General features: G+C 42.1%; 2 protein-coding genes and 2 pseudogenes across 2 annotated transcripts; all 4 read right to left on the reverse strand.

Annotated features, from left to right (window-relative positions):
• On the reverse strand, positions 3,917-7,070 carry LOC102180033 (annotated as a pseudogene).
• LOC102180306 (olfactory receptor 7G1-like) lies at positions 11,292-12,230 on the reverse strand. Its single transcript, XM_013977015.2, has one exon. The coding sequence runs from the start codon at positions 12,228-12,230 to the stop codon at positions 11,292-11,294; it is 939 nt and encodes a 312-aa protein (XP_013832469.2).
• LOC102178349 lies at positions 18,030-18,648 on the reverse strand (annotated as a pseudogene).
• LOC102180586 (zinc finger protein OZF-like) lies at positions 34,514-36,582 on the reverse strand. Its single transcript, XM_013977013.2, has 2 exons — positions 36,553-36,582; positions 34,514-35,959 (listed from the first exon to the last, which is right to left on the reverse strand). Exons 1-2 carry the CDS (start codon positions 36,580-36,582, stop codon positions 34,514-34,516), a joined length of 1,476 nt encoding a protein of 491 aa, XP_013832467.2.

The following is a 66,873-nucleotide window of genomic DNA, read 5'->3' on the forward strand; positions in this document are numbered from 1 at the left end:
GGATTGCTGAGTCATATGGTCAATTCAGTCCTAGTTTTTAAAGGAATCTCCATACTGTTTTCCATAAGGGCTATACAGGATAAAAATTTTTAAATAAATGTTTGCTTTTTACAGGGGACTTCTTTCACTCAGCATACCTTTGAGAATTATACAAGTTGCTGACAGTATCAATACCTAACTCTTTTTATTGCTGCTTTCTATTATAATACAGCACATTATTTATGCATTGTCCAGAGAAGTACACATGTTTTTGTTTAGGCCAGTTATGAAAAGAGCCATTGTATTTATGAACAGTGTGGTGACATATGCTTTCATTTATGTGGTATTAGGAGAAATACAAAGCTGTAAGGATGCAGAACAGATCAGTGGCTCATAGTGATTCACAAACAAAGGAATGTGTGATTACAGTGCAGCACAAGGTAGTTTATCAATGAACGGTGTAACTGCCTTGTATTCTGAGTGTAGTGGTGGTTCTAAGAATTGATACATGAGTTGAAATATAAACAGCCAAGGACTTCCCTGGTGGTCCAGTAGCTAAGACTCCATACTCCCAATGCAGGGGGCCCAGGTTCAATCCCTGGTCAGGGAACTAGATCCCACATGCCCCAACTAAGACCTGGGCCAGCCAAATAAATGAATAATTTTTTAAAATAAAAATTAAAAGTAGGCATTTCCCTGGTGGTCCAGTGGTTAGGTGGTTAGGTAGTTATGAATCTACCTTGTAATGCAGGGGACAAAGGCTGAACCCTGGTTGGAAAGCTGCAATTCCAAATGCCTCAGAGCTCTTAAGTCCATGTACCACAACTGGAAACTCTGTGTACCACAACAAAAGATTCCACATGATGCAACTAACATCCGACACAGCCAAATAAATAAATAAATATTTTTAAAAAATCTCTTCAACTAACAGTGAAAAGCTTTCCACAAAGAAAAATTTCTAAATAAAAAATTAATTTATTAATTAAAAATGAAATAAAGAACAGTACACAGAAGTGCATTAAATTGTATGATATTTTAAAAATAAAATTTGGAAAGATTAAAACATAAGTATAGATAGTGGAGCAGTGGTAAAGAATGCAGGAGATGCAAGAGACACAGGTTGGATCGTTGGGTCAGGAAGATGCCCTGGAGTAGGAAACTGAAACTCTGTATTCAGTTGGGTATAGCCAACTGAATATATATACCCACTCCAGCCTTCTTGCCTGGAAAGTCCCTTGGGTAGAGGAGCCTGGTGGGTTACAGTCCTTGGGGTCACAAAGAGTCAGACATGACTGAGCACATACACACACACACGCACAAACATACACACACACAGATAGTACTCTTAAAGACAAAAAGGAACCGGTGCATTAGAAATTAAAATGAAATATATATATATATATATGTATACACATCTTTATTCCTAAGAGAACTATATATAATAGCCAAGAGGTGGGAGCTTCCCAAGTGTCCCCCAGAGGATGAATTGATAAACAAAATGTGTTATATACATATGATGGAATATTATTCATTCTTAGCAAGGGAGGAAAGCCTGCCGCATGCTACAACATGCATGGAGCTTGAGAACATTAAACTAAGTGAAACAAGCCAATCAGAAAAAGACAAATTTCACTTACAAGAAGTATCTGAAATACTGAAATTCATAGAAAAGGAAAGTAAAACAGTGGTTACAGGGGTTAGGAAGATGAGGTAAAGGAGAGTTACTGTTAAAAGGAAACTGAATTTCAGATTTACAAGATGAAAAATTTCCTATCCTGAACACTTTTAATTGTGAACTTAAAAATAATTAGGATGGTATAATTTTATACAATGTGTATTTTAACACTACAAGAAAGAAGAAAATTAGTATATGTAGACTGATAAATATTGCAAAATAGTGACTGTTGAATGTAAGCAGTCCATAAATGGTTTTTCATTGTATCATTCTTTCAATTTTTGCTGTATTTTTAGTTTTTCACAATCAAAAATTGAAAAAGAAAAAAGGACATATATTGTATGAATTGTATGACATATATTGTAAGAATTTTCTAGATTAGAAACATTTATACAGACAGAAAAGGGAACAGAGATTGCCAGGGACTGAGGCATGGGGAGAGTCAAAGGTGATGAAAAATAGGTGGAGGAGTTCTTTGGTTGTGCAGTGGTCAGGAATCTGCCTACCAATGCAGGGGACACAGGTTCCATTCCTGGTCTGGGAAGATCCCACATGCTGTGGAACAACTAACCCTGCATGCCACAACTACTGAAGCCCACGTGCCTGGAGCCTGTGCTCTGCAACAAGAGAAGCCACTGTCAACAGTGGAGAAACAGACAAAGAGAACAGACCCATGGACACGGGGATGGGCAGGAGGGAGAGGGTGAGATGTATGGAGAGAGGAACATGGTAACTTACAACACCATATGTAATATAGATAGCTAGTGGGAATTGGCTGTATGACTCAGGGAACATAGACAGGGCCTCTGTGACAATCTAGAAGGGCGGGATGGGAGGTTCAGGAGCGGGGGACATGGGTGTACCTATGGCTGATTCTTGTTGATGTTTGAGAGAAAGCAACAAAATTCTGTAGAGCAATTATCATTCAATTAAAAAACAAATAAATAAAAAACATGCCAGTGGGGGGTGGGGGGGGGGGAGAGACAGAGAGAGAGAAAAGCCACTGCAATGAGAAGCATGAGCATCACAAGGAAAAGTAGCTTCCACTCACTGCAACTTGAGAAAGCCCACACAGCAACAAAGACCCAGCACAGCCAAAAAGTAAAATAGGTGGAAACAGAATGTGCTGATGACTGCACAGCAGTGTGAATGTTAATAGGACACCCAATGGCACACTTTAAACACATTATAATTGCAATTCTTATGTTTTACATTTTACCACAATTTTAAAAAGTAAAATGAGAATACAGTAGGCATATTATTTCATTTACAGAACTTCAGTACCAACTTTTCCATCTGAAGGTAATATGACACCATGGAAATAGTGACTGAAAATAGACCCTCAGTCAACAACAGACCCAGAGAAGGACAGTTGTCTTGGATTCTGGGAATCACCTCGAGGTATGATGCCTCCATCTGATGCAGCCGTATGAATCCATGAGGGGAATCAGCTGTAGCATGAAGCTTCTCCATGGAGGAATGAATGAATCTCTACCCTCTTGTGCTTGCATATTTTCTGCCTCTGAAATTCTTATAATGAGGATAACTATCTTTACTGTTTGAACATATTAGAGCAAGGATGTATGTGCTGTGTGCTAAGTCACTTCAGTCATGTCTGACGCTGTGTGACCCTATGGACTGCAGCCCGCCTTTAGAAAGTTTTCCTCACTAATCAAGTTCAAATAGCTCACAATCTTTTCAAATGACTGAGATAAGCTAATCATGCCAACTTTACAGATGATGAAGCTGAATACTGTGATGCAAATATCAGCTTACGCATGTCCCATTTACCAGTGAACAACCCCAGGAACTCCCGAACTGGGGTGTGAAAGATCAGCCAGCATGTGTTACAATAGCCTTAATTCTAGAGTGCAGTTCACATGGTGCTATCTAGGGAATCAGACAGAATCTATCTTTGCATGACCACAAACTTGATTAAATCCTTTCCTTCACCTTCTCTGATATCCTTTATGCTGAGAACATTCCCCAGCGAAACTACTATAGCACAAACCTCTGCCTCAGACTCAGCTTCTCTTGGCCCTAACCAAAAACCTTATCTTAGAGAACTGAAATTTTGTGTCAAACATCACAGAGCTAGACAAAGAATAAGTTGGGTTTAAACCCGAAATTAAAATGCACTTAGCCATCATGTTATATATTCATTTAAGAACCTGGTGATGAAAGAGTCAGGCATTCTAGCTCATCAGTAATCCTCTAACTTGGCCTTATTCTAGTAGCCTTTATCTCAAATTCAGGGACACATCACAGTAAAGAAAGGACACTACCAGTGAGGTTCCTCAAAGCTCCTTTCATGTCCCTGCTCCTCAGGCTATAGACGAAGGGGTTCATTATGGGAGTGACCACAGTGTACATCAATGAAGTCACTGCAGTTTTCCCAGAGAACTCAGAAATGGCAGAACAAATATACAGTCCAAAACCTGTTCCATAGAACAAGGAAAGAACTGAGAGGTGAGACCCACAGGTAGAAAAAGCTTTATACTTTCTGCTTGATGATGGCATTCTCAAAATAGAGGAAACGATTTGAGTATAAGAGAAAATGATTCCAGAAAAAGGAATGCCACCTAATATGCTTACTGCAAAATACAGGACAATATTATTAATAAGGATGTCAGAGCAGGCAAGCTTGATGAGCTGAACAGCTTCACAGAAGAAAAGGGAGATTTCCAAGTCTTTGCAGAAGGACAGTCGCAACACCATCAGACTGTGGAGCAGGGCGTCCGCAATGCTGATGGGTAATGAGATGAGAATCAGCACAGCGCAGAGGTGGGGGTTCGTGATGACAGTGTATCTAAGGGGTGACAAATGGCCACATAGTGGTCGTAGGCCATTGCTCCAAGAAGAAAATTTTCACAACTAACATATATCAGGGCAAAGCAGATCTGGGTGAGACAGCCTGTGTAAGTGATGCTCTGATTCTGGGTTTGGACAGTCACTAGAATCTTTGGGATCATGGTTGTGCTTAAACAGATATCAGTAAAGGACAGATTGACGAGGAAGAAGTACATGGGGGTGTGGAGGTGGAGGTCAGAGATGACAGCCAGGATGAGCAGGTTTCCCAGGACAGTGACCAGGTACACGGACAGGAACAGGCTGAAGAAAATGGTCTTCAGTTCTGGGTCCTGTGTCAGTGTCATGAGAAGGAATTCTGAAACATGTGTGATTTATGGATTCCATGTTGTTGATGATCTGATGAAAAAGATGTGGTTAAAATAGACATGGAAACCTGCGATCCCTAGATGAGCATCAGGAGTATCACAAAGATCCACACCATCTTGGGAAGGGAAGGAGATTAATGAAGGGAGGGGAAAAGTAATGCCTTTTGCATGCATATTTTTCTGTTCTTAAAAAATATAACCAAAGTTGGTATATCAGAGCATGAGCAGTTAATTCTAAAAAGGATAAAGACATGGTTCTTTTATAAATTATCTGTACTGTTCTGATTATTTGAAACATTAGGGGACTTCCCTGATGGTCCAGTAGCTAAGACACTGTGTTCCCAATGTAGAGAGCCTGGGTTTGATCCCTGGTCAGGGAACTAGATCCCATATGCTACAACTAAGACCTATTAACAAAATTAGTAATTTTATAAAGAGAAACAGATGAGGGAGGCCATTGAAAATTTTGTCTGGATCCCCAGTGACCTCAGGACCAGGGAAAAGAAATAATACATAGGTATGTCAAGAACCAAAAATGGAAAGATAAGATGAAACTTATCAACTTTTCTCCCCTCCCCTGCAATGAAAGACGCACAAAGAAATGTTGGACAATTCTTTAAAAGTCACCCTGTATCTGAACAGGAAGATTTCTGCCGGGGTCCAGCCCCGGTGGATCCAGGGAATTCGAAGGGTGGACGGCGTTGGCGTGGAAAGACTTGTTTATTTATTAATATGAGATTCGATTAGGAAACTATAGCGTAGTAGGAAGATTAAGTGGAGGAAGAGGGCTGAATAGCTTGGTTTACACGGAAGGCCAATAAAATTCCAGACAAGGAATTTGCACCATCTACGTTGGGCCACCGGCACCCGCTTGAATATCTAAGGGTGCCTCGCCTTAAGCTCCCTTTCGCGCGGGTCTTAACAGCCAGGGCAAGTAAGTAGACCTGGCGAGCCTCCGCGCCCCAGGTGGAGATTCAGCCTGAAATTAAAGTAAAGAGCAGAGGGAGGGAAAGGGAAAGAAAAAGAGAGAGAGACACGGGGGGAGCCAGATTCCCAAGAAACCAGGCCGAGAGACTAGTCCCAGAAACTGGTCCGAGAAGCTGGTCCGAGAAACTGGCCCCTGGCCCCTGGCCCCCGGCCCCTGGCCCCTGGCCCCCATCCTTTATTGTTCAGAAGGCCTTTTATACTTTTGATAAAATATGGAGATCAATGGGTAACACAGAATTATGTAGCGTTCGCAGCCCAGACTCTTTCTATACATCATTTTGTATACAAAAGGTCTCAGGTGATTTACATTATCTTCTGGCCAAGAGGCTTGTTAACACTTTTTGGCTCTCTTCTTTAATGAATGTTAATTTTGTTTCCCCTGAAGTGTTTTTCTTTAATCTGCATCTCCTTAAAGCATTAAAGTTACATCTCTATAGAACAAAGGTGCAGTGGGTTATAACAAAGGTACTTAACTCAAAGATCTAATGTTGCTAATACCAGGTCTACTACTTGTTTTTCTATATACCAACTATATCTAAAAATAAAGGATATGAAAATTTGGCAGCAAGCATTGACCCAAAAAATGAAACTTTTAATCAGTCTTATTCTAAAGATTTTGACTCCTCGGAACCCCTACATTCCTAGGATGTTTTAAGCTTCCTGTGCCTCCTGCAGTCAGGAGGCCTCAAACAATCACATGCGCAGCTGTGCGAGTCCTGCAGGCAGGCTAGAAAGCCATCGGAGGGGTTTTTGGATTGAAACACTCTTTCAAATGCAGAAGACTAAAGCCCTGAATTGACTTTTTCCAGAAAATGTCAGAAGAGTGGAAAAGCAGAGCACAAAAGCCAGCAGATTTTTGTTGGGGTACATGCTTAGGAATTTCCAGAGGGGCCCCTGAAGTCTGAGCACGCCTTGCGTATGTCAGCTTCCTTCCTCATGACCTTGTCACGGGCTGGATTCCTCACACTGGCTCCCGGCAGATTTCTAATCAGAAAGAAGTACAAGGTCATATAGAGAGTTTCATATTAGTAAATCAAATATGCTTACAAATATTGGTGCAAAATATAAAAAAGGTGAAGATGTCATATGTTAGGCAGAGAGACTGGGTTCTAATCATCTGATGTATATGCTGTTTTCACAGCTTCCCCTGATATCCTTTATGCTGAGAACATTCACTAAATATTCCCTAAAGGAATTTAGGCTACCTTGTTGGTATCACAGTGAAAAGATGCTTGACATCTCTGATGTACCATGCAGAACAGCTGTCCTTAGGAAGAACAGAAGGTCTGAGTGAGTCACCAGCTCCTGGGCAGGAGGGATCATTTATGGGAAGAGTCTCAGGTGTGCTACTACTTTCCTAGAAAAGGTATAGTTGATTGAGGTAGTCACAGGCAGATCACAGTCTTGAACCCTGGAGATTCAATTTCCAAAGCTCCTCATTAACCAGGCAATTCACTGTCACTGTGATCCCAGGACAGTGCAAATCCTTAAGATCAAAACTGTACATGGGAGAAATTCAAGATGGTTGCTTTTCTGACCCCATGAGGCCAAGTAGACTTTTCTGCATCTGTACTGGCTCATGTTCATCACTTAACTTCTTAAAGCTGTAAGGGGTTACAATGTCATCCCAAGACAACAGTGGTCAAGCATAATCTCAGTTCAGTTCAGTTCAGTTGCTCAGTCGTGTCTGACTCTTTGCGACCCCATGAATTGCAGCACACCAGGTCTCCCTGTCCATCACCAACTTCCAGAGTTCACTCAAACTCATGTCCATCAAGTCGGTGATGTCATCCATCCATCTCATCCTCTGTCATGCCCTTTTCCTCCTGCCCCCAATCCCTTCCAGCATCAGGGTCTTTTCCAATGAGTCAACTCTTCACATGAGGTGGCCAAAGTATGGGAGTTTCAGCCTCAGCATCAGTCCTTCCAATGAACACCCAGGACTGATAATCTCAGTACATTTAATTATATTTTATCCATTATTTAACTGGAGAAGGCAATGGCACCCCACTCCAGTACTCTTGCCTGGAAAATCCCATGGATGGAGGAGCCTGGTGGGCTGCAGTCCATGGGGTCGCGAAGAGTCAGACACGACTGAGCGACTTCACTTTCTCTTTTCACCTTCATGCATTGGAGAAGGAAATGGCAACCCACTCCAGTGTTCTTGCCTGGAGAATCCCAGGGATGGGGGAGCCTGGTGGGCTGCCATCTATGCGGTTGCACAGAGTTGGACATGACTGAAGTGACTTAGCAGCAGCAGCAGCAGCAGCAATGCTATATTTTAAATGGATAACCAACAAGGACCTACTGCATAGCTCAGGGAACTCTGCTCAGCGTTATGCTGCAGCCTGGAGAGGGGGGATGTTTGAGGGAGAATGGATGCATGCATACATATGGCTGAGTTGCTTCGCTGTTCACTTGAAACTATCACAATATTGTTGATGTGCTACACCCGAATACAAAATAAAAACTTTAAAAAAAGATTTTCACCTGTTTGTCAATTAACTCCTTTCACTGTTTACTGCTACTCTATGAACCAGCAAAGATACAAGTTTCTTGATATTTTAAAACCAACATGAGACAGGATAGCCTTGTATTGTCATCCCTTACTATCTTAACCTCATTTGCTTTGAACACATAAAATAATAGAAAATACAAAAGACTTAGAAATATAGAGTTTAAAAAGCCAAAGGCATTTGTGGAGAGAATTGGGAGTGAACACAAGAGTTGGGGACTCTTTCTAGGACCACAACTTTGAACTTAGAACAATAGAAAGTTTCAAAAGAAGCCCCCAGGGCAGAACTGAATCAGGTTAGTCAGTGGTTTGGTAGGTGAATTTGGTGATGTCCTCAAAATCACTGAGTATCAGGGACTAGTTATCAGTCTGAATTCAAGGCTAGAGGACTGGTAGTTGCCAAGGGCAACTGCAAATCTGTTAGGTGATAATGTATGAATACAAAAATGGAAGGAGAGGGAGGAAAAAACCTAGCAAGTAAAATGAATCTACAATTCAAATTCTAAATATCAGGAAGAATATGATCCTAAAATGTTTAACCTACCAAACCAAGAATCAGATCATCAATTTGTTCCAGGATAAGATTTTTTTAAATAAACGTTTGATTTTTGCACGGGGCTTCTTTCACTCAGCATAATGCCACTGAGAATCATTCAAGTTGCTGCCTGTCTCAGTTATTCTTTACTGGTGTTTCTATTATAATGATTTAACTGCAGTTTACTTATGCATATCCACGGAAGTACATGTGAGTTGATTTTGTCTTGGGCTATTTTGAGTGAACTACTCAAAGTATTCATGCACAGGTTGAGGGGATGTATGATTTCATTTATATGATATCATGAAAAGCACAAAAAAGTAAGGCTAAAAAGCAGATCAGTGGCTCACAGTGGATCACAAACACAGAGGACCATGTGCCTACAGTCTAGTCCAGGGCAGTTGATGTAACTGCTCTGTATATTGACTGTGGCGGTGGTTGTAAGAATCAATGTATGTCTTAAAATACAGAGAGCCGCACACAAAAAGGGCATTTTGGTGTATGATCATTTTAAAACTAAATTTTTGAAAGATTAAATTGTGAGTATAGATAGCATTTTCAAAGAGAGACAGGAAAGTGTCTAGTTAAAAAATGACAATTCTAGGGAATTCCCTGATGGTCCAGTGATTAGGACTCTGAGCTTCGACTGTGGGGGGCCTGGATTTGATCCCTAGTCAGGGTACAAAGATCCTACAAGGCAAGCAGTGCAGCCAAAAATAATGATAATAATAACAACTCTAAAAACAAATTTAATAAAACATCTGATATATTTACATACCTTTATTCATAGTAGCACAATTTACACTAACCAAGGGGTAGGAGCAGTGTCCATTCAACTGTCCATCAAAGGATGAATAGATAAACAAAATGTATTATATACATACAATGGAATTACTTTCCCCATATCAGGAATTAGTTAAGGAGGTGACTTATGATCATAGTCTCAGTGATAAGATAGAAGGTAATATCTTGTAGGGGTTTCCCCAGTGGCTCAGCAGCAAAGAATCTGCCTGCAATGCAGGAGAACAGGAGATGTGAGTTTGATCTCTGGTTGGGAAGATCTCCTAGAAGAGAGCATGGCAATCCACTCCAGTACCCTTCCCTGGAGAATCCCATGGACAGAGGAGCTCGGTGGCTACAGTCCATAGGGTTGCCAAGAGTCGGACATGACTGAAGCAACTTAGCACGCATACACAATCTTGTGGATGATACCATGTAAGTGTATATTCTAAATAAAGCCTCGGTCAACAACAGACTCGGGGAAGGACAGTTGGGTTTTTTCCTCTGGGAACCATGTCTAGATATGATGCCTGCATCTGATGTAGGCATCTGGGCTCATGAGGGGAATCAACCCTAGCCTGAAGCCACTTCATGGAGGAATGAATGAATCTCTACTTTTCTGCTCCTGCACATTTTCTGCCTGTGAAATCTTTGTCATGAGAGATTACTATCTTTATAGTTTGGGCATGTTAGAGTCAGTATTTCTTTCCCTTATTTAAAGAAAGGCTTCCCCACAGATCAAGTTCAAAAACCTCACCATCATTTCAAACTACTGAGATAATCTAACCATAGCAATTCTTTACAACTGATGAAGCTGAATATTCTGGATGTAAATATTGGATCACACATGTCCAATATATCAGTACAGTCTCAGGAACTCCTGAACTGGGGTATAAAAGATCAGCCACTAGGTCTCACAGTAGGCTTACATCTAAGGTTCAATTCATACGGTGCTGTCCATAGACTCAGGCAGGATACATCTCTGCATGACCACAGATTTAAGTCCTTTCCCACTTTCTATAATAAAGATAAATTAATATTTTTCCCCACTTTCTTTGTGCTGAGAACATTCCCCATGAAATGACCATACCAAGAATATCTGCCTCAGATTCAGCTTCCATGTACCCTAACTGGGGAAAATTATCTTAGAGAATAGAAATCATTTGTCAAAAATCACAGTCCTACAATTAGAGAACAAACTTATGGTTGCTGAGGAAAGGATGGGGAGAAGGGATAGTTAGGGAGTTTGGGATGGACATGTACACTCTGCAATATTTAAAATGGGTAACCAACAAGGACCTACTGTATAGCACATGGAACTCTCCTTAATGTTGAGTGGCAGCCTGGATGGGAAGGAAGTATGGGGGAGAATGGATACATGTATATGTATGGCTGAGTCCCTTCACTGTAAACTCTCACAACATTGTTAATAGGCTATAGTGCAATACAAAATAAACTTTAAAAAATTGGTGCTTAAAAAAAAAAAAAGCAAGTCAGGTATTAACCCTAAGTTAAAATGCACTTAGCTATCATATTATCTATTCATTTAAGAACCTGGTGGTGAAAAAGGCAGGCTCTCTATCTCATTAGCATTCCTTTTACTTTGATTCATTGTAGTGAACCCATTCCAAACCCAATGACACATTACAGAAAAGAAGGTATCCTACCAATGAGTTTCCTCAAAGCTCCCTTCATGTCTCTGTTCCTCAGGCTGTAGATGAAGGGGTTCATCACGGGAGTGACCACAGTGTACATCAACGAAGCCACTGCAGTCTTCCTAGAAGAATTAGTAACTGCAGAACTAATATACACCCCAAAAGCTGTCCCATAGAACAAGGTAACAACTGAGAGGTGAGACCCACACGTGGAAAAAGCTTTATACTTTCTGCCTGATGATGGCATTTTCAAAATGGAGGAAACAATTTGAATATAAGAGAAAATGATTCCAAAAAGAGGAACACCAGCAAATAAGCTAGCCACAAAATATATCAGGATGTTATTGATGAGGGTGTCAGAACATGCAAGTTTGATGACCTGAACAACTTCACAGAAGAAGAGGGGGATTTCCAGGTCTGTGCAGAAGGACAGTCGCAACACCATCAGACTGTGGAGCAGGGCGTCCGCAATGCTGACGAACAAGGAGAGTAGAATCAGCTGAACACAGAGGTGAGGGTTCATGATGACTGTGTATCTCATTGGGTGACAAATAGCCACATAGCGGTCATAGGCCATTACTAAAAGGAGAAAACTTTCCCAACAAACAAAAGTCAGGGCAAAGCAGATCTGGGTGATGCAGCCTGTAAAAGTGATGCTCTGACTCTGTGCTTGAATGTTCACTAGGATCTTTGGGATCATGGTTGTGCTTAAACAGATGTCTGTAAAGGACAGATGGGAGAGGAAGTAGTACATGGGGGTGTGGAGGTGGGAGTCACAGATGACAGCCAGGATGATGAGCAGGTTTCCCAGGACAGTGACCAGGTACATGGACAGGAACAGTTTGAAGAAGGTGATCTTCAATTCTGGGTCCTCTGTCAGTCTCATAAGATGGAATTCTGAAACATCTGTGTGGTTTCTTGGTTCCATATTGTTTATAAATCTGATGGGAAAGATGTGGCCCCTAGTCCAGCTGCAGGTGTATCGCCAGAGGCAAACACCAGTTTGAGAAAGGGAGTAATGGAACAGAGGGACGCACATTATTTCGTTACGTTGAATAAAGACCTGAAATTACTAAAAGCAGTGTGTCAACGTTTGTTAATTATGGAAGGAGCTGAGGAATAGCCATTTTTAAAATTACACCATCAGGCTTCCCTGGTGACTCAGTGGTCAAGAATCCATTTGCCAATTTAAGAGACATGGTTCGATCCCTGATCCAGGAAGATCCCACATGCCCCGAGGCAACTAAGCCCATGCACTACAACTACTGAGCTTGTGCTCTAGACCTTGGGAGCTGCAATGGCTGAGCTCACGCACAACAACTACTGAAGCCCACATGCCCTAGCGCCTGTGCTCCGCAACAAGAGAAGTCACTGCAATGAGAAGTCTGCACACAGCAACTAGAGAATAGCCCCTGTCCTCAGCAACTAGAGAAAAGCCCTCTCAGCAATGAAGACTCAGCACAGCCAAAAATACATAAATTATAAATTATCTTAAAAGATAAAATTACACTATGTTGTTCTGATTATTTTTATAGTAACATTTGGTAACTTTATTAGGAGAAGCAGGTTATCAGGGCTGATGAGTCTATCTGAATCATCACCTCCTTCCCCAGAGACCTCACAGCCTGGCAACAGAGATAATACAAAGCTGTGTCAAAAATCCAGAAGTACAAGATACGGTCAAACTGCCCAAGCCTCCTCCCTGAATCGCTACAGAAAGGAAGTTAAACGGCAGCAACGTGGAAAACATGGAAAACAATCACCATGTTTGTAAATAAGCACATTCCTGCTGACAAGGCAAACAGTCTTTGAGAATGGAGAGGCAGTAGGAGACTGAGAGAATAAGAGCTGTTTGAAGATTACAGGAAAGATACAAGGAACATGTCGAGAAAATAGAAGACAGGCAAGAGGCAAATGGATGCCTTGGTTCTAATAATTTTATGTATGTCCTCTTCTCACAATTTCCCCTGGTTAAACTTGTGGTAAAACACCTCTCTTGATTGCCAAGCAGGAATGAAGGTTTACCTGAATACTTTACTAGGTAATGACGGACTCTTGTCGAGATGCAATGATACGTCTCCTAGATGTTGAGTAATGGAAGCTGAAGTTTAAGGAGACGGACTGAGTGAAGCACTAGGCTCCTGAGCAGGGCGGGGAGGAGGGTCATTTCCAGGAGGAGGCACATGTGTGCTGATATTATTGAGGAAGTGCTGTTGAGTGAGGCTGTCACTGACAATTTTTAGTCTCTGTACCTTTGGAGGACCAATACCCAAAGCTCCTCATTAGTCAAACAATTTTGTCATCATGCTGATGCCAGGCCAATGCAAATCCTTAAAGACCAAGAAGATATAATGGAAGAATTTAGGGTGGTGGAGTCTCTGATGCTATGAGGCCAGGTATTCACCAGTCACTGTTCCACCTTTTTCTGCTCATATATATTTCACATCCAGTGCAAATGTGGACACACCATTCTTCTCTAATTGGACAACAGTATTCTTTTTCTTAGATACAACCAATGACATATCCACATAATCAATACTATCAGTTATAATTGGTTATGGTTTATAATTGTAGATGTGAAACTCATTCATTCATTCATTCCAGCCATATAAGAAAGAATGAAATTCTGACACATTACAGCATTACGCATTACAATCTTAAAAGCCTTATGCTATGTTAAATAAACCAAGCCAAAAAGGACAAATATTATATGATTTAAGTTATGAGGTATCTAGAATAGGCAACTTCATAAAGACAGAAAGTATGATGGTGGTTGCAGAGGATAAGGATTGGTTTTTAAGAGAGCTGGACTATATTAAAAGTTGTTTATTTCTGTACTGAGTAATAAAAGCACGTCGATATTGATGCGGTGAGCAATGTCACGTGTGGAGATATTTCACTGGAAGTTTACTTGCCTTGCTTTGTTCTTCACTATACTGAAAGAACAATTATAAATTTTCATTTTTTGAATCACTTGTTTTAGTAGCTTATTTTTAAAGTGCTTGAATTTCTCAGTCTTTCCCTTTTGGATTGTGCTATTCTTTCAAATACTCAACTTCTCTAAGGTCATAAAAATATCTTTGCATATTATCTTCCAAGATTTTAATCACTTTGAATAGATATAAAATTTATCATTTCAAAAGTTGCTAACAGAAAAAAAGTAGGAATTTGACCATCAATCAAGTTTTGCCCTATTTCTTTACATCAGGCAAGATTAAAATTCCAAAGTTGACCTGGATGGATTTTAAAATATTTAAAGTTAAAGTTAAATGTAAATTCTAATTAAGTCAGGGGCTTTGTTCTTTGGACTAACTGTGAAGAAACTGATGGAATATTTGTTTATTATGTTACAAATGGAATTTTGTTTACTACTCAAAATAAAGTGGTTCTCCTTTTAAAAAAGAAAAAAATATTATTTCAGCCATTTAAAACGTACAATTCCATGGCATTAAGAACATCCACAATGTTGTGTGACCACTAACATTATCCATTTCCTGGTCATTTTCATCACCCTGAACAGAAATTCTTTATGTATTAAATAATAACTCTGAGAAATTCCATGGCATTCCAGGATTAGGGAATTCCTGGCATTTTCACTGGTATAACCAGGGTTCAATCCCTGGTTAAGGAACTAAGATCCTGCAAGCCTTGACGAATGGCAAAAAACAAAAACCACAAAAAACCCCTGCAAATTCTGCATTTCATTCTTTTCTCAGAACTTTCAGAAGGAGCCCAACACTTTGACTTTTGCCCAGTATAGTTGATTTCAGGCTTTTGCCTTCCAAGACTGCAAAAGAAAACATTTGTGTTGTTTTAAGATACTAAACTTGTGATATGTGTTACAATGACAGTGAGTAAGTGAAAGTTGCTCAGTTATGTCTGACTCTGCGATCTCATGGACTGGAGCCCATCAGGCTCCTCTGTCCACAGAATTCTTCAGGCAAGAATCCTGGAGTGGGTTGCCATTTCCTTCTCCAGGGGATCTTCCCAACCCAGGGACTGAACCCAGATCTTCTGCATTGTAGGCAGATTCTTTATCAACTAAGCCACCAGGGAAGTCCATTACAGTGAAAATAGGAAACTAATGCAGAACATGTCCCAATTCAGGCTGATAATAAAAACAATGTCTTTGGAGCATCTCCTGGGCAAGATTCTTTTTGCACTGCAAAAAGACCAAAGGAGAGGGAGAGAGTTTTATTTCTAGTTACTGTGTCTGACAATATTAAATCTGTATGCAGGCCAAGAAGCAACAGTTAGAACTGGACATGGAACTGTAGACTGGTTCCAAATCAGGTAAGGAGTGTGTAGAGACTGTATTGTCACCCTGCTTATTTAACTTCTATGCAGAGTACATCATGACAAACACTGGGCAGGAGGAAGCACAAGCTGGAATCAAGATTGCTGGGAAAAATATCAATAACCTCAGATATGCAGATGACACCACCCTTATGGCAGAAAGCAAAGAAGAACTAAAGAGCCTCTTGATGAAAGTGAAAGAGGAGAGTGAAAGGTAGGCTTAAAACTCAATATTCAGAAAACTAAGATCATGGCATCCGGCCCCATCACTTCATGGGAAATAGATGGGGAAACAGTGGAAACAGTGACAGATTTAATTTTGGGGGGGTCCAAAATCACTGCAGATGGTGACTGCAGCTATGAAATGAAAAGACACTTGCTCCTTGGAGAAAAGTTATGACCAACCTAGACAGCTTATTAAAAAGCAGAGCCATTACTTTGCCAACAAAGGTCTGTCTAGTCAAAGCTATGTTTTTTCCAGTAGTCATATACGGATGTGAGAGTTGGGCTATAAAGAAAGCTGAGCACTGAAGAATTGATGCTTTTGAACTGTGGTGTTGGAGAAGACTCGAGAGTGCCTTGGACAGCAAGGAGATCCAACCAGTTCATTCTAAAGGAAATCATTCCTGAATATTCACTGAAAGAACTGATGCTGAAGCTGAAACCAGTACTTTGGCCACCTGATGCGAAGAGCTGACTCATTTGAAAAGACCCTGATGCTGGGAAAGATTGAAAGGGGGAGGAGAAGGGGACGACAGAGGATGAGATGGTTGGATGGCATCACTGACTTAATGGACATGAGTTTGGGTAAACTCCAGGAGTTGGTAATGAACAGGGAGGCCTGGAGTGTTACAGTCCATGGTGTTGCAAAGAGTTGGACATGACTGAGCAACTGAACTGAACTGAACTGATTGTATCTGAAAGTGCTTCCCTGGTGGCTCAGCAGTAAAGAATCTGCCTGCAATGCAGGAGATGCAATGGATGCAGGAGATGTGGGTTTGATCCCTGGGTCAGGAAGATCCCCTGGAGAAGGGAATGACAACCCACTCAACCATTCTTGCCTGGGAAATCCCAAGCACAGAAGAGCCTGGTGGGCTACAGTCCACAGGGTCACAAAGATGGACACGACCAAGCAACTGAGCACGCACACATGTTATGTCTGAAATGTCTTTGCCATTGGTGAGCGTCAGGGGACCAGTCTTAAGAGGAAGGCAAGAAGAATGAAATGGAGTCCTGTGCTTTTGTGCCTAGACCTACCAGACCTTTGAAGTCATTGTTAGAAAAGATGATAATTGTTTTTTTCATTTGACCCTGTTGGAGTCAAGACTTTTACCTTGTTATTGATGAAGGCCAGCATTCTCACTGACAGAGTTGAAGTAATTAAAATCTTCCAAAAGTAAATATGATAATATCATTATGCCAATTTTGTAGATGAGGAAGCTGAGCTTAGAAAGTTCAAGTAAACTGTCAAAAGTCACAGAGCTATTGTTTAGTAGAAGTAGGATTCAAATTAAGATGGTCTGATTCCAAAATTCTTACCCCCAAAAAATATAAAAATGAGAACTTTCCTGGTCCAGTGGCTAAGACTCTGGATGAAGAAATTCATCTCTAGAATATCATCGTTCTATACTCCCCTCCCCAATGCAGGGGACCTGGGTTTTATCCCTGGTCAAGGAACTAGATCCCACACGCTGCAACTAAGACCCGGAGCGGCCAAATAAGTAAATATTTTAAAATAAAGTAAAATGAAATTAAAAAAAGGGAAACCCTAGTTTTTTAACTAAAAAAATTTTCATCATTAACCATTTGATCTCTCTGGTATTAAGTATTTCAAGAAGTTGGTCAGACTTTCTGGACTTATTATTTATCTCTCCCTTTTATATTCTAGGAAGTGAAAGTCAGCCAGTTGTGTCCAACTCTTTGCACCCCTGGAACTCTTTACAGCCCCATGGATTGTAGTCCACCTGGCTCCTCTGTCCATGGGATTCTCCAGGCAAGAATACTGAAGTGGGTTGCCATTTTCTTCTCCAGGGAATCTTCCTGACCCAGGGATTGAACCTGGATCTCCTTCACTGCAGGCAGATTCTGTACCATCTAAGCCACCAGGGAAGTGCTATATTCTAGGAATATAAGTACAAAGCAACTGAACATCAATGGAAAGATGATATTCTAGAGATGAATTTCTTCAAAGCCCCCATCATGTCCTTGTTCCTACAGACAAAGGGGTTCATCATAGGAGTGACCATAGTGTACACCACAGATACACTGCATTCTTTCTGGAGGAATGAGTAGCTACGCAACTAAGGTACACCCCAAAGCCTATCTTGTAAAACAATGAAACAACTATTAATTGTGACTCACAATTAATAGAAAATGCCTTATATTTTCCACCAGAACAGACAATTCGAGTATAAGAGACAATTAGAGACAATTATCCCAGAGAGACGAATAACACCCAACAGGCTGATCCCACTAAATACCCAAGTATGTTATTGACGATGTTGAACAGGAGAGTTTGAGCATATGAGCTAGTTCACAGAAAAAGTGGGGAATTTTCAGGTCTGTCCAAAGGACAGCCGCAGGGCCATCGGAGTGTGGAGCAGGGTGTCGAGAACACTAATAGAGAAAGAGACCAAAGCCAGCAGCCTGCAGAGCTTGGGATTCATGATGGTCTTGTACCTTGATGGGTGACAGATGGCCACAAATCGATCATAGGCCATCATTACCAGCACTCCATTTTCCAGTCTAGCAAACATCTGGACAAAGCAGATTTGTAACTGTGTAACTGATGGATTTGCTCTGGGTCTGGATGTTCACCAGCATCTTAGGTACGGTTGTGGAGGTGAAACAGATGTCTACAAAGGACAAGTTGGAGAGGAAGAAGTACATGGGGGTGTGGAGGTGATGGCCAGGATGATGAGAAGGTTACCTAGCACAGTGACCAAGTACATGGACAGGAACAGGCAGAAAAGGAGGGGCTGCAATTCTGGATCCCCTGACAGTCCCAGAAGGAGGAATTCAGAGGTACTGGAGAGGTTTCCAGGTTTCATGCTGTCAGTGGAGCTGATAAAAAGATGGAGACAAGAAAACAAAACTTCAGAGAAACTTCCTTAATTTTGTGTCTGTGGGGTTTTTTTCCTGTAAGATTTATTTATTTGTGGCTGCATTGGGATCTTGTTGCTGCTCGAGAGCTTTCCCTAGTTGTGTCAAGCTGTGGCTACTCTTCATTGTGGTGTGCAGGCTTCTTACTGAGTGGCTTCTCTTGTCGCGGGGCACAGGCTCTAGGGTGCTCGGGCTTTAGTAGTTGCGGCACACAGTCTTAGTCACTCCGAGGCATGTGGGATCTTCCCAGAGCAGGGATTGAACCCGTGTCCCCAGTATTGGCAAGTGGATTCTTAAATACTGGACTACCAGGGAAGCCCCGTGTGTCTGTTTTGAAACCAAACCAATTACAGGTCTTTTTCCCTGCTTCCTCCTCTCCCCTTTTCTCATTTTACATTTCCGCAAAAATGTCCTAAGCTTTTATAGTCCATCTATTGTTTGTCAAGTAGGGGTACTTACTTGGAAGAACAGTCATGGAATGTTGTTTTCTCCCTTAAGATGCCTCTAAGCAAATCATTCCAGTATGAAATTAGGACTGCATTCTAGGGACCTCCATGATGGTCCAGTGGCTAACACTCTGTGCTCTCACTACAGGGGGCCCAGGTTCGATCCCTGGTCAGGGAACTAGATCCTGCTGCATCTAAGAGGTCACAAGCTACAATAAAGAACAAAAGATCCTGCATGCCACAACAAAATCAAAGATCCCACATACCCCAACAAAGACCCAGCACAGCCAAATAAATATTTTTTAAAAGACTGTATGTACTCTAGAATACAGTTTGGGAAAATACAGTCTGTGGATGAAATTCTGCCTGCTGTTTGAAAGTGAAAGTCGCTCAGTGGTGTCCGACTCTTTGTGACTCTGTGGACTATATAGTCCATGGAATTCTCCAGGCCAGAATAGAGGAGTGGGTAGCTGTTCCCTTTTCCAGGGGATCTTCTCAACCCAGGGATTGAATCCAGGTCTCCTACATTGCCGGTGGATTCTTTACCAGCTGAGCCACCAGGGAAGACCAAGGATACCGAAGTGGGTAGCCTATCCCTTCTCCAGAGGAGCTTCCAGACTCAGGAATGGAACCAGGGTCTCCTGCATTGCAGGCGGATTCTTTATACCTGTTGAGCTACCCAGGAAGTCTCATTTTATTTATTTTCAGCTCAGTTCAGTTCAGTCGCTCAGTTGTGTCCGACTCTTTGTGACCCCATGAATCGCAGCACGCCAGGCCTCCCTGTCCATCACCATCTCCCGGAGTTCACTCAAACTCACGTCCATTGAGTAACAGTAAATAAAGGCTTATTGGAACACAGTCATTCGTTTATTTACTGTCCTTGGCAGCTTCCTTGTTACATCTGAGTTGACAATACTCATGTCAAAGACCATATGGCCCACAAAACCTACAACTTACTATTTGGCTCTCTCTTGAAAAAAATGTGCCTACCTCTAGCCTAGAATCTTGATTAAATTTAGGTTCAATTTTTGGCAAACATCCTTAAACATTTTCATGAGGAAGCACATGTCTGTTTGTCTTCTTATAACACTTTTCGCCTGGATCCATTAACTCACCATGAATTATTAAAGGATGATATTTTAATTCTTTTTTCAATTATTGGCTGAACTGCTTCCAATAAGTATTAGAGAAACTTCCTCTAAACAAATAGGTTGATTTCTCAAGAAATTGAGCTCTTATAGCAAAAGCTGAATACATCTCGATTCTTGTGTTCACTTTGCTTTTCTCCCTTGGTCTAATGCCTAGAAGGGAACTTGAGAGTGAGACAGAGTGAAAAAGGAGAGACAGAGGAAGGAGGACATCCCAAGAATAATGTTTCAAGGCTGAGTAAGGAAGGATGTGCACAAATTCCCACTGGGAATCCTCTTAGTATAATGAAATAGAGGGAGGAAATCATTTAAATAAGTGATGGCATGGCTATGATATGCCATGTTATTACAATACTATTTTAATGTTATTTCATCGTACTTTATTTTTTGAAAGTTCATCATATTAACTTTTTAATGTTCAAAATAAAAACATTTAACTTAGTTCTACATGTATAAAGCTAACCTTAAAAAATATTAAAGGGGAAAAGCAATTTATACACAGCTAGAGTATGGTCACAGTTATGAGAATATATAAATACCCCTTAAAATGAACAATTGTTTACTTTTATGATGTTTTATAATGTCAGATTTCAAGCATCTGGAAAAGTACAAAGAGTGACAATGAAGGGCTTAAACCTACCAGGGGACTTCCTTGGTGGCTCAGCAGTAAAGAATGCCTGCAATGCAGGAGACTGCCTGCCATGCAGGAGACTGCCTGCCATACAGGAGACATGGGTTCCATCCCTGGGTTGAAACTTCCAGGGAAGTTTCCCTGGAGAAGGAAATAGCAACCCACTTCAGTATTCTTGCTTGGGAAATCCCATGGACAGAGGAGTCTGGTGGACTACAGTTCTTGGGGTTTCAAGAGTTGGACACGACTTAACGACTAAACCACACCACCATCACCACCAAACCTACCAGAAAACATGATCTAATTCAAATTCAAGTATTGTTTCAAATTTCGTTCATTTTTTTACAGTATTTAAAATTTTCATTTGGCTGCACTGGGTCTTAGTTGCAGCACAGAGGATATTTTTAGCTGCAGCATGCAAACTTGCATGAAGCATGTGGGATTCAGTTCCCTGATCAGGAATCAAACCTGAGCCCCATGTATTGGAAGGGTGGAGTCTTACCCATTGGGCCACTAGGGAAGTCCTGGCCCATTGATTTTAACCCCTGGCCCATTGATTTTAACATACATTCTCACATCAATGGGTATTTGGGTACGTCTAATTCTGTTTCCTAGAGTATTTATGGAGACACATCCATAAGTAACAACAGTGTTAAACTAAGCATGGTGAATGCCCACCAAGTATTCTCTGGGAAGAGCAGGAGGAAAATAATAAGAAAGAGGACTTCCTGTGTATGTGTATGACTTATCTTTAAAATTGTCTATTTTAATATAATTTTATTTAACCCAATATACACAAAATGTTGTCTCAACATGAAACCAATATAAAAATTATTAGTGAGCTATTTTATATTATTTTTTCATAGAGAGAGTTCAAAGTCTGGTTATGTTTTATGGTTAGAGCACATCTCAATTGGGGTGCCAGATTTTCATCAGAAATATTTGACCTATATTTTTAATGATTTTTTTAAAATGGAGAATAATTGCTTTACAATGTTGTGTTAGATTCTGCTGTATAGCAAAGTGAATCAGCCTTGGATGTGTGCTCAGCCGCTTCAGTAGTGTCTGACTCTTTGTGACCCCATGGACTCTAGCCCACCAGGCTCCTCTATCCATGGGATTCACCAGGCAAGAATACTGGAGTGGGTTGCCAGGCCCACCTCCCGGGAATCTTCACAACCCAGGGATCAAACCAGTGTCTTCTGTGTCTTCTGCATTGAAGGCAGATTCTTTACTGCTGAGCCACTGGGGAAACCCCAGTCAGCCATACATATACATATATCCCCTCTCTCTTAAGCCTCATAGACACAAACCCCCATCCCATCCCTCTAAGTCATCACATAGCACTGAGCTGAGCTCCCTGTGTTATACAGCAGTGTCCTTCTGGCTACTTATTTTACATATGGTAATTAATGTTTCAGGACTTCCCTGGTGGCTCAGATAGTAAAGAATCTGCCTGCAATGGGGGAGACCTGGGTTCAATCCCTGGGTCAGGAAGATCTCCTGGAGGAGGAAATGGCAACCCACTCCAGTATTCTTTTTTTTTTTAAATTTAATTGGAGGCTAATTACAATATTGGTTTTTGCCATACATTGACATGAGTTAGCCATGGGTGTACATGTGTCCCCCATCCTGAAACCCCTCCCACCTCCCTCCCCATCCCATCCCTCAGGGTCATCCCAGTGCGCTGACCTTGAACATCCTACCTCATGCATTGAACCTGGATTGGCGATCTATTTCACATATGGTAATATATATGTTTCAGTGCTATTCTCTCAAATCATCCCACCCTTGCCTTCTCCCACAGAGTCCAAAAGTCTGTTCTATACACCTGTGTCTCTTTTGCTGTCTCACATATAGGGTCATCGTTACCATCTTTATAAATTCCATATATATGCTTTAATATACTGTATTGATGCTTTTCTTTCTGACTTACTTCACTCTGTAAAATAGACTACAGTTTCATCCACCTCATTAGAACTGCTTCAAATATGTTCTTTTTAATAGCTGAGTAATATTCCATTGTGTACATGTACCACAGCTTTCTTATCCATTCATCTGCTGATGGACACCTAGGTTGCTTCCATGTCCTAGGTATTGTAAACAGTGCTGTGATGAACATTGGGGTACATGTGTGTCTTTCAATTCTGGTGTGTATGCCCAGCAGTGGGATTGCTGGGTCATAAGGCAGTTCTATTTCCAGTTGTTTAAGGAATCTCCACACTGTTCTCCATAGTGGCTGTACTAGTCTGCATTCCCACCAACAGTGTAATAGGGTTCCCTTTTCTCCACACCCTCCCCAGCATTTATTGTTTGTAGACTTTTTGATAGCAGCCATTCTGACTGGCGTGAGATGGTGCCTCATTGTGGTTTTGATTTGCATTTCTCTGATAATGAGTGATGGTAAGCATCTCTTCATGTGTTTGTTAGCCATCTGTATGTCTTCTTTGGAGAAATGTCTGTTTAGTTCTTTGGCCCAGTTTTTATTCACTTCCAGTATTCTTGCCTGTATAATTGCATGGACAGCAGAGCCTGGCAGGCTACAGTCTGTGGGGTCACAAAGAGTCAGACATGACTGAGCGACTAACACACACACACACTCACACACAGTTTCAATGCTACTCTTTCAATGTGTCCCACCCTCTCCTTCCCCTGCTGTGTCCACAAGCCCCTTCTCTTCATCTGTGGCTCTATCCTTGCCCTGCACAAGGTTCATTGGTGGTATTTTTCCAGATTCCATATATATGCATTAATGTCTGGTATTTGTTTTTCTATCTGATTCACTTCATCTATATTTAGATTTCCTACAATTTATAGTTGAAAAGGCAGGTTCATATATCCGCATGCTCTAAAACACGTATGTTTTCCTGAAACTGCACTGAGACCCTGCTTGCTCTGAAAGCTCATAGCTCCCGGCTTCTGTCCGGGCAGTTTTCTTCTGAGCATCTAGTATGATCTGTAATGCTGTCTGCCTTCGACGCAATTTTTAAAAAGTGTCTGAAGCCAATAAGGCAAAAGGTCTGCATTAATTCTGGAAGGTGGTGGCAGGGCTATTTATTTTACTGCTCACTGTGCTGTTTTCATGGTTTAAAATATTTTGTAATGTTTCGCTGGGAGGTTTTCAAAGAACAGCTAGAAAAGTAGACCAGTGGGTCTCAACCTCCTTGCCCAGAGTTCTCACCAGTAGGAGATCAGGACAAGACTTGAATTCTCTAAGAATGAAATCTGGAACAAGGAATGGGAAAATCAAAAAGCCGAACTCACCCCACTCCAGGCCCACTCACGACCAAAAAAACTGGTAGAGAATTATAGAACACGTGCCAGATTTCTGAAGGGGATCATTCATGCTCAGGTGGGTCCCTGGGATTTAGGAGATCAGCACCAGAAATGATGAAAGCTGAAGGTAAACTGGATGAAAGTGGGAGGATAAATATACCAATGTCAAAAACTTGTCATCTTACTTATAATTCCTTTGAACTACTTCTCTTACCTCTTGGATGTCCTCCAGATAGACTGGTTAAAAAAATAAACTCGGGCTCCCCTCGTGGTTCAGTAGTGAAGAAGCCACTTGCCGATGTAGGAGACAGGGGTTTGACCCCTGATCAGGGAAGACCCCACATACTGCAGAGCAACTAAGCCCATGTGGCTCAACTCTAGAGACCAGGAGCTGCAACTGTTGGTGCCTACACGTCACGATGATTGAAGCCTTCTCACCATAGAGCCTATGCTCAGCAACAAGAGAAGCCACCACAATGAGAAGCCAGAACATTGAAACTAGAGAACAGCCTCCTCTCTTGTAAGAACTAGAGCAAAGCTCTCACAGCAACAAATACCCAGCACAGTTCAGTTGCTCAGTTGTGTCCTACTCTTTGTGACCCCATAAATTGCAGAACGCCAGGCCTCCCTGTCCATCACCAACTCCCGGAGTTCACTCAAACTCATGTCCCTCGAGTAGGTGATGCCATCCAGTCATTTCATCTGTCGTCCCCTTCTCCTCCTGCCCCCAATCCCTCCCAGCATCAGAGTCTTTTCCAATGAGTCAACTCTTCCCATGAGGTGGCCAAAGTATTGGAGTTTCAGCTTTAGCATCAGTCATTCCAAAGAACACCCAGGACTGATCTCCTTCAGAATGGACTGGTTGGATCTCCTTGAAGTCCAAGGGACTCTCAAGAGTCTTCTCCAACACCACAGTTCAAAAGCATCAATTCTTCGGTGCTCAGCCTTCTTCACAGTCCAACTCTCACATCCATACATGACCACTGGAAAAACCATAGCCTTGACTAGACGGACCTTTGTTGGCAAAATAATGTCTCTGCTTTTGAATATGCTGTCTAGGTTGGTCATAACTTTCCTTCCAAGGAGTAAGCGTCTTTTAATTTCATGGTTGCAATCACCATTTGCAGTGATTTTGGAGCCCAAGAAAATAAAGTCTGACACTGTTTCCACTGTTTCCCCATCTATTTGCCATGAAGTGATGGGACCAGATGCCATGATCTTCATTTTCTGAATGTTGAGGTTTAAGCCAACTTTTTCACTCTCCTCTCTCACTTTCATCAAGAGGCTTTTTCGTTCCTCTTCACTTTCTGCCATAAGGGTGGTGTCATCTGCATACCTGAGGTTATTGATATTTCTTCCCGCAATCTTGATTCCAGCTTGTGCTTCATCAAGCCCAGCGTTTCTCATGATGTACTCTGCATAGAAGTTAAATATGCAGGGTGACAATATACAGCCTTGATGTACTCCTTTTCCTATTTGGAACCAGTCTGTTGTTCCATATCCAGTTCTAACTGTTGCTTTCTGACCTGCATATAGGTTTCTCAAGAGGCAGGTCAGGTGGTCTGGTATTCCCATCTCTTTCAGAATTTTCCACAGTTTATTGTGATCCACACAGTCAAAGGCTTTGGCATAGTCAATAAAGCAGAAATAGATGTTTTTCTGGAACTCTCTTGCTTTTTCCATGATCCAGCAGATGTTGGCAATTTGATCTCTGGTTCCTCTGCCTTTTCTAAAACCAGCTTGAACATCTGGAAAATCATGGTTCATGTATTGCTGAAGCCTGGCTTGGAGAACTTTGAGCATTACTTTACTAGTGAGATGAGTGCAGTTGTGTAGTAGTTTGAGCATTCTTTGACATTGCCTTTTTTTGGGGTTGGAATGAAAACTCACCTTTTCCAGTCCTGTGGCCTGCTGAGTTTTCCAAATTTGCTGGCATATTGAGTGCAGCACTTTCACAGCATCATCTTTCAGGATTTGAAATAGCTCTACTGGAATTCCATCACCGCCACTAGCTTTGTTCATAGTGATGCTTTCTAAGACCCACTTGACTTCACATTCCAGGATGTCTGGCTCTAGATGAGTGATCACACCATCGTGATTATCTGGGTCATGAAGATCTTTTCTGTACAGTTCTTCTGTGTAGTCTTGCCACCTCTTCTTAATATCTTCTGCTTCTGTTAGGTTCATACCACTTCTGTCCTTTATCAAGCCCATCTTTGCATGAAATGTTTCCTTGGTATCTCTAATTTTCTTGAAGAGATCTCTAATCTTTCCCATTCTGTTCTTTTCCTGTCTCTTTGCACTGATTGCTAAAGAAGGCTTTCTTATCTCTCCTTCATATTCTTTGGAACTCTGCATTCAGATACTTACATCTTTCCTTTTCTGCTTGGCTTTTCACTTCTCTTCTTTTCACAGATATTTGTAAGGCCTCCCCAGACAGCCATTTTGCTTTTTTGCATTTCTTTTCCATAGGGATGGTCTTAATCCCTGTCTCCTGTACAATGTCACGAACCTCCATCCATAGTTCATCAGGCACTCTGTCTATCAGATCAAGGCCCTTAAATCTATTTCTCACTTCCACTGTATAATCATAAGGGATTTGATTTAGGTCATACCTGAATGGTCTAGTGGTTTTTCCTATTTTCTTCAATTCAAGTCTGAATTTGGCAATAAGGAGTTCATGATCTGAGCCACAGTCAGCTCCCCATCTTTTTTATTTGCTGAGTGTATAGAGCTTCTCCATCTTTGGCTGCAAAGAATATAATCAATCTGATTTCGGTGTTGACAATCTGGTGTTGTCCATGTGTAGTCTTCTCTTGTGTTGTTGACCCAGCACAGCCAAAAATAAATAAATAAAATTGTTTAAAAAAAAAAAAACTCTTCAATTTCCCACTGCATTTATTGGGCACTTCAGATTACCTTGGAGCTACCAATGTACTCATCTACCTTTCCTCTGGATATTGAAGGATGGATACGGAAGATCTGCCCCCACAAAGTGCTGATGGCCCAAGTAAGGCAACTGGCTCCAGGGCAAGAGGGATCATCCCAGAAAGACTCAAGTGTGCTGTTTCCTGAGCTGTGTAGTGCTGTTCTCAGGTGAATTGTTTGCAGTCTCTGTGGCTGGCCCAGGGGAGTATAGGGCGGCTGGGGGCGGGGGGGGGGGGGGGGGGGGCGGTGGTGCTCAATTTTCAAAGCTCCTCATTAGGCAAGTGTGTACCATCATGTCTTCCCTCAGGCAGTTCAAATCCTTAAGGAGCACAGATCTTAGAAGACAGAACTTCTGCATAGCTGACTTCCTGACCCTGAGAGGACAGACAGGTATATGTCATTTTACCCCCACATTTCCTCTCACCTCCAGGGCTTCTCATTCTTGAATCTTGGGTCTAACCTGAAGGGAACTGATGGGCTTCTCCTTAGACTAATTCCCAGCCTTCTCTGAGCCAAAATCACTAAAGGACTAGAGAACCAGAGTGGCTTAGTCCCCACAGGGACACAGACTCAGTGATGGAGAGAATGTGTCATGGGATCTTTACAAAGTCACAAGAAAATTTTCTGCTTTTTTAATTAAAGTCTCTGCATGAATGTGGTTAGTATCATTGTATGAAAGAAGTAGCAAGGTTGGTTCAAATGATTAAGAATCTGCCTGTCAACGCAGGGGACATAGGTTCAATCATGGTCTGGGAAGATCCCACATGTCACGGAGCAATTAAGCCCATGAGCCAGAACTACTGAGTCTGCACTCTAGAGCCCAGGTGCTGCAACTACTGAAGCCTGTGCGCCTAGAGTCCATGCTCCACCATAAGAGAAGCCACCATAGTGAGGAGCCTGCACTCCACAATGAAGAGTAGCCCCTGCTTGCTGCAGCTAGAGAAAGCCCACACACAGCAATGAAGACAAAAGAAAGTAGCAAGGAAACACATTTACTAGTTATTTAAGCAGGCTTTTCAAGGTTGCCTGAAAAATAGGCATAAGCCAACAATCCTAAAAAAAATCACAGTGGCTCTTCCCTGGTGGTCCAGTGGTTAATATTCCATGATTCCAATGCAGAGGGCTCGGGTTCAATCCCTATTCAGGGAACTAAGAACCCACATGCTGCAAGGAAGGGTCAAAAAAAAAATCACAAGAAAAAGCACTAATTGTGAAGGAAGTGACCAATAAACTGACTGCATTAATATTGGGAAACTGTCAGGGATAAGATGATGCTGTGAAAATGCTGCACTCAATATGCCAGCAAATTTGGAAAACTCAGCAGTGGCTACAGGACTGGACTCAGAGGGAGAGGGAGAGGGTGGGATGATTTGGGAGAATGGCATTGAAACATGTATACGATCATGTAAGAATCGAATCACCAGTCTATGTCTGATGCAGAATACAGCATGCTTGGGGCTGGTGCATGGGGATGACCCAGAGGGATGTTGCGGGGAGGGAGGTGGGAGGGGGGTTCATGTTTGGGATCGCATGTACACCCGTGGTGGATTCATGTCAATGCATGGCGAAACCAATACAGTATTGTAAAGTAAAATAAAGTAAAAATAAAAATTAAAAAAAAAAAAGGTCAGTTTTCACTCCAACCCCAAAGAAAGGCAATGCCAAAGAATGCTCAAACTACCACACAATTGCAGTCATCTCACATGCTAGCAAAGCAATGCTCAAAATTCTCCAAGCCAGATTTCAACAGTACATAAACAGAGAACTTCCAGATGGTCAAGCTGGATGTAGAAAAAGTAGAGGAACCAGAGATCAAATTGCCAACATCTGTTGGATCATAGAAAAAGCAAGAGAATTCTAGAAAAACTACTTCTGCTTCATTGACTACACTAAAGACTTTGACTGTGTGGATCACAACAAACTGTGGAAAATACTTCAAGAGATGGGAATACCAGACCAGCTAACCTGCCTGCTGAGAAATCTGTATGCAGGTCAAGAAGCAACAGTTAGAACATTATCTGGAACAATGGACTGGTTCCAAGTTGGGAAAGGAGTACATCAAGGCTGTATATTGTCACCCTATTTATTTTAACTTATATGCAGAGTACATCATGTGAAATGCTGAACTGGATGAAGCATGAGTTGGAATCAAGATTGCTGGGAGAAATATCAATAACCTCTGATATGAAGATGACACCACCCTTATGGCAGAAAGCAAAGAGGAACTAAAAAGCCTCCTGATGAAGGTCAAAGAGGAGTGTGAAAGAGTTGACTTAAAACTCAACATTCAAAAAACTAAGATCATGGCATCTGATCCCATCGCTTCATGGCAAACAGATGGGGAAATGATGGAAACAGTGATAGACTTTATTTTGTGGGGCTCCAAAATCACTGCAGATGGTGACTTCAGCCAAGAAATTAAAAGACACTTGCTACTTGGAAGAAGAGCTATGACCAACCTAGACAGCATTAATAAAAGCAGAGTCGTTAATTTGCCAACAAAGGTCCGTCTAGTCAAAGCTATGGTTTTTCCAGTAGTCATGTATGGATGTGAGAGCTGGACTATAAAGAAAGCTGAGCACCAAAGAATTGATGCTTTTGAACTGTGGTACTGGAGAAGACTCTTGAGGGTCCCTTGCACAGCAAGGAGATCACACCAATGAATCCTGAGGAAAATCAGTCCTGAATATTCATTGGAAGGACTGATCCTGCAGCTGAAGTTCCAATCCTGTGGCCACCTGATGCGAAGAACTGCTCATTGGAAAAGACCCTCCTGCTGGGAAATATTGAAGGCAGGAGGAGAAGGGGATGACAGAGGATGAGATGGTTGGATGGCATCACCAATTCAATGGACATGAATTTGAGCACTCTCCAGGAGTTGGTGATGGACAGGAAAGCCTGGCTGGCTGCAGTCCCTGGAGTTGCAGAGTCGGGCATGACTGAGTGACTGAACTGAACTGAGGGGTATGTGTGTTAGCTGCTCAGCTGTGTCTGACTCTTTGTGACCCCATACTGTAGCCCATGAGGCTCCTCTGTCCATGGAATTCTCCAGGCAAAAATACTGGCCTCTGCTGCTGCTAAGTTGCTTCAGTCGGGTCCGACTCTGTGCGACCCCACAGACAGGAGCCCGCCAGGCTCCTCTGTCCACAGGATTCTCCAGGCAATAATACTAGAGTGGGTTGCCATTTCCTTCTCCAGGGGATCTTCCTGACCCAGGGGTTGAACCCAAGTCTCTTGCATCTCCTGCATTGGCAGGTGGATTCTTTACCATTGCATCATCTGGGAAGTCCTTCTCTAAGTGTAAATGTAGTTCAATATAAAAGTTTTTAAAATTAAGAAAAACCAAAATATGGCCCTACATACTCATCAAAATGGTCCAAACAGAAGAGACAATGTGAAATATTGGCAAGAGAGCAGGAATGAAATTTGGTGCAGCTATTTTGGAAAACTGCATGGTAGTTGTGAAATCAATATTACCATCAGTTCAGTTCATTCGCTCAGTTGCGTCCGACTCCTTGCCATACCTAATCCTTAATACATACCCACAAAAATATGGAGTTGTGAATCAAAAGACAACTATTTGTAAAATAGCCCAGCTATAAACAGATAAATGTCCAAAACAGTTGAACGATACAGTGTACAGATTCATTCTATGGAAAACTATGCAACAGTGAAAATAAACTCTGGCTAGATACAACAGCAAAAATGTATCTCAAAAATGTAATGCTGAGCAGAAGCCAGGCACAAATGACAACATGTGATATCAGGCACAAGAGTACACGTAACTTAAGTCAATTAATTGTACACTTTGAATAAGTGAAATTTTTGGTACATGAATTATATCTCAACAAAGTTGTTTTTAAAATACATGTTTCTAGGGGATTCCCTGGCCATCCAGTGATTAGGACTCTATCTTCACTGCCAGGGCCTGGTTTCTTGTTCTGTTTTCAGGGCCTGGTTTTGATCTATGGTCAAAGAACTCCTGCAAGCTGCACAGTGCAGTCAAAAAAAAAAAAAAAAAAAAGACACAAATGAACTTACTTAGAAAACATACACAGACTCAGACATAGAAAACAAACGCATGGCTACCGAATGGGAAAAGGGGGTGAGGAAGGAATAAATCAGTTCAGTTCAGTCGCTCAGTCATGTCCTTCTCTTTGCAACCCCATGAATTGCAGCACGCCAGGCCTCCCTGTCCATCACCAACTCCCGGAGTTCACTCAGACTCACGTCCATCGAGTAGGTGATGCCATCCAGCCATCTCATCCTCTGTCATCCCCTTCCCCTCCTGCCCCCAATCCCTCCCAGCATCAGAGTCTTTTCCAATGAGTCAACTCTTCGCATGAGGTGGCCAAAGTACTGGAGTTTCAGCTTGAGCATCATTCCTTCCAAAGAAATCCCAGGGCTGATCTCCTTCAGAATGGACTGGTTGGATCTCATTGCAGTCCAAGGGACTCTCAAGAGTCTTCTCCAACACCACAGTTCAAAAGCATCAATTCTTCGGTGCTCAGCCTTCTTCACAGTCCAACTCTCACATCCATACATGACCACTGGAAAAACCATAGCCTTGACTATGGACCTTAGTCGGCAAAGTAATGTCTCTGCTTTTCAATATGCTATCTAGGTTGGTCATAACTTTTCTTCCAAGGAGTAAGCGTCTTTTAATTTCATGGCTGCAGTCACCATCTGCAGTGATTTTGGAGCCCCCCCAAAATAAAGTCTGACACTGTTTCCACTGTTTCCCCATCTATTTCCCATGAAGTGATGGGACCAGATGCCATGATCTTCGTTTTCTGAATGTTGAGGTTTAAGCCAACTTTTTCACTCTCCTCTTTCACTTTCATCAAGAGGCTTTTTAGTTCCTCTTCACTTTCTGCCATAAGGGTGGTGTCATCTGCATATCTGAGGTTATATAAAATAAACAATAAGGTTCTACTGTATAGTACAGGGAACTATATTTAATATTCAATACACTGTAATAAACTCACTGGAAAAGACCTTGATGTTGAGAAAGATTGAGGGCAGGAGGAAAAGGGGATGACAGAGGATGAGATGGTTGGATGGCATCACTGACTCAGTGGACATGGGTTTGGGTGGACTCCAGGAGTTGGCAATGGACAGGGAGCCTGGCGTGCTGCAGTTCATGGGGTTGCAAAGAGTCGGACATGACTGAGTAACTGAACTGAATAAACCATAATGGAAAGGAATATGAAAAAGAATATGTATATGTATATAAATATATGTATGTATGTGTATATATATGTATATATGTATGTATATATATATAGGCTTCCTTGTTGGATCAGTAGTAAAGAATCCATCTGCCAATGCAGGAGACTTGGGTTCAATCCCTTGGTTGGGAAGATTCTCTGGAGAAGGAAATGCCAACCCACTCCAGTATTCTTGCTTGGGAAAGCCCATGGACAGAGGAGCCTGGTGGGCTACAGTCAGACATGCAAAGAGTCAGATGTGACTTAGCAACTGAACAACAACATACATATATGTAATACTGAGTCACTTTGCTGAACACCCAAAACAACACTGTAAATCAACTGTACTTCAATTTTAAAAAAGAATTAAAAATACATGATTCCATAGAGTACCTACATTCTGATGACAGGAATCAGAGTGAATAGTAGTGCCCATAATATTCTGTATCTTGATCAGAGCTTGCAATAGTTAATACTGAGGTATTCTGCTGTCGTTCAGTCACTAAGTTGTGTCTGACTCTGTGACACCATGGACTGCAGCACACCAGGATGCCAGGCCTCCCTGTCCCAGATGTGTTTTACCTTGTAAAGATTCATGCATTTGTTCATTCTCATATATGTTAAATGTATAAACAAAATGTGTTGTGAAAAGTTCATAATTCCAAGGAGAATTGAACCACCTGCAGTCTTCATGGGAAGACTCACTACAGACCTTGTGCAGGACGTGATAGGAGACAAGAAATGTAGAGGTACACAGGTGATTTGTAAGCACAACTTAAGACCTTTATCTAATAGGCAAACATCTATTAAGGGGCTTCCTCAGTGACTCATATGGTAAATAATCCACCCGCAATCGTGGAGACCTAGGTTCGATCCCTGGGTTGGGAAGATCCCCTAGAGAAGAGAATGGCTACTATTCTAATATTCTTGCCTGGAGAATCTCATGGACAGAGGAGCCTGGTGGACTACAGTTCACGGGTTTGCAAAGAGTTGGACATACTGAGTGTCTAAGCATGCACGCAAATATCTATCAAACCTATATCCCCATATAAATAGTTTTTCAATTTTGTTACACTGCAGATGGTGACTGCAGCCATGAAATTAAAAGACGCTTACTCCTTGGAAGAAAAGTTATGACCAACCTAGATAGCATATTCAAAAGCAGAGACATTACTTTGCCAACAAAGGTCCATAGTCAAGGCTATGGTTTTTCCAGTGGTCATGTATGGATGTGAGAGTTGGACTGTGAAGAAGGCTGAGCGCCGAAGAATTGATGCATTTGAACTGTGGTGTTGGAGAAGACTCTTGAGAGTCCCTTGGACTGCAAGGAGATCCAACCAGTCCATTCTAAAGGAGATCAGCCCTGGGTGTTCTTTGGAAGGAATGATGCTAAAGCTGAAACTCCAGTACTCTGGCCACCTCATGTGAAGAGTTGACTCATTGGAAAAGACTCTGATGCTGGGAGGGACTGGGGGCAGGAAGAAAAGGGGATGACAGAGGATGAGATGGCTGGATGGCATCACCGACTCGATGAACATGAGTTTGAGTGAACTCCGGGAGTTGGTGATGGACAGGGAGGCCTGGCGGGCTGCGATTCATGGGGTCGCAAAGAGTCGGACACGACTGAGCGACTGAACTGAACCAAACCATATGTAAAAGTTATTTTTAAAAACTGACCATCTGTGGACTATATTGGTTAGTGATTACAGCCAACTGGGAGAAAGAAAACAAAACAAAACAAAACAAAACTCCCTACCACCACCACTACCATAGAGTCCATAGGGTTGCAAAGAGTTGGACATGACTGAGGTAACCTAGCACACATCACCACCACCACTACCATCACTACCACACACACACACACAGAAAACAAAAGAACAAATACACAGAAAACATGGTGGCTTAAAACATTAGGTTTTTATTTTTCTCAAGTAACAAGTCTTGAAGATATTAAAACATTTTCTTTCAGCATTACTACATTCTTCTAAGGGATAATGAATGAATAAAAAATTTCTCACAATCATTACATAACTTAGGCTTCTCCCATATACACATTATTCAGAGGCTTTCTCACATTATTCAAAACCAGTTCTTTCCACTTAGCATTTTGTTGTATGTCTTAAAGATTGAGAGTTCCCTGAAAGCTACTTTACATGGATGTCATCAAAAGGGATTCATTGGGCATGAGTTCTCTCATGACGCTGAAAGGATAAGGGTTTACTGAAACTGAGCCCACAGATCTTGCAAGTATAGGGTTTTTCTCCAGTATGTATTCTTTTGTGCACAGTGAGATTACACTTTACACTGAAGGATTTTCCACACTGATTACACTCATAGGGTTTCTCCCCTGTGTGAGTTCTCATGTGTACTGTAAGGGAAACATGCCTGCTAAAAGCTTTTCCACATTCACTGCAGTTAAAAGGTTTCTTGCCCCTGGTATGGATTTTCATATGCCTTCCATGAGATAAGAGACCACGGAAGGTTTTCCCACATTCCGTACATTCATACTTCATTTTCATGTGAATTTTCTTATGTAACATGAGGAAAGATTTCACTCTGAAGGCTCTTCCACACTGATTACATGTAAAGGGTTTTTCTCCAGTGTGAATGCTCGCATGATCTTTAAGGCATGAGCGATCCCTGAAGGCTTTCCCACAGTCATTGCACTTACAGGGTTTCTCTCCAGTATGAATTTTCTTATGTGTGGCAAGGTTGGAGCTCAGCCTGAAAGCTTTCCCACATTGATTACACTTGTAAGGTTTCTCTCCAGTATGTATCCTCATATGTGTCTTAAGAGATGCCTCACTCTTTAGGGCTTTACCACAGACGCTACATTCAGTGACTATCTCTCCAGTGTGGATTCTCTTATGTTTTTTAAAGTATAGGAGAACACTAAAGGTTCTTCCACAATCATTGCACTTATAGGGTTTCTCTCCAGTATGTGTTATCTGGTGTATGGTAAGCCTAGCGTTTCTACTGAAGGTTTTGTTGCATTGATTACATTGGTAGGGTTTTTCTCCTGAATGAGTCCTTGCATGCTGTCTGAGAAGTGAGCTATCTCGGAAGGTTTTTCCACAGTCATGGCACTCATAGGGCTTCTCTCCAGTATGAATTCTCTTATGACGCGCAAGGTAAGAGCTTGAGCTGAAAGATTTCCCGCACTGATCACACTTGAATGGTTTTTCTCCAGTGTGGGTTCTCATGTGCAACTTAATGGACCCATGGCTCTGTAATACTTTACCACACTGACTACACTCAAAAGGTTTCTCTCTAATGTGAGTTTTCTCATGCTTCTTAAGATGTGAGATTGAATTTAAGACTTTCCCGCAGTCACTGCATTCATAGGATCCCTCTCCTGTACGTTTTCTCTTGTGGCTCGCTAAGTTAGAGCTCCTGATGAAGGAATTTTCATCCTTTTCACAGTTGTATGATTTCTTCTGAGGAAGAATTCTCTCATGTGACTTAAGATGTGAAGATTCACCAAGGGCTTCTGCAGAGTCAGGGTATTGATGGAGTTTCTTGCCTGGGTAAATTCTCTTATTCTGAATAATGCTAGATTTCACACTCAAGGTTTCAACAATTTCTCTGCATTGAATGGTATTGCCTCCAAGAGTTTGTTCCTAATGATTAAAATACGAATTATGATCATGAGATTTATCATGTTCATGACTGAGACTCTCCCCCGGCATAAATTCTGACATGTCTAACAAGCACTTTATTAGCATGAGAGTTTCATATTTTCTCAGTGAATATGCACAGTTTCTGACTGAATTTATTAGCTTGAATAGGCAGATTGCTATACCAGATAGATCTCACTAAAGTTTCTCCAACAGATTTAAGATAAAATTGCCTTAGGGTGAATGATATCTTAAACAATTAATATCTAATTTCATTATGCAAATATTTATATTAAGGATTCTCTGAAACCATTTTTGGAGCTAAGTTATAAGTTTCCTTCAAATGAAAACTTAACAGTAGCTTCTGCTTTCTGTTGGTGAAATAAGTGTGATACCACTTGGATTACCCTGTAGTCTAGCAGTCCCCAACCTTTTTGGCACCAGAAACTGGTTTTTGTGGAAGACAATTTTCCATGGATGAGGGTGGGGATGGTTTTGGGATGTTTCAAGTGCATTATATTTATTATGCTGCCACTGATCTGACAGGGGGCAGAGTTCAGGTGGCAACGTGAGCAATGAGGTCATCCATCACTTACCTCCTGCTGTCCAGACTGGTAGCAGTCCATGGCCCAGGGATTGGGGAAGCTTGCTCTAGTTCTTTTCTATGTTATAGAATTATGGACTTCTAAGGTGAGAACAAGAAATTATCCCATGTGAATCTTACCTTCTTGCCTTTGAGTGTATATTTCTCCAAAATATCTTGTTCTCGCTGTGGTCGTTCGATTTTAAGGAGAATTATCTCATCTGAACAAAGTAGGGAAGGGTTTTGGAAAAGACATGGTGACCATATATTGACAAAAACAGGTGATACCCAACCCCAATCTGAAACAAATGGGAAACGTAACCTCATGTTCCTATATAAAATGGTGGAATGTATAGCGCAGGGAGCTCTATTCAGTACTCTCTGATGACCTGTATGCAAATAGAAACTAAGAGTGGATTTATCTATAACTGACTGACTTTGCTGTACAGCAGAAACTAACATAGCTCTGTAAATTAACTACTATACCAACAAAAATTAATTAAATAAAATTGTGGGATGATGGCCAAAATAGTAAGCCCCATGCGGATTTCTCTTCAAATATTGATCCTAGACTTAGGAAGACAATATGAAAGAAAAATCCATTTATGGTTAAACTGAGGACATTTACATGGTTTAGGATTTCACGTAATTTACTAGGGAATCATTCTGTCTTGATTGAAAGTCATGTTGTTGACAAGCCATTATTACCTATGCAAAATGGGAAGAATCAGACAATGACTCAAAATGTAAATATTAAAAATCAAGACAGATCTTTCAGAGCACAGGAAAGTATGAAATGAAAGGCAAAAAGTGAAATATTGGGGAAAGCTGAAACTACATAAGGAAGCTCACACCAAAGGGTCTCTGCTTTCTCCCTAAATAAAAGGGTTTGTTTTTTTTTTTGAAGTCTCCTGATTGACATTTCATGATGCAACCTTTTCCTTCACCCCAAACAGATCTTGTAGGCAAGACATTCATATATGCCTGGTGCTCACATGAACAGGTATCTTGGTGAATTCTTCGCTCTACTATCTTCATTTCATCTTCCTGCTCCAGATGGGTGATGAGAGGAGGTTTGCAGAGTTGATGTCCTATAATTGGGGATGATACATATGAGAGGGCCATGCAGTGTATGACAAAAACTGTCATCAATCTGTGGCAAGAACTTGGTCTTTGAGGTTCTGAAGGTTGACAATTGTGACATTACAGAGAGCAAAATGATGATAAACTTCTAACAGAGAAAGCAAAAGTAAAGCATTTGGGAGATCAGCTTTCCACAAATGGAAAACTGTCTAGAGAAATCATTGAGCCTTGGTAAGAGAACAGGATATGTGACAATTTAAGGCTATTTTAAGAAGCCCCACCGGGGACTTCCCTGGGGGTCCAGTGGTTAAGAATTTACCTTGCAATACAGGAGGTGCGGTTTGATCCCTAGTCAGGGAACTAAGATTCCACATGCTGCAGAGCACCTAAGCCTGTATACTGCAACTACAGAGTCTGTGAGATGAAACAAAAGATCCCTCGTGCTGCAACTAAGACCCAATGCAGCCAATAAATAAATAAAACTTTGAAAAGAATTATTTCATCCCTTCACTCTCCCTAGCTCAGTGGCATGGTGGCCAATGCCAGAAGCTCTGCAATCAACAGAGAGGTGGTCTGACCTCTTTGGGAGCTCTGTTAAAAGAACCATAGAACACAATCAATATTTTTGTTTTCTAAACTTGCAGCTCCTTAGAAAATCTCCATACTCAGGGTTGTGTGGTTATTTACTCAGAGCCTAGATGAACAGACTAAAAAAAAGTCCTTAACCCCAAGGCATTATTCAAATACTTGCAACCTGCTAGTTACATCCCCAGATACTTAAGGCTCTGATTTCACTTGGGGAGAATGGAAGATGGGCTGGGAGTTTTAAAGAAGAGTAAGAACTAGACAACCACAGGGAACTTTGAAAAGCTCCCAACAAGTTCCTGATGATCTAAAAGGCCATGTGTATGAGCAAGGCTATGCACAGGCTCAGGAAATATCTAGGAAAGATTAAGTCCCAAGTCCTTTGGTGGACTTTAAGACCCTGTCCAAGTCTAAGCAGGAAGCAAAAGCTAAGCCTGTCTTATAAGTTGCCTGCAGCTTACAGCTGTGACTTCTCCCATAGGTCCCCTTGGCAAGAGGTGGAAGAGATAAAGGCAAGGGACTCCCCTGGTGGTCCAGTGGTTAAGAATCCACCTTGCAATGCAGGGGACACTGGTTCAATCCCTGATTTGGGAAGATACCACATGCCGCAGAATAACTAAGCCTGAGTGCTCTGAGCCAGTGAGCCGCAAGCAACTACTGAGTCCACGTGTTCCAACTAACGAAACCGGAGAGCTCAAGAGCCTGTGCTCTACAACAAGAGAAGCCACCATACTGAGAAATCCACATACAACAAAAATTGGCCCCACTCACCACAACTAGAGAAAGCCCACATATAGCAACAAAGACCCACCATAGCCAATAAATTAATACATCTTTTAAAAACAAAACAAATGAAAATAAAAGATACAGGCAAGGCACTTAAGAAAATCTTTTTTACCAATCATTGGTGGACTACTAAATTATAATGACTAGTTAGTGACTTCCCCAAAGCCAGGCTTTTAAAAATTAAGTACTTTAAAAAAAAAACTGTGAGAAAACTGTGGCTGCACACTGCAGAGAATACAGAATCTGTGGAGTTCATCTAGTAAAGTCACTAAACAAATAAGCACCAACAAGAAAATAATAAAAGGCAGTAATGAAACCGAATTTCCCTAAAACTGAGTTCCCTTACCAAGTTTATGATTAATCATGCTATCCAAAACTTTATTCCTGTTCTTTTATCCCCTTTGACCTCAATCCTATGCTAACTGAACAGTAATCAGTCAGAGGACTCAAACTGCTGTTTCTGGTAGCATCATTAATGTACTAAAACTGCTATTATGGATATCATCATTAGTGTACAAACTCAGGTTTTTTTCCTCCAAAGAAAGATGAACTAACTGATCCTGAAGTCATGGACCACCTGGCCACAGAATCTTAAACCAGAGACATCTTGACTCCCAAAACTATGATTAAGAAAAGTCAGGGAAATGTCACAAGATAATGATTAATTAATCCCAGTCTCTTTTTTTTATTTCTCTTAAAAAAAAACAAAACCCTAATTCAAAGACCAATTTGGAGTGGATCTGAGGCTTTTCTCCCACTCTCTTGCTTGGCACCCTGCAACAAATGCTGTATTTTTCTTCACCATAATCTGGTGTCAGGAGATCAAGCAAAGAACTGGGAAAGCTGGGATTTCCCTGGTGGTCCAGTGGTTAAGAATCCACCTTCCAATGCAGAGGATGTGGGCTCAACATTATTAATCATTGGGGAAATACAAATCTAAAGCACAATGAAATTCCATTTCACAACTACTAGGATGACTATAATAAAAAAACAGGAAATAAATGTTGGTAAGAAAATATGGAGAATTTGTAATCAACATATATTACTGGAGGGAATGTAAAATGACACAGCCAGTTTGGAAAACAGTTTGGCAGTGTCTAAAAATGTAAAGTATGAAATTACCAAATAACTCAGCAATTTTACTCTTGGGCATATACCCAAGATAACTGACAAAATCTGTCCACACAAAAACTTGTATATGAATGTCTGTAATAGCATTATTCATAATATGGTTGTTGTTTTGTTGTTAAGTTGTGTCTGACTGAGACTGTAGCCCATCAGGCTCCTCTGTCCATGGAATTCTTCAGGTAAAAATACTGGAGAGGTTTGCTCTTCCCTTCTCCAGAGAATCTTCTGGACTCAGGGATTGAACCCATGTCTCTCGTGTCTCCTGCACTAACAGGAGGATTCTTTACCACTGAGCCACCTGGGAAGCCCATTATTCATAATAACAAGTGTTAAAAATCCAAATGTCCATCAACTGATGGATAAACAAAATATGGTAAATCTATGCAAGAGAATATTATTCAGCAATGAATAGGCTACAAGTACTGACATATACTACAACATGGATGAACCCTGAGAACATTATGCTAAGTGAAAAAAAGTAAGTCACAAAATACAACACATGGTATGATTCCACTAACATGAAATGCTGAGTAGGGAAATCTATAGAAAACAAAAGTAGGTGAGTTGTCAGGGACTGAAGGCATAAAGGAACGAAACGCCCTGTAGGCAGGTTAATAAAAATGTTCTGGAATTAGACAGTGGTGATGGTTGCACAACTCTAAAAAAAAAAGAAAAAAAACACAACACTTTAAAAAGCTTAGTTTTGTACATTTTAAGTGAATGAATTATGGTATGTGAATTATATCTCAATATGGCTATTTTTCTTAAAAATAAAAACCTACAGGGACTTCCCTGGTGGTCTAGTGGTTGGAATTCATCTGCCAATGCAGGGAACACAGGTTCAACCCTGGTCCAGGAAGATCCCACATTACCTTGGAGCAGCTAAGCCCAAGTGCCATAACTACTGAGCCCTTGCACCTAGAACTGTGCTCTGTACTAGGGGAATGAAGAGTTGCCCCTGCTTGCCCCAACTAGAGAAAAGCCCACGCACAGCAAAGACCCAGCACAGTCATAAATACATGAATGAATTAATTTTTTAAAAGCCTGTATCTGTATCACAAGTCTTAATCACCCAAGAAACCCATGCTCAAACTCAATAAAATAAATCAAGGGATTGTGTCAGCCTTACCCAGTGAAGCCAAGTTTCTATAGTTCTCCAGCATCACATCTTTGTACAGCATTCTCTGAGATGAATTCAGCAATGCCCATTCCTTCTGGGTGAAGTTTATGGCCACATCCTCAAAGGTGATTGAGTTCTAAAATAACAACACATCTTGTGTCAACCAGTCACCAATCCCACAGTGTTCCGGGGAAGAGGATCATGGGTAACAGCACTGGAGATGAAAGACCTGTTCACTTCATGGTCTTTATTTACTTTAATAAGTCTAGATTCTGAGGACTCTTCATTTAATCCAGGATTCAAGGACTTCCTTTGCGGTCTAATGTTTAAGAATCCCCACTCCCAATTCAGGGGGCATGGGTTCAATACCTAGTTGAGGAACTAGGGTCCCACATGTGGCACAGCATGGCTAAAACAAAACAAAACCTCAGGACTCAGTTCTCGGAATCTTCCCTTCTCTATTCATGCTCACTCCTTAAGGAATCTCAAGAATTTATGATGAAGTGTATCTCTACTTCTAGCCTGAGAACTTCCACAATCTTATTCTCTTCTATCTTCAGTGTCAAATAGAGACCTGAACACATTGCAAGAATGAAAGAAATATTTCCTAAATGAAAAACATTATTTTTCAAAATTATTATTTTTGATGCTCTTGTTGTTCTATTGCTAAGCTGTGTCCAACTCTTTGCAACCTCATGCGCTATGGTACCAGGCTTCCCTGTCCTTCACTATCTCCTGGAATTTTCTCAAGTTCATCACCATTGAGTTGATGATGCTATCTAACCTTCTCATCCTCTGTCACCCTCTTCTGCCTTCAATCTTCCTCAGCATCAGAGTCTTTTCCAGTGACTCGGCTCTTCATATAAGGCAGCCAAAGTATTGGAGCTTCAGTTTTAGCATCAGTTCCTTCAACGAATGGGGCTTCCCTTGTGGCTCAGCTGGTAAAGAATCTGCCTGCAATGCAGGAGACCTGAGTTCGATCCCTGGGTTGGGAAGATCCCCTGGAGAAGGGAAAGGCTACCCACTCTAGTATTCTGGCCTGGAGAACTCCATAGACTGTATGGTCCATGGGGTCGTAAAGAGTCAGACACAACTGAGTGACTCACTTTCAATGAATGTTCAGGACTGATTTCCTTTAGGATTGACTGGTTTGATCTTCTTGCAGTCCAAGGGACTCTCAAGAATCTTTTCCAGCGCCACATTTCAAAGCATCATTTTTTTGAGACTAAGACACTATTATATTTTTCTTTTTATTTAAAATTTTTCTAGCTTTTTCTTTTTTTCTGTTTTTTTCTTATTTTTATTTTCCTTTACTTTTTACTTCTTTTACTAACAGCACTAAGCAGAAGAGATGCCTGAAAAACTGTGTAAGTAGTGGGATAGAATAATTTTTTTTAGAAGTTCTTGAACCACTATCAGAAGTTCCAAAATGCAGGTTGAGTTGTGAGGCTCCAGAGTACTGAAAGAGATGCATTCACCCCAAGGGACAGGAATGCATTTTAGGAGAAAGAAAATAACTCATGACTCACCTGTAACCAAGAGGGGAAGTTTCCCATCTCTGTGATCCTTTCATGGGCAAAGCAAGGGTCTAGAACAGGCAGAATGAGAGGAGAGGATAACATGAGCATGTAGGCATATATATTATCGCAGTGTTTTCAAGTGTAGAAGTTGTCTGACATCACTTGAGTCACACACACACACACACACACACAGACACACACACACACAGACACACACACTAGCTCCACCAGAGTCAGAAAATAGATGCTTTCTACTCACAACAGCCAAGACATGGAAGCAACCTAAATATCCATTGGCAGACGAATGGATAAAGATGTGGTAGTATTTACAATGGAATACTACTCAGCCATGAAAAAGAATGAAATAATGCCATTTGCAGCAACATGGATGAGCCTAGAGATCATATTAAGTAAAGTAAGTCAGAAACAAAAAGACAAATATCATATGATGTAATTTACATGTGGAATCTAAAATATGACACAAATTTATTTATGAAACAAAAGCAGACTTATAGATATAGAAAACAAACTTATGATTACCAAAGGGGAAAGGGAGTCGGGGAGGGATAAATTAGGAGTCTAGGATTAAAAGATACAAACCACTATATATAAAGTAAATAAACAACAAACAAGGTCCTACTTTAAGCACAGCATAATGAAAAAGCGTATGGAGAAATATCAATAACCTCAGATATGCAGATGACACCACCCTTATGGCAGAAAGCGAAGAGGAACTGAAAAGCCTCTTGATGAAAGTGAAAGAGGAAAGTGAAAAAGTTGGCTTAAAGCTCAACATTCAGAAAACTAAGATCATGGCATCTGATCCCATCGTTTCATGGGAAATAGATGGGGAAACAGTGGAAACAGTGTCAGACTTTATTTTTTGGGGCTCCAATATCACTGCAGATGGTGATTGCAGCCATGAAAATAAAAGACGCTTACTCCTTGGAAGGAAAGTTATGACCAACCTAGATAGCATATTGAAAAGCAGAGACATTACTTTGCCAACAAAGGTTTGTCTAGTCAAGGCTATGGTTTTTCCTGTGGTGATGTATGGATGTGAGAGTTGGACTGTGAAGAAGGCTGAGCACCGAAGAACTGATGCCTTTGAACTGTGGTGTTGGAGAAGACTCTTGAGAGTCCCTTGGACTGCAGGGAGATCCAACCAGTCCATTCTGAAGGAGATCAGCCCTGGGTGTTCTTTGGAAGGACTGATGCTAAAGCTGAAGCTCCAGTACTTTGGCCACCTCATGCAAAGAGTTGACTCATTGGGAAAGACTCTGATGCTGGGAGGGATTGGGGGCAGGAGGAGAAGGGGCTGACAGAGGATGAGATGGCTGGATGGCATCACCAACTCAATGGACATGAGTTTGAGTGAACACCGGGAGTTGGTGATGGACAGGGAGGCCTGGCGTGCTGCGATTCATGGGGTCGCAAAAAGTCGGACTGAGAGACTGAACTGAACTGAACTGAACTGAATACAATTAATACAACACTGTAAATCAACTACACTTTGATTAAAAAAAGAGAATAGGGTGCTTTGATACACATGAGAAATGGGTTCATCTTCTCAATTTTCTTAACAAGGAAACTGACATTCACAAAGGTTGAGTTGTTATCTTTCCCAGCTTTATAAAACAAATCGATGAAATAAAGAAGTACCACACTTAAATTTTCTTCCCTCTCCCCACCAGGCATATATGTCCTTCCTCTAAAATCCCAAAGGGCACTGAATCTGACATGAACAATTCTGGGGCTCCAAGGGTTCAAAGAGCTCCATACCCACCTCCTTTCATTGCAGCCCTTCTTCCAGTCCCCTGTGACTCCTCAACTCCTTTATTTTGAGCCCACTCTAAGGTGCTGAGCCCACTTAATCCTGGTGAATTGAATCTACCCTAGGGACTTACCAAATATAGTGCACAGATGTGGGGCTGCCATTTTGTAAGTCTGTGAGTTGTAAGTATGCTCAGAGAGCAACCAGGAGAACCTGGAAGCTCCTCCTACTGCTTCTATGATCCACTCCAGGCAGGGCTCTGGAATAAAGAAATATTAACAAAAGAATTAACAAGGTTTCTGTTTCTCCTTTGCACTGAGGACAGTTTGATCATTGTTCATTCTGTACGTGCTCCTTTCAGACTCAAGCCCTCTTTGATCCTGGGTCTTTGTTCTGCATGACACGCATCACCTCAAAGCAATATGAGGGCTGCTTTTGGTCTCTCCCATCACTAACATACATCCTTCACATTGTTGTTTAGTCACTAAGTTGTGTCCCACTCTTCGTGACCACATGGACTGTTGCCCACCAGACTTCCCTGTCCATGGGATTTCTAGGCAAGAATACTGGCTGCTGCTGCTGCTAAGTCGCCTCAGTCGTTTCCGACTCTGTGCGACCCCATAGACGGCAGCCTACCAGGCTCCTCCATCCCTGGGATTCCCCAGGCAAGAACGCTGGAGTGCGTTGCCATTTCCTTCTCCAGGGGATCTTCCTGACCTAGGAATTAAACTGGCATCTCCTGCTCGGCAGGATTCTTTACTACTGAGCCATCTGAGAAGCCCATCCTTCACATTATCATTACCAAACCACATTACCCATCACTTATCAAAAATCCCATATCAAAAAAAAAATATTCCATCTCCTCTGAGGCACTTTAATGTCTTCTCACCTGAATTAGCACCAAACAGACTTGACTCATTAAAGTCACTGGCACCTAACTCCCATTCTTCATTTTAACTCTATCCTTGGACTTTTCTGGTGGTCCAATGGTTAAGATTCTGCACTTCCAATGCAGAGAGTATGAGTTTGAATCCTGGTTGGAGAACTAAGATCCCACATGCTACATGGCATGGCTAAAAATTTTTTTTTAAAAAGAGGAATAAAACATTAACTCTTATCCCTGCTCTAATTCAAGATGATTCCATGTTTGTGGGCATAAACTAGCAAACATCCAATCCATGGCTTCCACATCTCAATCACATACCTTGAATTTATTGTTACCTGAGATTCTTGCATTCTACAAAGGCAAAAAGTCAGACCTCCCACTTTATAAACACAGTAGGTATACTTCCACTTGTTCTCTTTTTTGGCTGCATTGCATCTTCTCTCCTGCCTCATAGAAGCTTCCAAGCCATCCACACTTCCACCATATTGCTATTATAATCCTCATTTTCTTGGCACTGTGTACGGAATGTCACGGCCCATCACTTCAATCATATATTTTCCAAAACACCAAATTTCTCTCTGAGCAATCATAATATCATCTGTCTATTCTGCCTGGGTAATTCCCATCCAATAAAATACAAGAGAATCACTAAAAATTTTGAGTTCCATACTCTAAATAGGTCCTCAACACTAAAGGAAAAGCTCCACAGGGGATTTAATCTCCTAATTACCTAAAGACCTTTTCAAAATTTCTCCAAGATTTTGAATTTCATACGGTCTCAACTTTGTCTCTTCAATAACAAATGATCTTGGAACTTCCCTGGTGGTGCAGTGGATAGAATCTACCTGCCAATGCAGGGGTCATTGGTAGGTTCCATCCCTGATTGGAGAAGGTTCCAGGTGAGAACTACTGAGACTGTGCTTTAGAGCCCATGAGCCTCAACTACTGAAGCCTGGTGGTCTAGAGGGTAAGACTCTCCTCTTTCAATGCAGGGGGTGTGAGTTCGATCCTTGGTTGGGGAACTACAAGCCTGTGCTCTGCAACAAGAGAAACCACCAAAAGGACAAGTTCATGCGCTGCAACTAATAGCCCCCGCTCACTGTAACTAGAAAAAGTCTGTGCACAGCAATGAAGAATCACTGCAATCAAAAGTGAATAAACAAATGATATTACATCTTACTTTGCAGAACAACTGTAACGATGATAAAAAGGATTTTTCATCTTGTTACCACCAGTTCAAAAGTAGTTCCACTCGATGCATGATACTGGATGCTTGGGGCTGGTGCACTGGGACGACCCAGAGGGATGGTACGGGGAAGGAGGAGGGAGGGGGGTTCAGGATGGGGAACACGTGTATACCTGTGGCGGATTCATGTTGATGTATGGCAGAACCAATACAATATTGTAAAGTAATTAACCTCTAATTAAAATAAATAAATTTATATAAATAAAATGTTGTCAAAAAAGGTATGCCAAAAACAAAAACAAAAGCAGTTCCACAGCATCACGGTTTCTTTCACTTTGCAGGTGAGGATATGTCTGCCTTCTTAGCTAAAGTCAACATCTCCTACGCAGGAGATGCAGGTTTGATCCCTGGGTCAGGAAGATCCCCTGTAGGAGGGCATGGCAACCCACTCCAGTATTCTTGCCTGGGAAAACCCATGGACAGAGGAGCCCGGTGGGCTATAGTCCATAGAGTGTCAAAGAGTTGGACATGACAGCAATTAAGAAAGAAAAGGCTTTATTGTTATGAGGGTACTATCCTGTGCATTGTAGGATGCTTAGTAGCATCCCTGGACTCTACACATTAGATGTCAGTAGCAGGTGAAGTTGCTCAGTCATGTCTGACTCTTTGTGACCCCGTGGAATGCAGCCTGCCAGGCTCCTCTGTCCATGGGATTTTCAGGCAAGAATACTGGAGCGGGATGCCATTTCCTTCTCCAGGACATCTTCCCAACCCAGGGATGGAACCCAGGTCTCCAACATTGCAGGTGGATTCTTTACCAGCTGAGCCACCAGGGAAGCCCAAAAGCGAAAGAGAAAGTCACTCAATTATGTCCGACTCTTTGCGACACCATGGACTATACAGTCCATGGAATTTTCCAGGCTAGAATAGTGGAGTGGGTAGCTGTTCCCTTATCCAGGACATCTTCTCAACCCAGGTATCAAACCCAGGTCTCCAGCATTGCAGGCAGATTCTTTACCAGCTACCAGGAAAGCCCAAGAATACTGGAGGGGATAGCCTATCCCTTCTCTAGCAGATCTTCCAGACCCAGGAATCGAATCAGGGTCTCCTGCATTGCAGGCGGATTCTTTACCAGCTGAGTTCAGGAGGATGTCAGTAGTATTCCCTCAAGTTGTGTAAGGGGTATTGGCATATGTCCTTTAGGGGGCAAAATTTCCCGGTTAAGAACCACTGGTCTAATCCCTTCCTACCTTCTCAGAAAGCTTGCTATATTACTTATTCCTTTTTCTTTTCCATTACCATCAACTTCTACTCCACTGAACTCATACTGTTTTAAAAATTTTATTTATTTTTGGCTGTGATTCTTTGCTGCTGTATGGGCTATCTCTAGTTTCACCGAGCAGGTGCTAATCTCTATTTGCGGTGGGTGGGCTTCTCCTGCTGCAGAGAGCAGGCTCTAGGGCGTGCGGGCTCAGTAGCTGTTGTACTCAGGCTCAGTTGCCCTGAGGCATGCGGCATTTTCCCTAACCAGGGATAGAACCCACGTCCCCTACATTGGCAGGTGGATTCCTAACCACTGGGCCAGCAGGGAAGTCCTGTACTCATACTTTTAACATTGAAATATAATCAAAGATATCTCGTCTTACAACAAGATCCTATTGTACAGCACAGGGAACCATATTCAATATTCTATGAGAAACCATAATGGAAAAGAATATTAAAAAAAAAAAATGAGAAAGTACATGGGCTCGGAGACAGGTGTTTTCCTGGCTAATCTTTTCCCTTTATAATTTTTTGCAAAGTTTGAGTGTTATCTTAAGTGACTGTGGGTCTTCCCTGGTCCAGTGGTTGAGTGTGTGATTCCACTGCAGTGGGTGAGGGTTCCATCCCTGGCTGAGGAAGATCCCCTATGCCACTGGATGAGGCCAAAAAAAAAAAAAAAGTTCAGTGACTTTTTGTACATTTTCTAAAGGTTTCCTTGTATTTTCTAATACATGTTGTCTTGTATCTCTTCTTTCTAAATAAAGCTTCTTAGTTCAAAGAAAAAAGATCTCCCATCTTGAAATGAATTCATATCTTAGAACCCACTTAGCCCTCCAGTTACTGCTCAATCTCTTTTCCTTTTCTCCATCAAATTGTTTGAAAGAAGAGTCTATCCCTAGGGACTTCCCCGGGGGTCCGGTGGCTAAGACCTGAGCTCCCAGTGCAAGTGGTCAGGGTTCGATCCCTGGTTAGGAAATGTGATCCCACATGCTGCAGCTAAGACCTGGAGCAACCAAATAAATATTTTTTAAAAAGAATAGTCTATCCTCACATTTTCCCCATTTCCTCACTTCCCTTAATTACACTGTTTACAACCTAGTTTCTACCTCACCATCGCTTCATTGACACTGCTCTACCAAGACTGCCAAGGATTTAAGAGAATCAATCCAGTGAATGCCATTCTGTTTTTGACGTACAAGCTCAGTAGCTCAGTTGTGTCCAACTCTTTGCAACCCCATGAACTGTAGAGCCCACCAGGTTCCTCTGTCCATGGAAGTTTCCAGGCAAGAATATTGGAGTGGGCTGCCATTTCCTTCTCCATGACTTAGTTGACCCATCAGAAAAGTCCTATCACTACTTTCTTCTATAAATCAGCCTCTATCATAGGCTCTGTGACATCTCCTGGTTGGCATCTTATTTCTCTGGGATGGTCTGCTCCTTTCCCACTGTTGACTGTTCTCAAGGCTCAGTCCTGGCCCTCATCTCTCACCTTATTCTGTGCATTCCACATCTAATTTAATTCCTTTGAAATTAAATTCCATCTCTATGCTCATGACACCCAAATCTCCAGTTAGAGAACTCAAATTTGATCTTTAGGACCCATATATCCTGCTGCCTTTTTAACTGTGGCCATCTAAAATTTTTGTAGGCACCACTGATGAAATTTATCAGACTGAATTTATCATCTCTTCCAAAAAGAGTTTTTACTTCAAACATCTGCACTCTCAGCAAAGAGTACTAGTGCCCGAGGTATTCACAGCACAAAGAAGGTGTCATTGGTATCACATACCTTTACTCCACCCCACAGCTGTAATTAATTGAAACTAAAGATTAATTGATAAGCCCTTCCCCCCTTCTGTGGGCTGAACTCAATTAAAGCCCACAGAAGAAAAAACAATAAAACCCACAGAGGGCTTCCCTGGTGGTCCAGTGGTTAAGAATCCACCTGCCAATACTGGGGACATGGGTTCAATCCCTGATCCGGGTAAGATTCCTCTTGCTGTGGAGCAGAGCAACTAAGCCTATAGGCCACAACTATTGAGCTGGTGATCTAGAGCCTGGGAGGTGCAATTATTGAAGCCCAAGTGCCCTAGGGCCTGTGTTCCACAAGAGAAGTCATCTCAATGAGAAGCCCAAGCACTGCAACTATAGAAAGCCCACACACAGCAACAAACACCCAGTGTAGTCAAAAATAATAAAGGGACTTCCCTAGTGGTCCAGCAGCTAAAACTCTGTGCTCCCAATGCAGAGGGTCAAGGGTTCGATCCCTGGTCAGGGAACTAGATCCTACATGCTGCAACCAAAGATCCTACATGCTACAACTAAGACCCAGAACAGTCAAATAAATAAATTTTAAAAAATAATAAAATAAATTAAAAAAAAAAAACACAGAATCCTAGACTGCTCTCCCTCAGTCCACAACAGCCAAAGAAATTTAAAAATATGGGTGTACTTTTTACCCCATCCCCTAAAGGCAGGAATTACCTGAAACCTAAAACCATTCCTTTGTAGAGTTCTCCACCCTACCACACAGCAGAAATTGACAGACTAATCCAAGACACACCCTATCTCCACCCGTAAGACACACCCTATCTCCACCTGTATCTAATCATTTCTTCAATGGTGCTCCCTCCAGAGAAAATTCCAACTACTAAACTCTTCCCTGTTCCCTGACACATGGATAATTTTTCCTTTGTTATTTTTCTGTCCATGTAAATGTCATTTTCTCAGAATCAACTTTATCATGAGCCCCATATTTAATATAAAGACAATCTCTTTTTGTCCAAGAGCTCTCTCTATTCTCCCTATGTAGCCCTCGGCACAATTTGTAATCATATATTTGTTCTTTGCTTGCTTATATTCTTTCTCTTCCGCTAGATCTAATGTCCAAGAGTGTATGCATGCATGCTCAGTTGAGTCTGAATCTTTGCAACCCCATGGACTGTAGCCTGCCAGGCTTCTCTGTCCATGGACTTCTCAGGCAAGAATACTGGAGTGGGTTGCCCTTTCCTGCTCCAGGGGATCTTCCTGACCCAGGGATCGAATCTGCATCACCTGCATCTCTGCCTTGACAGGTGGATTCTTTACCACTTTGCTACCTGGGAAGCCCAATGTCCAGGAGAGTGGCCTTATTAAAACCATATACCTGAGGACTTCCCTGGTGGCACAGTGGCTAAGACCCTGAGCTCCCAATGCAGGGGCCCTGGGTTTGATCCCTGGTGAGGGAACTAGATCTCACAAGCCACAACTAAGAGTTCTCATGCTTCAACTAAAGATATCACATGCCACAACAAAGACTGAAGATCCTGCATGCTGTAGCTAAGATGCAGTGCAGCCAAATAATATGTAGAAATAAATAAACAGAAACATATATTTAAAAGCCATCTATATCCAGTCACTAGCACATCACTGGCTACACTGTAAAGCATTCTGAGTGAAGAAATCAATGAGTATGGATTCCACCCTTCATCTCTTCCCCAAGTCATCACTTTTTTCTACTTTGCAACCATCAAGAGTCTAGATTTAGTCACTCATTCCTAAAATCTACTATTAATCCTTCGTCTTTTCTCTGACAGTCAAGCTCGTCCTTCTATACTCCATCCTCACCGAACAGCTAGCTCTGCTAAACACAAGTCTATAATCATTGTGCCCCTGCTCATAATGGCTTTCCACCTGCCTTAAATTAAACCCTGAACTTGCTTTCAAGACTACAAGTCATGTGGCTGGGGCTCCTGCAATCTAATTTGATTTCCTCCCCTCTTGCTTCTTTTTCAGCCATGTCCTGTCTTGTTCATTTCTTGGTACAATCTAGGGATTTTAGCTGCTACAGGGATTTTGAATGTGCAGTCCTCAGGCTAAAATGTTCACCCCCTCTCCCCCTAGGCTTAGCCTATTGCCTGTTGGTATCCTAGTCATTTTCTAGATTGTGCACTGGGGCTTCAGTAACTTTTTTCCAAGAGGCTTATGAACCCTTAGATTGAGTCCTCCCCTTACGTGCTCTCATTTAGGAAGGGGCTTCTCTGGTGATCCAGTGGCTAAGAGTCTGTCTTCTCAATGCAGGGGGCCCAGGTTCAATCTTTGGTCAGGGAACTAGATCCCCACATGCTGCAACAAAGACTTGGTGCAGTCAAACAAAAAATTAAAAAAAAAAAAAAAACTCAGGGGACTTCCCTGGTGGTCCAGAGGTTAAGAATCTGCCTGCTAATGCAGCAGACATGGGTTTGATTAGGAAGATTCCACATGCCACAGAGGAACTAAACCCATGGGCCACAACTACTGAATCAATGCTCCAGAGCCCATGCTCCACTAAAGAAGCCACTGCAACAAGAGTAGCCGACTTGCAGCAAAGAAGACCCATCCAGTGCAGCCAAAAAGAAATAATAAAATAATAAAAAGTTAAAAAAAAATGCAGGAAGCCCAGCGCTCTGTGATAACCTGGAGGGGTGGGGTTGGGAGGGGACTGGAAGACTCAAGAGGGAGGGGATATACATACAGTTATGACTGATTCAAGTTGTGTGGCAGAAACCAATACCACAAAGCAAGTATCCTCCAATCACACTAAAATTTAGTGACTAAATGATAAGAATTACTAAAATGTACGTAATAAATAATAAAAACAAGAAGCTTGTTAGTGAATTGTTTAAATAATGTGAATTCTATTTAAGTAAAGGAAGCATCAAATTCTATAAGAGGGGCTTTCCTGGTGGTCCAGTGGTTAAGACTCCACACAAAAGCTGCATGGTCACAAAAAAAAAGAAAAAGAAAGAAATTCTGTAAGAGAATGCTATTTTATAACCAAATCCCTTGCATTTAAAGCCAAAGCAGATGCCTAATTTGCCTTTATTATGTTTTATCTCCTTTGGGGGATAATAAATACTTAATGAACACAACACTAGGTCAAAACTCCTTCCATATAGAGTCAACTGAACTCCAATTCCAGGTAGAACCTTAATGAAATCTGCATCACTTTTTCAAGAATCTCTTGACTTTCAAGTGTTGGGGGCTGTCATGTGAGCTGAGCTCTCTTGAAAAGAACAATGTGTGTGCTCAGTCACTCAGTTGTGTCTATTTGAGACCCCCCCCGGACTGTCTGCAGCCCCCCAGGCTCCTCTGATGGGATTTTCCAGACAAGAATACTGGAGTGTGTTGCCATTTCCTTCTCCAGGAGAACTATTTGACCCAGGGATTGAACCTGCATGCCCTCCATTCTTTTGGCGGGCAGATTCTTAACCACTGTGCCACCTGGGAGCATATAGCTGAACTTAACAGGAGAACTTATGGTTAAAAGGTAATAAAATTGCCCATTCTGACACCCTGTGAACAAAACCTATGTGGATGAAAAACTACCATCTGCCTCTGTAAGGATGAAGTCACTAGCCACTGCAGTGGCTGACCTTCAACACACCCTGAAAGAAGTTCAGAGCAGAGTTCAGGAATGAGGAGCTCCATGCTCCTGGAAAAACCGGCAGAACAGGACTTTAGATATTCTTTAAGAGAAGATTTTATGAGCCCAATTTCTTGTATTATCTTCTTTATTTTTGGCTATACCACAGTGGCATGTGGGATCTTAGTTCCCTGACCAGTGATCAAACATACACACCCTGCAAAGTCCCCTTGCATTTTCTTTCATCTAAAAAGGACTAAAATAATTAACAGAGACATCTCCTCCTCATGACTAGTAGCAACCCTCCGCCAAAATGTTGCTTGATGGCAGGTATATCCCTTTACCAAAATCATGCTGACCTCCCCCCTACCTTTTGGGAGTAGTTCTTTAGAGATATCTGAGAGGCGGTCTCCTAGGCTATAGTCCTCACTTGGCCCCAAATAAAACTTAAAAACTCACAACTCTCACATTGTGCACTTCTTTCACTGGATGCTTATGCAACATAAATGACTGAAAATTTTCATTTCACAAGATATCTCGACCTCAAACACACCTGGATACCCACCATCAAGAGAAAAATATTCTGCAGGTTAGAAATTATCTTACAAAGTGAAGGGTAGTGGGGAGCCCATGCTACAAGTTTTTATTCATTACTTACCAAAGACAGAAATCCAATCCACAGGTCAGCGAGGTAAGGGCTTGGGCCTGGCTGTACTTCTCAGTTACCGCAAGCTTTCTGTCTGGAGAAATGCACAAGGTCACCGAACCTTATCTATGATACAACTAAAAGGGCTAAAGGATTAGAAGACACACCTTGTTCTCTTTGACCAGGTTTACACAGTGAACTTTATATCGGATTATTGTTAAACCAAAAAGTACGCCCCGTTTACCCTAATGGTGGTGGTTTAGTCGCTAAGTCATGTGTCCGACTCTTTCAACCCCATAGATTGTAGCCTACCAGGCTCCTCTTGTCTATGGGATTCTCCAGGCAAGAATATTGGAGTGGGTTGCCATTTCCTTCTCTAAGGTATCTTTCCAACCCAGGAATCAAACCCTGGTCTCCTGCTTAGCAGACAGATTCTTTACCAACTGAGTTAAGGAAAGCCTGTTTACCCTAAATATTCCTTTTAATTGTCAAGTAAAGATCCAAGTTCAGCCTTCCCTGGGTATCTGCGGAGGACTGATGCCAAGACCACCACTCCACCCATACCAAAAGCCAGGAATATTCGAGGCCCTCCTGGAACACGGTGTAATTTACATCCTGCCCTCGGATTCAGCGAATTCCGCCATCTGCAGGGTTCCGCATCTGCGGTTCTGGAACTGCGGGTTCCGCAACTGCAGATTCGACCAATCGCCAACCACTCTGATTCTGCGGATTCCGCAACTGCAGATTCGACCGACTGCGGATCCACAGATCCCAGGGTCGATTGCATTCAGTAAATTCTATACAATGGTTCACTGCCTACGGAAGTCAAAATTGTTGTGTATTTTAAAAATAAATTGTGTATTTTTACAGGATAATTTTCATTCGTTGAATTAATGTTTATTGAGGATTACTGTATACCATGGACTATTCTGAATACCAGGAATGTTAAAAAAAAAAAAAGCGACATTCACACAGGAAAATCAAATAAGTAAGCCGGGTTTTGTAGATAGTGAAGACTAGAAGAAAAGTAAATGGTAACGGGATACCTGAATGGCTAGCAGTTGAACAGGGACACTCTTTGGGAAGATGAAGTTCCTGGGGAGACCTTGACACAACCTAGGCTGGATTGACTTAAGACACTGAGAACCTGTATTTATGAGAAATTCCACTCAATTCTTACATACAGAGAGTTTAAAGTGAAAGTCGCCCAGGCGTGTCGGACTCTGTGACCAGGATATTAGAGTGGGTAGCAGTCTCTTCTCCAGGGGATCTTCCCAACCTAGGGATGGAACCCAGGTCTCCCGCATTGCAGGCAGATTCGTTACCAGCTGAGCCACAAGGGAAGCCCCATATAGAGAGTTTGCCTTTCTCCTAAATTCAGCTCCCTGAATGCAGGTTGATTTGGCAGAAAAGAATACGGTTTAGGTGCCTTGTGAATGGAGTTTCACTTAATGCATTAAGTGAAAGTAAAGAGTAAATCTGACTTTACTCTCTCTAGCCCTGGGCTGATTAAAATTATGTTAAAGTCATGTGTTCCCGTCCTCAAGTGTAGAATAATAATACAGCAGGTTGTTTTCTGTTGGAGGGTGATAATGCAGATCCTGGTGACTCAGACTAGGCAAGAGACCTGGATTCAGTCCCTGAGTTGGGGGAAGATACTCTGGAGAAGGAAGTGGCAACCCATCCCAGTACTCTTGCCTGGGAAGTCCCACGGGCAGAGGAGCCTGGCGAGCTACATTCCATGGCGTCTCAAGAGTCGGATGCGACTTAGCAACTAAATCACCACTACCACCACCACCAGCCCACCACCGCTAGTACTGTAACTTGTCTGCTCTACTGTCAATCCCACCCCTCCTCAATGTTCCTGACGACAATCGTTTCCTGCCTCATCTTTTCCTTATTGCAATCTTTTTTTTCTAAATTTATATTGCAGTTATTTAAAGCAGTTTGTTAAGTTTCAAGACACTCCCCTACTCCATCTTGCACTGACACGCCCTACCCCACCCTCATTCCCAGCCCCACCCCAACCCCGCCCACAAACTAGTTTTCAACGAGCCCCTCCCTCTCTCCTTCCCTCTCCAGTCCTGTGTGTTAGTCGCTCAGTCATTTTCGACTCTTTGCAACCTCATGGATTGTAGCCTGCCAGGCTCCTCTGTATATGAGATTCTCCAGGCAAGAATACTCGACTGGGAGGCCATTACCTTCTCCAAGGGATCTTCCTGACCCAGGGATTGAACCCAGGTCTCCTACATTGCAGGCAGATTCTTTACCATCTGAGCCACCAGGGAAGCCTCAGTTCAGTGGTTCAGTCGTGCCCCACTCTTTGCGACCCGATCAACCGCAGCACGCCAGGCCTCCCTGTCCATCACCAACTCCCAGAGTTAACCCAAACCCATGTCCACTGAGTCGGTGGTGCCATCAAACCATCTCATCCTCTGTCGTCCCCTTCTCCTCCTGCCCTCAATCTTTCCCAGCATCAGGGTCTTTTCAAATGAGTCAGCTCTTCGCATCACCAGGGAAGCCTGAAAGTGAAAATGAAGTCGCTCAGTCGTGTCCGACTCTTTGCGTCCCCGTGGATTGTAGCCCATCAGGCTCCTCCGTCCATGGGATTCTCCGGGCAAGAATACTGGAGTGGGTTGCCATTGCCTTCTCCAGGGGATCTTCCTCACCCAGGGATCGAACCCAGGTCTCCCGCATTTCAGGCAGATGCTTTAACCTAGCCTGCTGCTGCTAAGTCGCTTCAGTCATGTCCGACTCTGATCCCAGAGATGGCAGCCCACCAGGCTCCCCTGTCCCTGGGATTCTCCAGGCAAGAACATTGGAATGGGGTGCCATTTCCTATTCCAATGCACGAAAGTGAAAAGTGAAAGTGAAGTCGCTCAGTCATGTCGGACTCCTAGCGACCCCATGGACTGCAGCCTACCGGGCTCCTCCGTCCATGGGATTTGCCAGGCAAGAGTACTGGAGTGGGTTGCCATTGCCCTCTCCGCAGGGAAGCCTGGGCGTCTGCCAATTAAAGCTTTGTTGCTCCACTCATTCCCTGAGACGGGGGAAGATTCTGGTTAACTAAGCATTTCTTCCTGTTGCAGTTGTCTGCTTTAGTAAAGGCATTCAGTAATTACTAACACTTGAAGTAGTGGCTTTTTAAAAAATGTGACAATCTGAATTACAAAAGCCACCTGTGGGAAGATCTGGGAGAAGACATTTCAAAAGAGAGAAATGCCAGAAATGCTGATACAAAAGCCTTGGGGCATGAATAAGCTTGGAGTTTGAAGATGAAGGAATCCTCAGTGGTGAAGTCCACCACTCAGAGTGGATCAGATGACCATTATATCTACTACTGCGGGCAGGAATCCCTCAGAAGAAATGGAGTAGCCATCATGGTCAACAAAAGAGTCCGAAATGCAGTACTTGCATGCAATCTCAAAAAAGACTGAATGATCTCATTGTCTCCAAGGCAAACCATTCAATATCACAGTAATCCAAGTCTATGCCCCAACCAGTAACGCTGAAGAAGCTGAAGTTGAATGGTTTTATGAAGACCTACAAGACCTTTTAGAACTAACACCCCCAAAAGATGTCCTTTTCATTATAAGGGACTGGAATGCAAAAGTAGGAAGTCAAGAAACACCTGGAGTAACAGGCAAATTTGGCCTTGGAATGCGGAATGAAGCAGGGCAAAGACTAATAGCGTTTTGCCAAGAAAATGCACTGGTCATAGCAAACACCCTCTTCCAACAACACAAGAGAAGACTACACATGGACATCTCCTATGGTCAATACCAAAATCAGATTGATTATATTCTTTGCAGCCAAAGATAGAGAAGCTCTATACAGTCAACAAAAAATTAGACCAGGAGCTGACTGTGGCTCAGATCATGAACTCCTTATTGCCAAATTCAGACTCAAATTGAAGAAAGCAGGGAAAACCGCTAGACCATTCAAGTATGACCTAAATCAAATCCCTTATAATTATACAGTGGAAGTGAGAAATAGATTTAAGGGCCTAGATCTGAGAGACAGAGTGCCTGATGAACTATGGACTGAGGCTCATGACATTGTACAGGAGACAGGGATCAAGACCATCCCCATGGAAAAGGAATGCAAAAAAGCAAAATGGCTGTCTGGGAAGGCCTTGCAAATAGCTGTGAAAAGAAGAGAAGCAAAAAGCCAAGGAGAAAATGAAAGATATAAGCATCTGAATGCAGAGTTCCAAAGAATAGCAAGAAGAGATAAGAAGGCCTTCTTCAGCAACCAATGCAAAGAAATAGAGGAAAAGAACAGAATGGGAAAGACTAGAGATCTCTTCAAGAAAATTAGAGATACTAAGGAAACATTTCATGCAAAGATGGGCTCAATAAAACAGAAATGGTATGGACCTAACAGAAGCAAAAGATATTAAGAAGAGATGGCAAGGATACACAGAAGAACTGTACAAAAACGATCTTCATGACCCAGATAATCATGATGGTGTGATCACTCATCTAGAGCCAGACATCCTGGAATGTGAAGTCAAGTGGGCCTTAGAAAGCATCACTATGAACAAAGCTAGTGGAGGTGATGGAATTCCAGTTGAGCTATTTCAAATCTTGAAAGATGATGCTGTGAAGGTGCTGCACTCAATATGCCAGCAAATTTGGAAAACTCAGCAGTGGCCACAGGACTGGAAAAGGTCAGTTTTCATTCCAATCCCAAAGAATGCTCAAACTACCACACAATTGCACTCATCTCACATGCTAGTAAAGTAATGCTCAAAATTCTCCAAGCCAGGCTTCAGCAATATGTGAACCGTGAACTTCCTGATGTTCCAGCTGGTTTTAGAAAAGGCAGAGGAACCAGAGATCACATTGCCAACATCCACTGGATCATGGAAAAAGCAAGAGAGTTCCAGAAAAACATCTATTTCTGCTTTCTTGACTATCCCAAAGCCTTTTCCTGTGTGGATCACAATCAACTGTGGAAAATTCTGAAAGAGATGGGAATACCAGACCACCTGACCTGCCTCTTGAGAAATCTGTATGCAGGTCAGGAAGCAACAGTTAGAACTGGATATGGAACAACAGACTGGTTCCAAATAGGAAAAGGAGTACGTCAAGGCTGTATATTGTCACCCTTCTTATTTAACTTCTATGCAGAGTACATCATGAGAAACGCTGGACTAGATGGAAACACAAGCTGGAATCAAGATTGCCGGGAGAAATATCAATAACCTCAGATATGCAGATGACACCACCCTTGTGGCAGAAAGTGAAGAGGAACTAAAAAGCCTCTTGATGAAAGTGAAAGTGGAGAGTGAAAACGTTGGTTTAAAGCTCAACATTCAGAAAACGAAGATTATGGCATCCGGTCCCATCACTTCATGGCAAATAGATGGGGAAACAGTGGAAACAGTGTCAGACTTTATTTTTTGAGCTCCCAAGTGACTGCAGATGGTGATTGCAGCCATGAAATTAAAAGATGCTTTCTCCTTGGAAGAAAAGTTATGACCAACCTAGATAACATACTCAAAAGCAGAGACATTACTTTGCCGACTAAGGTCCGTCTAGTCAAGGCTATGGTTTTTCCAGTAGTCATGTGTGGATGTGAGAGTTGGACTGTGAAGCCTGAGCACCGAAGAATTGATGCTTTTGAACTGTGGTGTTGGAGAAGACTCTTGAGAGTCTCTTGGACTGCAAGGAGATCCAACCAATCCAATCTGAAGGAGATTAGCCCTGGGATTTCTTTGGAAAGAATGATGCTAAAGCTGAAACTCCAGTACTTTGGACGCCTCATGCAAAGAGTTGACTCATTGGAAAAGACTCTGATGCTGGGAGGGATTGGGGGCAGGAGTCCAAGGGAATGACTGAGGATGATATGGCTGGATGGCATCACTGACTCGAAGGACGTGAGACTGAGTAAACTCCGGGAGTTGGTGATAGACAGGAAGGCCTGGCGTGCTGCAATTCATGGGATCGCACAGATTCAGACACGACTGAGCGACTGAACTGAACTGAACAGAGTGGATCACATAGCTCTTTCCAATTCTGCCTTCAGGGACTGGTAGCTGGAATTTATCATGGGAGAATTTACACCTCCGAAATTGACCAAGGTTGGGATTTCCCTTCTGGTCCAGTGGTTAGGGGTCTGTGCTCCCAATGTAGAGGGCATGAGTTCCATCCCCGGTGGGGGAACTAAGATCACCACATGCTTCAGTACTCCACCATGGCTGCTTCACCTACACCCCCCACCCCACCACCCCAGTCCCCACTGGAAATTGATCAGTGGTACAAATCAAGTCTTCTACCGACTTCTCAGCAAACCATTGCCTCTAATAACTGGTTGTATGTGAAAATGTTAGTCACTCAGTTGTGTTCGACTTTTTGCCACCCCATGGACGGTAGCCCGCCAGGCTCCTCTGTCCATGGGATTTCCGAGGCAAGAATACTGGTGTGGGTAGCCATTCCCTTCTCCAGGGGATCATCCCAATCCAGAGATTAAACCCAGGTCTCCTACACTGCAGGCAGATTCTTTACCGTCTGAGCCACCAGGGAAGACCGCTTCACCTCTATTGTGGTTATAAATCATTATGGCACCTAATTCATGGGTTGGAACAGTTTCTTGACTCACATCAGTAATACATTATCAGCTCCTATTAGGGTCTGGCACTGTGTTAAGCTGTGCTCGGCAAAAACTCTGAGAAGGCAATCGCACCCCACTCCAGTACTCTTGCTTGGAAAATCCCATGGACGGAGGAGTCCACGGGGTCGCTAAGAGTTGGACACGACATTCTCTTGTAATTGCATTTTTCAGGGCAAAATGGCCTTTTATCATCAAATAATCACAAGAGTCTTGGATCTCAGTACAGTCATAGGTGAGTGTCACCAATGAGTAGAACCCCAAATCAAGAACCCTGGCCCCGATAGAGGTGTTGGAGGAAGTCACCTGAACAGGTACTCCTGATGCAAAAATTTAGAAACTGTAGAGATGTACTCATTAGTGTTTCCCAAACAGGATGTACAGACTGTATGTTTTGCTTGGCCAAAAAGTTCATCTGGGTTTTTCTGTAAGATATTATGGGAAAACCTGAATGAACTTTAAAATATATATCTATTTATTTTTTATTTATTTGACTGCATTGAGTCTTAGTCATGGCATGTGTGATCTAGTTCCTGACTGTGGATAGAACTTGGACCTCTTGCATTGGAAGCTCTGAGTCTTAGCCACTAGTCCACCAGGGAAATCCCTCGAATGAACTTTTTGGCCAAGCCAAATATTTTAACATGTATTATAAAATATTCCCTGATAGCTCAGTTGGTAAAGAATCTGCCTGCAATGCAGGAGACCCCAGTTTGACTCTTAGGTCAGGAAGATCTGCTGGAGAAGGGATAGGCTACCCATTCCAGTATTCTTGGGCTTCCCTGGTGGCTCAGCTAGTAAAGAATCCATCTGCAATGCAGGAGACCTGGGTTCGATCTTTGAGTTGGGAAGATCCCCTGGAGAAAGGAAAAGCTACCCACTCCAGTATTCTGGCCTGGAGAATTCCATGGACTAAAGTCCATGGGGTCACAAAGAGTTGGACACGACTGAGTGACTTTCACTGGCGGCTCAGTGGTAAAAAAAATTCACCTGCCAATGCAGGAGACCTAGGACATACGGGTTTGATCCCTGAGTTAGGAAGATCCCCTGGAGAAGGAAATGGCAACCCACTCCAGTGTTCTTGCCTGGAAAATCCCATGGACAGAGAAGCCTGGCAGGCTATAACCCATGGGGTCAGAAAGAGTCGGACACAACTGAGCAACTGAACACACATACATTTTACAAAATACATCACACACACAAAAAAACAACTTTGCTGTGTTTAACAAAAGAGCCAATTAAGAGTCACTTCCAAGTCAATAAGAGTATTAGCAACAACCATGAAGATGATCAGGAATGGCTCATTTTGGGAGACTGCATCCTTGATAAGGGGGTGATATTTGGTAAAGGATGACTATCTCTGCTGTTGGGCATCTGGACCAACCTGGGCTGTGAACTTTGATATCTGAGAGAGGTAAGAGGAAAGATCACATGCTTATCCCCACTCAGAGAATTAGCAAGCCAGTAGTTTTCTTCTTTCTGCTGCAGGACTGAAGTGATGAGAGAGCAATTTGGCTAATGAGGAACTTTGGAGATAATGCTCCAAGGGCCAGGAAAGAAACAAACAAACAAAAACAAAACAAAACAAAAACTGTAAACTGGCCCCCTATCCCCTATCAGTACAATCTTATACTTAAAAAACCAGAAAGGAAGATACCTTGTTACTTCTTAGAGAATGTGTCTTATCCGGAAACTGCATGCATGACTGTCTCCTTGAAATTTTCAGACATCAATTTGTCTTCAATATCTACCTCCTGGGGAGAAACTCAGCCCCTGTGGTCTTCTATGGGGCCATCCTGGAGATACGGAAACCCTTTTAAGTTCTAGGGGAAAGGGGAAACATTGTTATTATTATCATTATCATTATCATTATTATTCTCATTTGGATGTGGTCTTGGGTTAATTAAGCAGGAAATCTAAACCAACGATCCTCAAAATGTATCCCTAGCACTGCTCTGGTGGTACAGGAGTTAAGACTCTATGCCTCCACTTCAGGGGCCTCAGATTCAATCCCTAGTCATGGAGCTAAGATCTTGCATGCTGTGCCAAAAAATTAAAAAAAGAAAAAGAAAAAGAAATGTGTCAGGACTTCCCTGCTGATCCAGTGGCTAAGACTTCATGCTCCCAATGCAGGGGGCCCAGGTTCAATCCCTGGTCAGGGAACTAGGTCCCACAAGCTCCAATTAAAGATCTCACACTAAGACCTGGTACAGCCAAATAAATAAATAAATGTGTATGTTTGTGTTAGTCGCTCAGTTGTGTCTGACTCTTTGCAAACCCATGGACTGTATCCCACCAGGCTCCTCTGTCCATAGGATTCTCTAGGCAAGAATACTGGAGTGGGTTGCCATTTCCTTCTCCAGGGGATCTTCCCCACCCAGGGTTTGAGCCCAGGTCTCTTATACTGCAGGCAGATTCTTTACATCTGAGCCACCAGGGAATCCCAAAGAAATACATAGAAATAAATAAATATTAGAAAAATAATGTGTCCCTTAATAATGTGACCAGCAGCCAGAGCTGGGTTTGTGGGTGTGCAATCACAAGGGCCACAGAGGACCCTGCTCTTGGTTGAATGCTCTGCTATCACTGTCTTGACATTTTCACAACTTGGGGTTTCAAATTTTCATTTTCCACTGGGACCTGAAAATTATGCAGCAGGTTCTACCAGTTGTATCAGCATTACCTGGGGAATTCTTTGAAATGCATTTTCTCAGTCTTCACCTAGAGATGCTGAAACTGGGGTGGTGCCCAGCAATCCGTTTTAAGAAACCCTCCAGGTGACTCTGACACAAGGTCAAGACTGACAGTCACTGTCTAGTGGGCCTCTCGATTTTTCTGGCCTATTCCCAAGTCCCTTGGCACCAGGTTTGCAATTGCTCCTGGCTCTGCTGACCCCATTCTCTCACCTGAAATTTTATGGACCAATTTGCTGTTTGAAGGAAATCAATACTTCCTAATATTTTCTGAGAATTTCAGGCTGCTCCAATGCATCCCTTTATTTCAAGAAGGGAAGGAGGAGACCTGTGCTATTGACTCTGATGTGATTCTACCAAGAACAGGAGGAGGTAAGATCTGAGTCTCCGTAAATGGTATTCAATATTCCCTGATCTGCAGAATTCCCTGACTGAGGGAGAAGCCTGAAACAGAAGTGGGGATGGGGCTGTGTTCCTGAGAACATCCATGAAATTCAAGAAATGAGGGGGCAGCTGGCTGATTTCTCAAAGCACAGAGGACAAGTGCCTGAGTAAGCAAAACAGAAAGAGTTCCTTCAGTACTTCTTATAAATTCATTTGTTTTTTGATAGTGACAAAATATAGAAAATAAAATGTACCCTTTTAACTATTTTAAGTATGCAGTTCAGTCGCATTGAGTCCAATTCCATTTTTATGTAACCATCACCACCATTCATCTCCAGAAGAGTTTTCATTTTTCAAAAGTGATTCTTGGTCCCCTTGAAATACAGAACACCACCCATCCACCCTCCACCTCCATTCTGCCATCCTCCCATATCCTGACAACCACCCTTCTTCTTTTTTTTTTAATTTATAAATTGAAACATTTCATTTTCTTAGGTTGTTGTTCTTTGGTTGCTGAGTCATGTTTGACTCTTTGCTACCCCATGGACTGTAGCCCACAAGGCTCCATGGGATTTCCCAGGCAAGAATACTGGAGTGCGTTGCCATTCCTTCTCCCAGGGATCTCCCCGACCCAGGGATGGAACTTAGATCTCCTGTGTTGGCAGGCAGACTCTTGACTGCTGAGCCACCAGGAATCACATTTGTTGGGGAGGTACAAATCATCTTTATAATGAAAAAGACAAATCATAGTATTTTCCTCTAAAAGAAAGGAAAATTACGAAATAACACAGAAGAACTGTACAAAAAAGATCTTCATGACCCAGATAATCATGATGGTGTGATCACTCATTTAGAGCCAGACATCCTGGAATGTGAAGTCAAGTGGGCCTTAGAAAGCATCACTACGAACAAAGCTAGTGGAGGTGATGAAATTCCAGTTGAGCTGTTTCAAATCTTGAAAGATGATGCTGTGAAAGTGCTGCACTCAATATGCCAGCAAGTTTGGAAAACTCAGCAGTGGCCACAGGACTGGAAAAGGTCAGTTTTCATTCCAGTTCCAAAGAAAGGAAATGCAAAAGAATGCCAAACTACCGCACAATTGCACGCATCTCACATGCTAGTAAAGTAATGCTCAAAATTCTGCAAGCCAGACTTCAGCAATACATGAACCGTGAACTTCCTGATGTTCAAGGCTGGTTTTAGAAAAGGCAGAGGAACCAGAGATCGCATTGCCAACATCCGCTGGATCATTCAAAAAGCAAGAGAGTTCCAGAAAAACATCTATTTCTGCTTTATTGACTATGCCAAAGCCTTTGACTCTGTGGATCACAATAAACTGTGGAAAATTCTGAAAGAGATGGGAATACAAGACCACCTGACCTGCCTCTTGAGAAATCTGTATGCAGGTCAAGAAGCAACAGTTAGAACTGGACATGGAACAACAGACTGGTTCCAAATAGGAAAAGGAGTACATCAAGGCTGTATATTGTCACCCTGCTTATTTAAATTATATGCAGAGCACATCATGAGAAACGCTGGACTGGGAGAAACACAAGCTGGAATCAAGATTGCTGGGAGAAATATCAATAACCTCAGATATGCAGATGACACCACCCTTATGGCAGAAAGTGAAGAGGAGCTAAAAAGCCTCTTGATGAAAGTGAAAGTGGAGAGTGAAAAAGTTGACTTAAAGCTCAACATTCAGAAAACAAAGATCATGGCATCCAGTCCCATCACTTCATGGCAAATAGATGGGGAAACAGTGTCAGACTTTATTTTTTGAGCTCCAAAATCACTGCAGATGGTGATTGCAGCCATGAAATTAAAAGACGCTTACTCCTTGGAAGAAAAGTTATGACCAACCTAGATAGCATATTCAAAAGCAGAGACATTACTTTGCCGACTAAGTCCATCTAGTCAAGGCTATGGTTTTTCCTGTGGTTATGTATGGATGTGAGAGTTGGACTGTGAAGAAAGCTGAGCGCTGAAGAATTGATGCTTTTGAACTGTGGTGTTGGAGAAGACTCTTGAGAGTCCCTTGGACTTCAAGGAGATCCTACCAGTCCATTCTGAAGGAGATCAGCCCTGGGATTTCTTTGGAGGGAATGATGCTAAAGCTGAAACTCCAGTACTTTGGCCACCTCATGTAAAGAGTTGACTCATTGGAAAAGACTCTGATGCTGGGAGGGATTGGGGGCAGGAGGCAAAGTGGCCGACAGAGGATGAGATGGCTGGATGTCATTACTGACTCGATGGACATGAGTCTAAGTGAACTCCGGGAGTTGGTGATGGACAGGGAGGCCTGGCGTGCTGCAATTCATGGGGTGGCAAAGAGTCGAACACAACTGAGCGACTGAACTGAACTGAGAGAATAACCACAATGGTTTCAGATTTATGATACCGAGAGTTAGAAAATATCATTAGGCCTTTGAGAAATCTTGGTCAAGGAAAATCAAGCGAAAAAATAGTTAATTTTTTGAAGAGGTTCGTTTACATGGCTCAAAATTAAAAAGGTACCAAAAACAGTGAAAAATGTCCCTTTTATTTCTGTTTCTTAGCAGTAAAGTCGTCTTTTTGAGGCTAACATTGCACTGATTTTTTATGGATTCTTGAAGAGAAATTTTATGCACAGATAGACATATATGTTACTTCCTCAACTCTTGTCTGCACACTAGTAATCATACTATTTTTTTAAACTTTATTTAGCAAAATAGCTTGCAGATTGTTCCCCACAGTGCAATAGTGTTAGAATATTTAAAGGAATGGATTAATGATATTTTTTTTTATATTGAGATATAAGAGAATCTGAGCTTATAATTTCCAGCAATACCTGAGATTTGCAAATCTGAGCAGGCTCAGTATAAGGTTAACCACAGAATTAAAAATCCTCTGAGAAAATAAAGTCATCCAACTAGGCTTGAGGGCTTCCCTGTTAGCTCAGCTGGTAAAGAATCTGCCTGCAATGCAAAACCAGGGAGACCCTGGTTCAATTCCTGGGTCGGGAAGATCCTCTGGAGAAGGGATAGGCTACACACTCCAGTATTCTGGCCTGGAGAATTCCACGGACTGTATAGTCCATGGAGTCTCAAAGAATCAGACATGACTGAGCCACTTTCATTTTCACTTCTTAACCAGGCTTGATCTGTATGAAGAATTGACTAGAATTTAATCATAGATTTTAGAATGCTTTGGGATTTCCCTGGTGGTGTAGTGACTAAAACTCTGTGCTCCCAATGCAGGGGGCCCAGGTTTGACTCCTAGTCTGGCAACTAGATCCCACAT

Source organism: Capra hircus, chromosome 7 (assembly GCF_001704415.2).
Source record: "Capra hircus breed San Clemente chromosome 7, ASM170441v1, whole genome shotgun sequence".
Lineage (NCBI taxonomy): Eukaryota > Metazoa > Chordata > Mammalia > Artiodactyla > Bovidae > Capra > Capra hircus.

Bases quoted from the DNA above. Each gene is read 5' to 3' on its own strand.
- LOC102180306 (XM_013977015.2), bottom strand. From the start codon at position 12,230: ATGGAACCAAGAAACCACACAGATGTTTCAGAATTCCATCTTATGAGA.
- LOC102180586 (XM_013977013.2), bottom strand. From the start codon at position 36,582: ATGGACTGCTACCAGTCTGGACAGCAGGAG. The intron at 35,960-36,552 runs GTAAGTGATGGA...TTTAATCATTAG, and splicing joins ACCAGTCTGGACAGCAGGAG to GAACAAACTCTTGGAGGCAA.